Source organism: Emys orbicularis, chromosome 17, assembly GCF_028017835.1.
Source record: "Emys orbicularis isolate rEmyOrb1 chromosome 17, rEmyOrb1.hap1, whole genome shotgun sequence".
In the NCBI taxonomy this organism is placed as follows: Eukaryota; Metazoa; Chordata; order Testudines; family Emydidae; genus Emys; species Emys orbicularis.
The window spans coordinates 25,434,940-25,505,593 of NC_088699.1; the positions used below are offsets into that span (position 1 = coordinate 25,434,940).

The 70,654-nt window shown below is 54.5% G+C and overlaps 1 protein-coding gene across 1 annotated transcript; it reads left to right on the forward strand.

Moving 5' to 3' along the window:
- Positions 1-10,659: 10,659 nt before the first annotated feature.
- Positions 10,660-45,239, forward strand: LIMK1 (LIM domain kinase 1). The gene is made up of 16 exons (XM_065418340.1): positions 10,660-10,717; positions 13,651-13,747; positions 28,075-28,213; positions 31,522-31,631; positions 33,843-34,049; positions 34,789-34,894; positions 34,982-35,166; positions 35,314-35,497; positions 35,899-35,985; positions 41,420-41,551; positions 42,091-42,150; positions 43,540-43,605; positions 43,846-44,002; positions 44,200-44,255; positions 44,417-44,574; positions 45,077-45,239. The coding sequence occupies exons 1-16, from the start codon at positions 10,660-10,662 to the stop codon at positions 45,237-45,239; spliced, it is 1,965 nt and encodes a 654-aa protein (XP_065274412.1).
- Positions 45,240-70,654: the final 25,415 nt, after the last annotated feature.

The window sequence follows — 70,654 nt, forward strand, 5'->3', positions numbered from 1 at the left end:
TAGCGGGCAGGTGTGACTGGCGGCTGGCTGCCTGGCACAGACAATGGCCGACACTCTGTATCCTGGCAACTGATGGCTGGGGTCCATTCTCTGGGAGAGCCAGCCGGAGGTGCTGGAGAACAAAGCGAGAGGTAGAGGCCAGGGGACCTGCTTGCCCGGGAAAGAGACAGAGGACGGAGGAGGGCAGCTGGACGTGACTGAGGCTCGGCTGCTGGAAGCAGGTCTGTCTGTGGTTGGGGAACTCGAGAGGGGAGAGCTCTGGGCTCGGGGTTCGCTGCCCTCCCCCCAGGATGGACTTTCCTGAATGTTCCTAATTTCTGTGCTAACGAGCTCTGCTCTACACTGTGTTCCCACCACTAATAACCCGTCTGTGTTACCTGCTGGCTGGGGTCACTGCTGACTGCGGGGGTGGGGTGCACGGCCCCTTTGGGGGGGGTGAGGCTTCCCCAGGTGTCCCATCCAGGGGCACTCACTGCGGGAAGCTCACGGCATGGAGCAGGGCGCTGAGCGCTCCGAGGTCAGAGCCAGGAGGCTGCCCTAGGCAGAGTGAGCCCTGAGGGGTGTCACGCTGCAAGAGGATCCTGCCTGAACCCCATTGCGAGCGGCTCCGGAGCACCGAGCCTGTGCACCGTGTCCGAGGGGAGGGGGGAGAGGTCCTGGCCAGTCTCTGTCACCTGGGGCTGGCCCTTGGAGATGAGGAAGAAGCTACCAGAGACCAGCACAGCAGAAATGGGAGCAGCGGCTCCTCCTGGGGCTTCAGCCTCTAGGATCCCCCAGACCCGGCTCCCCACTTCCCAGAACCCTGGGCCACCATTCCTCATGCTGCCTCCTGCAGCCCTGCTGCAGCCTTGGCAAGGACATACATGGGTCACGTGACAATGTGAAGGGGGGGACCCCTCAGGACACAACGTATGTGTAAAGCAAGAGCCCACAGAGGAGGAAATAGGTAACATAGCGCATGCAACCTGGGCCCTGTCCCCAGGAAAATTCTGGGTGCACCCCGGCCTCATTGTGCATCATGTGCCAGGAACCTTCCTAGGCACATGCACTGCCCGCAACAGCATCTCCACGTACAGACAGCACAGTCCGGAGCACGGAGGGCGCCGTGGCCTGGAGCTGAACTTCCCCAGCCCGGGACTCCTTGGAGGGGCTGGCGAATGCACGCTGGACGTGGGGGCTGCTGGTGTTACCAGACTGCCCTGTGGGGGCTGAGCCCAGGGAGGTCTCAGCACTACGCAGGGATGGGGTGGTTCTCTCTTTGTGGGGGTGACTCAGCAGGGGCTGCCCTTACCCAGGAGCCAGCATGGTGCTGGGGGAGCTGAGCTCCTGGGAGTGCCACCCTTGGGATGAAACCCTGAGTGCCTGGGCCTGGTAGCTCATTGGGCATGATGCAGGAGCCAGAAGCACCAGCACTACCCAGGGGTGGGAGTGGGGCTGGTTCTGCGCATTGTGGAGATAAACTAGGGCAGGGGTTCTCACAACAAATTTTTTGGTGGCCTCAGAGTCAGGGGCGGCTCCAGGCACCAGCGCAGCAAGCGCGTGCCTGGGACGGCAAGCCGTGGGGGGTGGCGTGCCAGTTGCTGTGAGGGCGGCAGTCAGGCAGCCTTCAGCGGCATGCCTGCGGGAGGTCCGCTGGTCCCGCGGTTTCGGCGGCAATTCGACGGCGGGTACACCGAAGCCGCGGGACCGGTGGACCTCCCACAGGCATGCCACTGAAGGCTGCCTGACTGCCGTGCTTGGGGCGGCAAAATACATAGAGCCGCCCCTGCTCAGAGTGTGGCCACAAACACTTGATGGTAGCCGCTCTGACAGTTTTTCCTAAAATACTTAATTAACTTTTGCAGATGCAATAATACTAATAATGCCCAGTTCTCGCTATTCTTTGCACTTTCTTGTCTTTTTTGCTCTTGCTTTTTTGGTTGCGTTTTTTTTTTAGACTTGCTGGCTAGTAAGTTTGCTGTGAAAAGGGATATTAACATACAAGTATCACTTTTCACAGCAGGAGACTTCCTCAGCCCCCGCAAGCCCAGGGACAAATTAAGCCCTGGATGGGGAGGTGGGTAGGGAGAGAGCGGGGGCCAGGAGCAGTAGGAGGGCAGAGGCTGGGGACGGCACCTGCTGCTGCATGGCTGAGGCCCGAGCCCAAAGCCCAACAGCAGGATTACAGGGCTGAACCCGCAGCTCTGCAGCTAGAGCCTGGGGCCTGAGCCCGAAGCCCTGCGGCTGGGGGATGGACCCTGTCACCACTCCGCAGAAGCCTGGGGCCAGAGGCAATGGGGCGGGGGGGTGGAGGGTGAGCCCGGGGCCAGAGCCTGCTGCTGCATGGCCGGGGGATGGAGCCGTAAGCCCCACAGCCAGAGCCTGGGCCCTGTCACCCAGGGCTGGAGCCCAACTCCACCGCCCCCGGGAAGGTGGGGAACTCACTGGCTCTCGACTTCTCCGTTTGTCTCTCCAGAGGGGGCAGGGCCCAACCCCCGCTGGCAGCCCTGGGGGAGGGGCTGCTACTTTGTCCTCCCTCCCCCATCACCGCCCAGGAGGCTGTAGCCACAAGAAACACCTGCCCCCACCTGAGAAACGCTGAACTAGGGGATTGTGTCTGTGAGCAGAGCTCATTGCCTGCACCAGGTGAGCCTTGCATCCCTTCACCCCTCGCCAGGCTCCCTGGGGACTCCTCTGCCATCCGCTCTGTTTCAGGGACCCCCTGCAACTCCCCGTCTCCCCCCATACCAGGCCTCTGTGTCCCCATCCGTGCCATGGCTCCCCCATTGCCCTGCTTACCAGTGGCTCCTGTGGCTCTCCTTTTTCTCCCCCCCTCCACAGTAGCTTTCTTACCCCACCCCTGCTGGGAAGGGAGGGGCCGATGGCTGGCACCCCTCTATCGCTCACTCCCCCACGGCACCCTAATCCCCAGCCCAGGACCTGCACCCCAGACCTCCTCCCCCCACCCAAACTCCCTCCCAGAGCCTTAGGCAGGTGGGGGGTGGAGTTTGGGGGGGCAGAGTTGGGGCAGCAGCTTCTGGACCCCACCAAAATTTCTACAAACCTGCCACCCCTGCTTCTGCGGCTCGGTCTGGAATTCAGCTGCTGGGGAAGGGAGTGGGACCTGTTCCCTCTCTCTGGCTGGGTCTGGGGTCACACACCCCCTGAGCCCAGTCCCTGGTAGCCCCTTCCCTGCCGTGGAATCACTTCCCAGCAGCACGTCTGGACCAGGCAAACCTAGTTGGCAGCCGACCTGCCCTGCCTGTGTGTCCCCCCACTCAGCTGGGGTCTCAGCTCCCACCATGCTCAGCACTGTCCTTGTTGTCCCAGTGGGGGCAGGCAGCGAGCTCTCTGCTCTCATCATAGCATCAGAGCCAGCGTGAGCCCCCTCTCCGGTGTGCAGGGGGGCGGGGAGCATCTCTGCGACCCACTTAGCCCCAGGGGTCTGGTTACAGGTAGGCAGGTATGATGAGTCCAGCAGCCCCTCCCTCCTGCCAGCCAGGTCATTTGCATTTTCACTGACTATTTCCATCTTAGCCAATTGGTTCCCTGGATTCAAATTCAAATCCTCGGCCATTACAGGAGCAGGGCCTGGATCCTGTCCTACAAAGACACAGTCACCCCCTGTAACGGAGTGTGTGGGGACACAAGACCCTGCACCCCCGGCTTCCTGCGATTCACCATGACTCTCCGCCAGCCAGTAAAGCAGAAGGTTTATTTAGACAACAGGAACACAGTCCAAGACAGGTCTTTCAGGCACAGACAACAGAATCCCCCCCAATTAGGTGCATCTTGGGGTCCCAGGGCACCACAGCCCCTTGGGGGGTCAGAGCCCCATCTGCCTCCCAGCCATTCCACCAGTCAGCTCTGAAACTCCCCCTCCAGCGACCCCTCCCACAGCCTTTGTTCAGTTTCCCGGGCAAAGGTGTCACCTGGCCTCTAACCCCTTCCTGGGTTCTCCCTCACGGCCAGTCCCCATCCCCCCATGCAGACCATCCTAGCCACACTCCCCTGCCTTCCCAGCCAACACTCCCCACTCAGCATTCAAAGACCACATTAAGAACAGTCCCAGTTCATCACACCCCCCAACAGGACCTCTTCTCCCCTTCTCCCCCTCCCTCCCAGGAGGGAACCCCTCATCCTCAGCCCCAATCCTCATCCCCCCGCACCCTAATCCTCTGCCCCAGCCCTGAGCCCCCTCCTGCATCATGAACCCCTCAGCCCCAGCCAGAGCCCTCATCCCCCCGCACCCTAATCCTCTGCCCCAGCCCTGAGCCCCCCAGGTTTGAGAGCCTGGGAGGGAGGGCGAGTAGCGGCGCGCAAATCAGCTGTTTCGCGCGCCATGGCAGCAGCAGCGGAGGTGAGCTAGGGCGGCCGGGGCACATTTTTAGGGGCGGCATTCTGGCGCCGGCCATGCCGCTCCTAAAAATGTGCCGCCCCAAGCGCCAGCTTGTTTTGCTGGTGCCTAGAGCCGGCCCTGTCTGCCAGGTATGACTGAGGTTAGTTTAAATAAGGTATGTTACACACGGTGCCCACCTAGTGGCTGACCAGTATAATACAGTTACAGTATAATACAAGTATCAGAGGGGTAGCCGTGTTAGTCTGGATCTGTAAAAAGCAACAGAGAGTCCTGTGGCACCTTTAAGACTAACAGAAGTATTGGAGCATAAGCTTTCGTGGGTGAATACCCACTTGGTCAGATGCATCTGTTAGTCTTAAAGGTGCCACAGTATAATACAGTTCCATTCCAGCCAGCTGCTGTGTGAGCCCCCAAACATGGAGCCAGCCATGCCCATGGTTCCCATGCACCCCAAAGCAGCAGCCTGTGTGCACTCTGTGCCGTATGCTCCCCCTGCAGCTGGAGAAGAAGGGAAAGGAGAGGAAAGGCTGGAAACCTGTCAGGGGCAAGGACCATTCCACATACACACATGCATGGACCAGTTACCGGGGTGGCAAAGCTAAAGAGAAGGGCAACAAATTTGGGCAGGAGACTTCTCTGTGAAAGGTGGCTGGGAGATTGCTGCTTCAAAAGGGTTAAAACAAACAGCCAAATAAAGAATAATACAATTAAATTATAAGATTAACAGAATTCATCCAAATCACTGGAAAAAATATGTTGCTCCAGGAGTAAATTATTGAGCACGGTGCGGAGGGAATTGGTCAAACTTCTCGCCACAGGAGAAATGCCAACCCTCCCGCGTGATGTCTGTTGGGATAATTAAACCTATGCTGAATAAAGTAATGTGCCCACAGTCAGAAGAGTGGGGGCATGGTATGTGATAACGCCAACCCAACTATTCCTGAAACAGCTCCTGTAGGAGCCTGCTGAGGAACTGAAAATGCTGTTCCATCACCATCGGAGTAGGATAAAAGCATCTGTAATCCTTGGACAGCTGTAACTTTATGGCGAATACAGAGGCATTAAAGTCTAAAGAAAGCAACTCAGCTCTGGAAGGAAATATTATCCTTCTGCCAGGCTTTGGGTAAGGCTGGAAGATTTCTATACCCAACCCAGGAATTTGTGCTTAGGGCACTAGCCTGGGACCCACAGATCTAGAGTTTAGTCCTGAGTCTGCTACAGACTCCTTGGATGACCTTTCACAAGCCACCTAGGCCAGATTCACTGATTTTGGGTGCCCAGCTTGATACACCAAGGTGCTGGGCAGCTAATATTTGAGACACCCCAAAATTAATGGCCCTGTTGGAAAATTTGTGGCTAAATTGTCCATAATCTCTCTGTGCTTCAGTTCCCTATCTGCAGAATGGGGATAATACTTCTTCCAACCTCACCAGGGTTCTGGGAGGAGAAAGTCATGAATGTGTGAAGGGCACTCAGATGGGGGCCATACAAGTTAGAGGAGAGTCAGGGATACACTGGCAAGGGTGTTACCAGATTTGCCTGTTACTTTGGGGTACGCTCATTTATTAGGGTTACTCTTCTGGGGAGGGGGTCTGTAATGTCAATGTACTGCTTGGTGTCAAGTAACAGAGGGGTAGCTGTGTTAGTCTGAATCTGTAAAAAGCAACAGAGGGTCCTGTGGCACCAGGACGCAAGTCTGATGAAGTGGGCATTCACCCACGAAAGCTTATGCTCCAATACTTCTGTTAGTCTTAAAGGTGCCACAGGACCCTCTGTTGCAATGTACTGCTTGTGTCACTTGTGTTCTTATACAGAGCTCTACTTCTGCAAGTTCCCTCCCAATGGAACTATCCTGCAGGACCTAGGTTCCCCAGGGCTGGTTCTTCCAGCCCCAGAACCAGACGAACACACACATACACATGAACAGAGCGTGCCTGAGAGGACCAGGTTAATCAGCACTCCCAAGCTGACCCCTTAGATGTCCGTGGACTCAGTAGGCTGGGTCGAGCTGCACCTCCAAGCTGCCACCCTCAGATGTCATGGGCACTGCACTGGCTTAGAGTACGCCTGAGCAGGCTGGGTCGAGCAGCACTTTCAATCTGCCACCCTCATATGTCCCAGGTTCAGCACATCCCTTTCCCCACGTTCATGTTACAATTGTTCTGGTCGTGACCCACTTGATGAGCAAACCCCACAGGGTTTTTGGGCGCTGCAGGGATCTTGAGCTTAGGTACGAAGAGCGAAGAGCGTTGCTGCAGAGCGAATGAGGAAGCCAAAAAACACCCATGAGGGGAGGGCGGGGGAGGGAGAGAGAGAGAGAAGCAACCAGCTTAACCATGAATGTTATTTATTGCCAGGTAATAACCATAGGGGAGCTGAACAAACAAAACAGTTATAATATTAAATCTAACTTATATTTGATTATAAAAGTCAGGTTTAGAAAACTATAACTGATTCCACAAGTCAGGGTCAGAAGGCTACACCTAGAGAGAGAGAGAGCTGGGTTCTCACCACTCCTTGAAGCTTGAATCAACCGAGGGTCCCAGGTGGTGGTGGTAGCTGAGGGTCCGGAGTGCTGGAGACAGGCGGAGCCCCCACGATCAGTCAGGAGAAGATGACGTCCCAGTGGAACTGATGCAGATTTTGGATCCAGGCATCAGAACACTTGAGCATGGGTAGGGGTTTTTGTAGGGAAAGACCAATGGTTCAAGGGAGAACACTCGATTTGTGTATGGGTGAAGTGATGGCTCAAGGGAGTATCCCAGAGTTGTGTTGTTCAGGCTAGACAATGGGAACTGCTCATTCCTGGCTATGGGCAGTGTTCCTTCCAGGGAGCTCACAATGCAATTAGGCAGCTTCACTATTTTGGATACCAATAAAGGGTTTATTACTAGAATTGGTTTGATAACTACTGAGCTGGGTGTGTGCAGGCGGGTTCATTAACATCTGGAGCAGAGATCCCCCAGCATGCAGTGCTTCCCTGCCTTTCTGGTCCCAGTGTTCCGTGCGGTTCTTGCCTTGGAATCTCTGTTCTTCATTCTAAAACAAGGAGTCTGGTGCATAGCCTATGCATCCGAAGAAGTGAGGTTTTTACCCACGAAAGTTTATGCCCAAATAAATCTGTTAGTCTTTAAGGTGCCACCAGACTCCTTGTTGTTTTTGTAGATACAGACTAACACGGCTACCTCCTGATACTTGTTCTTCATTCTGTATGCTAATGGAGATGCCTCCTTGTCCCATCTTCAATGCAAATGAGGCTGGGGGGTTTCCTTAATCCTGTCACCCTTGTCCTGAGGGGGTTAGCTGTGTCTCCCACGGCCTTTTCAGTAAGTCTTTCTTCTGATCGGTTTTGGTTCAAGCAGAGGCTGTGGGGGAGAACATCTTTCGTGAGTCAGACAGGCTGGATACTGCGCCCTGGTTCCCCAAGAACACAGAGCTGCTAGGTAACAAGTGACCCACTGTACTGTAGGTTCCCATCCCTGCTGAGCTCTTTGCAAACTCCCTGGGCCTTGCAGGAGTTCCGTTACACTACAACCACATTCCTACAAATATCCTGTGCTCCCTTAGCACCTGAGCTGCAGGGCTTACTATGTGTTTTACTGTGACTCTACCTGACCTGTGAGCATGCCCAGTGCAGCCCTCTGCCAAACCCAATGCTGAGAGCGAGTGAGCTGTTCAAACGCTGGCCATCTGCAGCCTCTGGCCCGAGCGTTCAAAAGGGTGCTGCACCCACAATCCAAAGAGCTCAGCGTGTTGGGGGCTGGGCTCCTTTGAAGTCATTAAATCAAACTCGGGTGTCTGAAGATACGCTCTAGCTCAACCAGAAGTTATTGGGCTACATATAAAATGATGGGGTCTAAATTAGCTGTTACCCATCAAGAAATAGATCTTGGAGTCACTGTGGATATTCTCTGAAAACAGCCACTCAATGTGCAGCGGCAGTCAAAAAAGCTAACAGAATGTTGGGAATAATTAAGAAAAAGGGATTAATAATAAGACAGAAAATATCATGTTGCCTCTAAATCAATCCATGGTACACCCACACCTTGAATACTGTGTGCAGATGTAATCGCCCCATCTCAGAAAAGATACATTGGAATTGAAAAAGTTACAGAAAAGGGCAACAAAAATGAGTAGGGGTATGGAACGGCTTCCATATGAGGAGAGATTAATAAGACTGGGACTTTTCAGCTTGGAGAAGAAATTACTAAGGGGGGATATGATAGAGATCTATAAAATCATGGCTGGTGTGGAGAAAGTAAATAAGGAAGTGTTATTTACTCCTTCTCTTAACACAAGAACTAGGGGTCAGCAAATGAAATTAACAGGCAGCAGGTTTAAAAGAAACAAAAGGAAGTATTTCTTCATACAACGCACAGTCAACCTGTGGAACTTTGCCAGAGGATGTTGTGAAGACCAAGACTATAACAGGGTTCAAAAAAGAACTAGATAAATTCAGGGAGCATAGGTCCATCAATGGCTATTCGCCAGGATGGACAGGGATGGTGTCCCTAGCCTCTGTTTGCCAGAAGCTGGCAATGGGCAACAGGGGAGGGATCACCCAATAATTGTCCTGTTCTGTTCTTTCCCTCTGAAGCACCTGGCATTGGCCACTGTTGGAAGACAGGATACTGGGCTAGATGGACCTTCGGTCTGACCCAGTATGGCTGTTCTTATGGATGTAGGAATTCCTGCATGAAATTCTATGGCCTGCATTACAGCAAAAGGGAGGGTCATAAAGAGAGAACGGATGGTCCAGTGGTTAAGCCAGTGACCAAGGCCTGAACAGCAATCTGTGATCAATTCCCTACCCTGCTACCAACTCCCTGTGTGATCCGAGGCCATCACTTAAGTTTTCTGTCCCTCAGCTCCCCATGAGATGACAAGTTTGCTTGATGAACGAATAATGTCCACATAATATACTTAGACTTCTTCAGACATTTCACTTGGTACCACATGACGTGAATAAAAAACTAGAACAATATAAAATTAACACGGCACACATTAAATGGATTAAAAACTGTCTCAAAATGTAACTGTAAACGGGGAATTGTCATTGAGCGGGTGCGATTCCAGTGTGGTTCCATAGGGATCAGTTGTTGGCTCTATATTATTTAACATTTTTATCAATGACCTGGAAGAGAACATAAAATCATCGCTGATAAACTTTGCAGATGACACAAAAATTGTGGGAGTTGTAAATAACAAAGAGGACAGGTCACTGATACAGAGCGATCTCGATCACATGGTAAGCTAGGTGCATTTGAATATGGCTAAATGTAAAGGTAGTATATCTCTAGGAGCAAAGAATGACAGACATACCATCGGGGTGGGCTCCAGCCTGCGAAGCAGAGACTCTGAAAAGGACTTGGGAGTCATGGTGGATAATCTGCTGAACATGAGCGCTCAGTGCTACGCTGTGGCCTAAAGGGCTAATGTGATGTTTGGATGTTTAAACAGGAATCACAAGTAGGAGCAGAGAGAGGATTTCACCTCTGTATTTGATACTGCTGGAATCCACGGGAGTCCAGTTCTGGTGTCCACAGGTCAAAAAGAATGTTGATAAATGGAGCGGGTTCAGGGAAGAGCCATGAGAATGATTAAAAGATTAGAAAACCTGCCTTACAGTGAGAGACTCAAGCAGCTTGATCTATTTAACATAAGGGGCGACTCGATTACAGTCTGTGAGCACCTACATGGGGAACCAATATTTAATAATGGGCTCTTCAATGTAGCAGAGAAAAGTGTAACCGGATCCAAATTCAGACTGGAAACGAGGGGTAAATGTGTACCTGTGAGGGTAATCAACCACTGGAACAACTCACCAAGGGTCACGCAGTCAGTGACAATGGGGGGACCCAGCCCCACACTAGCCGGCCCTGCTGCTGTAGCTGTGGGTCCCGGGGTCTATCTGTTACTGGACCAGCTTCTGACAAGCCTTCCAGCCGCACAGAGCCCCCCCTCGAGGGGGATCCCTGCTCAGTGTCACTGCGGCTGGGAGCGCCAGGAGCTGGGCCGGACTGTCTAAGGGTTAATGGGAGGGAGGCGGCTGCACTGGGATTCACAGGACTCTGCCCTGCCTGGCTCCCTGCTGCCCTCGCTCCTGCCCACCTCCCCCGCCTGCAGGGCTGGGGGCGCGGCGGCGGCTCTCGCTCCTGTTTTCCCAGGGATGCTGTGCGGTCGGCCAGCCCCTGTTCTCCCGCTGAGCATCCATCGCCGCCCTGCCCCTTTCGCTGCCTGCGAGCCAGACGCGCCCCGAGCCGGAGCAGGCGGCGGAGCCTGGCGCCGCGGGTCGTGCCCAGGGCCAGCCGGCGGCGTGGATGAGGTTGATGCTCCTCTGCTGCACCTGGAGGGACGAGCCTATGGGAGAGGACGAAGGTTCGTACCTGGGCTGGGGCCACTGCGCTGCCTCTGCAGATGCGGGAGCCCCGGCTGCCGGGCAGGGACAGCCCCGGGCGGCCGGGAGCCTTCTCTCATCCCCCCGCCCGGGCTCCTCTCCCAGCCGCTGCCGCGTGCCCAGCCCGGCCGGGGGCTGCCGGCGCGCCCAGCGCTCCCCCGCAGGGAGGAAGCCTGGGCCAGCGCTTGGCGCAGGGGCTCCCGGGAGCCCGAACTCCTGGGTCCCGTTCGCAGCCCGCAGGGGCTCGCTGTGACCTTGAGCGAATCGCTTCCCCTGGTGCAGTGGGTGTGGACGGGCGGGCAGCCCAGGCTCTGACACGTCGCTGGGCAGGTGCAGAGGGGGCTCCCACTGACGCGACTTGGTGTACCGTGCCCCCGCTCCCGGCCAGGTGGGCCCTTTGTGATACAGGGGAGGCTTCCGGCCTCCTGCCCCACTGCAGGCAGGCAGCCCTCAGGGGGCAGCTGGTGGCCAGCTCTTCGCCCTGGGCTAGAGGGCGAAGAGCCAGCAGCCCATGGCCACGAGGAGCCCCTCAGCCCTGCTCCCTTCAGGCCAGGGCCCCAGAAGCTGCCCCCTCAGTCCTGCAGTGAGGCTCTCACCCCTGATCTCTCCCTGGCTTGGGGTTCCCATCCTCCAGCACAGGGGCTAGTAACCCTGGCGCCTGAGCCCTCCCCCATGCCAGGAGGCACATGCTGGGCAGGAGCTTTCTACATCCCTGCTTCTATTCTCAGGGGCATCAGTGGTCTTTCTCTGGCCCTCTGGGGGTCACCTAAACCCTCCCATCAAAGGTCCCTTGCTCCCAACTCCCAGCTAGGCTGACCAGACAGCAAGTGTGAAAAATTGGGACGCAGGTGGGGGGTAATAGGCACCTATATAACACAAAGCCCTAAATATCAGGACTGTCCCTATAAAATCGGGGCATCTGGTCACCCTACTCCCAGCCCCTTGTGATGCCGTTTGCCAGCTGTTCCCTGGCTGCTGGGGGTTCATCATTTCAGTGCGTGGCCTGTCACAGCCCCTTGGCTCCTTTCCCCCTGTGAGCTGGGGGCCTGGCTCCCAAAGCAGGAAGGGAGCAGACCCTGGCCTGGCCTAGATGATCCTGGTGGTTAACGGCTCCCTCTTGTCCTGGCTGCCCTGCCTCCCACACCAGCGCATGGCCCCTCTCCATGCAGCCTATCACCTTACTGCCACCCGCAGCTCCGCTTTCAAGCCATTCTGCTTCCACCCCCCACAGAGCCGGGCTCCCTGCGCCCTTCCAGGACTCAGTCCTGTGGGCCTCCACTGCCCCCACGCCGGGGCCCTCTCTCCTGACAGCTGGGGAGCGGTTCCTGGCTCACCATGGGCAGCGGGCCCCCCTGCGCCCACTAACACCCTGCATACTCAGCCTGCTGACCTGCCCCCCATCTTCTTGTCACCCCACATCTCCTCCCTCCCTCCCTTCTTCTCCCCCCTCCATATCTCGTCCTTTACCCCCTTATCTGGTCCTCCCCTCCCCCACATTCCTCGCTGCCCAGGTCCTCCTTTCACCCTCCTCACCCCCCATGCCTCATCCTATCCTCACCTCCTCCTTCCTTCCCCCTCATGCACTTTGCTCTTCCCCTCCACAGCTAGTCACCTGCCTCACAGCATCTTCCTCACAACCTTCCCTCACCCCTCAGGGCTAGCAGGGCTCCCCACCCCCACCTTCCCCAAACCAGCGGCCTCCACTGCTTTCTCCCCTGAGCTCTGGACTTGCTCTTCCTGCCCCTGCACCTGCCAATCAGAGGAGACCGAGCAGCAGTCATGGGGACGCAAGGCAGTGCTGGCACCGCCAGGAAGCCCACCGCTCCCCAGGGCCCCAAGCTGGCCCAGGCCACAGTCCTGACCCCTGCCAGACACCAGGCGCCCAGTGCCTTTCACCATGCCCCCGCCTGAGCCCCGATGTGACTCTGTCCCAGCCCTGCTCTGCCCTGCCAGCACAGGCCATGGGCACTGGAGGGGGCAGCTCTGGCTGTGGCTGGTGTGGGGCCCCAGCCCCTGTTCTAGAAACCAGCAGGGGATCAATAAGTACAGGCAAGGTGAGTGGGGAGCACAGAGCAGCGACTGGGAGAGCACGGCCGTGCCTGGCTTGTGCTGCGCCTCCCCCGGGCCAGAGGCCAGGGTCAATGTGGGTCCCAGTGGGGGATGGGGGGTCAGAGCCTGTGTGGGTCTGGGGGATGGGGATCAGAGTCCATGCAGGTCCCAGTGGGGGGAGGGGTCAGGGTCACTGCAGTTCCAGTGTGGGAGGGGAGTCAGGGTCAGTAGGTGTTGCAGTGACAGGATGGTGGGGTGTGTGGCGGGGGTGAGTGTCAGTGCGAGTCCATGTGATGGGGGGAGGAGGCTCAGAGTTACTGTGGGTCCTGGTGTTGGGCAGGTGGGAGTGGGGGAGGGTCAGTGCAGGCCCTGTGAGGAAGGGGATGGGTCCCAGTGGTGGGCGGGCTGGGGGCTCTCAGGTGTGAGGGGGGATGTGCCCGGCCTAGTTGTTCCTGCTCTGTAGCAGTTTTGGTGCTCCTGGCACAGGGGCCTGTGGGTCTAATTGTGTGCCCGTTTCCAGTGCCATTCCACCAAGGCTCGCCGTATCCTGCATAGCCTGCCAGGCAGTCGCTACGTCACATTCCCCTTTCATTGATTGGGGAAACTGAGGCACCGAGCAGGGCGGGGATGTTCTATGTCCCCCCAAGTCAGGAGTCCTGCTGCCCTGTCCTGCCCCTTTACCACCAGCTCCCACTGCTATGCATGTCTCTCTCCATAGTTGCCTCAATGCAGGCAGGTGAAATTAGGTGCTGGGCTTCCACGGGAGAAGGGCCCTCAGGGCTCCCCGAGCCAGACTGGCTCTGCCGGGGCTGGCTGTGCCCTCGCATGGGGGTGCGACAGCCTGTGCCTCTTCTGTGCCCTGCAGGAAGCGACCTGCCTGTATGTGCGAGCTGTGGCCACAGTATCTACGATGGGCAATACCTCCAGGCCCTGAATGCTGACTGGCATGCCGACTGCTTCAGGTAGGAGCCACGCGGGGCAGGCATGGAGCTCTCCGGCCTGCGCTTCCCAGCGCTGGGCCTGCCACGCCTGGCCAAGGCTAAAAGTCTAAGGACAGACACTGGTGTCACCTCCCGGTCAAGGTGGCTGCATGTGTGTACACACACACACACACACACACACACACACTGTCCTGCACAGATACACACACACACAGTCCATGTCCTGCACACACACACACACGTCCTGCACAGACACACACACAGAGTCCATGTCCTGCACAGATACACATACACACACACACACAGAGTCCATGTCCTGCACAGATACACACACACACACACACACACAGAGTCCATGTCCTGCACAGATATACAAACACACACACCTGCAATGCCCCTCTGGCACACAACTCCCTGGGTCCTTAGCCCTGGTTCCAGCCAGCCATTAGACTTGGGGTGGGGCATTCCCAGGATGGGCTGCAGTTCTCCCCACAGCCCTGCAGAGCCAGGCTGGGGATGGAGCTCTGGGGCCCTAGCAGCCTGTGACCCTTGCAGTCTGCTTTGGTTTCTTGCTTGCTTCCCTGGGCTCCTCTCTCCCCTCAGCACCTGCTCTGCAGGCTTCTTCCCAGCCCTCAGCACTGGCCATGTCACCCAGACTGCCCTGTGGCCTAGCCACAGGTGGGAGCCCTGTGCACTGAGCGGGGCTTGAAGCCTCTCCAGCACTCAATCAGAGAGGGCTGCCCTCCCAGCCAGGTGCCCCAGGCATGCCAGGTTTTCGGACAGGCCAGCCGGGGTGAAGGGGCGTTTGCTGCTGCAGCTGGATCCCAGCTGGGGTGAAGCGGCTGCCGGAGTGTGAGCATGTCACTGGGAGCCTGCAGGCTCTCAGAGGGCCTGCCCTTCAGTACCACACAGGTGTGCTGCCCCCTCACGTCTGTGGTTGCAGCACAAATAAATGTCATTCCACAGGGAGGGCTCGGACCCCTGGCACGCAGCATAGAGTGTGTCCCTAGCCTGGGAGAATGGGAGTGCCCAGCTCCCTGGCATTCTTGTTGCAACCTGCCTTCAGCTCGACCCACCCAAACCTTACTGGAACGCTGTGTGCCAACGCTTGCTTCAAGGGATCTCCCTGCTATTCTACTGCAGTCCCAGCCTCTCCCAGCAGGGGCGCTATAGGGAGTGGGGCAGGAGTGCTGGCTGTGGGGGAGCTCCCAGCTATTTATGCCCTGGCACCTCCCAGCAGGGGGCTCTGTGGGGCAGTGTGAGGATGGCACCCTTCATCATTATTATTACTGTTTGTGTTACTGGAGCACCTAGCAGCCTGAGATGGCCCAGGACCCCATTGTGCTAGGTGCTGTACAAACGCAGAACAAGCTGACCCCTTGGCCTGTCCCTGGGGCACAGTGGTGTCATTCAGAAGTCTGTCTGGGAGCGACCCAGATTCTGTGGGAAGTTGGGCTGCTCCCTGCACTCCACAGCCCCATGCGCTACTGCAACTGGGCAGCCATTAATAGCAGCAGCAGCTGGAGAGCATGTGAACGGGGCCATCTGCTCCTCATTAGCCTGTGTGCCTGCTAAGCCTGAGCCACGGAGGGGAGGGGTGGATTGTGCATCGCATCCTGTGCGCTGGAGTCCCCAGAGTGGGGGGCAGTCTGCTAGGCTTACTGGGGCCAGGACAGAGCCAAGCCCCCTCTGCCCAGGCAAGGGGGTCGGCAGGTGTTTCTTCTTCAGTCTGATGGGGGGCATGGGAGGGGGCAGGTGGTTGGGGGTGGAAGTCGTGATGGTGCCCTCCTTGTGCTGGCACTGTGATGGTGCCCCCTGTGAGCAGGGTTAGACAGCACAGTGGTTAATGCTGGCAGCTGCACTGGAGCTTTGTTGACAGCAGCGCAGCCAGCCACTGAATCGTGCGAGCACCAGTGCTAGTGCAGCACAGCAGGGCTCTTTGGAGCTGGGAAAGCCCAGTTCCCTAGGAGTGCACACACTGGGACCTGCCCCAGGGCTCTCTGCACTTGGCAGGTGTGCACTTGTGCAGCTGCATGCCAGAGGGTGTGCATGCGTCTGCAGGGATGCGCGAATGGGGTTGGGTGCGCTGGCAGGGACACCGTGAGTTTGTGGGCGGGGGTGAGCTGTGATGCTGGAAGGCAGGGCATGTGCATGCACAGTGCTGTTGCAAATGGGAGCAGAGATGTGGGAGGGCGTGTACGGGTGGCAACAGGGCCATGTCCATTTGGACAGTGAAGCTGCACACGTCAGTGCTGATGTTATGCATGGAACAGTGGGGGTGCCAGTGGGTTGGCTGGTGTTGTGTTTGCAGGAGTGTGCCAGCAGTGCCATTGCACAGCCCGAGAGAGGGGAGGCCTGTGAGTCCTCATGAGGAGCCAGCCCAGGGGAGGCGCAGCAATGGCCGATGCAGGGCAGGCTGCTGGCTGTCACTGAGGAAGCGCCGTCCCTGTGTGATTACAACTCTGGTTTCCTTTCCTCCTCAGGCTGCTGGCTGCGGTCTGGGGGTGGGGGGAAGTGAGAGCAAGTGTCTCTCCCTGAGTCACTGAGGCCAGAGCTGTGGGGAGAAGGCTGGGGAGGAGGGGATGATGTCATGGGTTCCTGGTCCCTCCTCCCCCTCTCACTTAATGCTTCCAGCTCTTTGAAGTGTCTGTAGGAATTAGAAGCCACAGAAGTGTGTGCAGGGCCTCCCTGGCCAGCTGGGGGAGGCGCCCCCACGGCTGAGTGCAGGGCCCCACCATCCCAGCAGGGGCAGTGAGTGCCGCTCACTGAGGCGCGGGCCGCACGGCCCCAGACTCATTCTGGTTCGGAGGATGCTGACTGCTGTGCTCAAGAAGAGCCGCTTCCTGAGTGCTGGAGCCAAGTAAGTGTGTGGGGCTGCTCTGGCTCGCACCTGAGCCTCTGCCGTGGCTAGGGGCACCGCATCACCATGGGCTTGGGGACACGGTGTGGGACGGTTTGCGATGGAGTCCGGCAGCACCCTGGGGTCCCAGCCCAAGACATGGATAGAGGGAAGGAGGCAATCCCAAGGAAAAGGAGTGTGCCTGGAGACATACTGCCAAGGAAATAGAAACCGTGGCAGGAAATGTCCCCTTCCCTCCCCCCAGCCCTTTAGCCTATGCAGCTACCCCCCACATATCTCTCCTCACACAGCCTGCTCACTGCTTCTCCTACACTCGCCCAGTTAGCAGGCAGCTGAGGCCAGACCAGCTGTGGGAGGTGGAGGAGCTGAGCAGGGTGGGGGTGATGGTGAGATTCTGATAACCTTCTGGGGGCTGCGGCTGGAGATGGAATTTTCCTCCCCCAGGCTGGAGGGAATTGACTTTCGGTGACTAGAGGAACCTTCTGTGCGTTGCAGCATTTGGTACCTTGTTATGCACTTGGTAAAAAGTCTGGCTGCTTTTTGTGTGAAATATCCCCCCCCACCTCTACCCAGCACCGAGGAACTGAAAACCCCTCTGCTCCAAAGTTGGCAGCTTTACCAGCCATCTGGGTGTGTGTGTCGTTATCCCCTTTATCAGATGGGGAACCTGAGACACCATGAGAGGAAGTGATTTATATGGGTGGGGGAGGGATGCTGGGGTCTGTTGGATTGAGCAAGGGTTGGGGAGTCAGGTGAGTGAGCTGGATTCTTACTCTGGATCTGACTTGGGCCAAGTGGACACTGCACCCTGCCAGTGGGAGTGCCAGGGTAGATCAAAGGCAGGTGGGTTTGCCTGCTCTGAGCAGGGCTAGGGGACATGCCCTGGGCGTTCACCATCGCTGCTCCCTCCGGCAGAGCGGCACAGGGGCTAGAGCAAAGGTCTTTGCACCTCCCTCTCCTGCAAGGCTGAGAGAGCCCACGCAGCATGGCGAGAGGGTGCCATGTTCAGCGACCCAGCCACTGCACCCCTCCCAGGATCACGGATCAACCCCAAAGGTCCATCTCTTCCTATGGAACTTCCTGCAGCCTAGCAAGTGGGGTTCTCCTATTTAGATCTGTACAATGTGCGTGTGCACTGGTGCTATATGTCTGAGCGCACACGTGTGCAGCTGTCTGTGCATGCACGAGTGTATGAGCGCACAAGCCCCAGTCAGGAGCCTGTCAGGGTCCGTGGTCCTAGCCAGGGTGCAGGGGGAACACAGGGCACCCAGAACGCTGCTGCACCAGGTCCACCTGTGCAGGGCGCCCGGCTGCACACCCTCCTGGCAGGCCCAGGGCCAGGAAGGGTGGCGAGAGCGTGGCCCACCCGCAGGGTGCTACAGGGTTGGGTGAGAGCAGGGGCGCTCCCACACCAGCACTGCGAAGGTTAACGCAGCTGGGTTGCGCCCGGACGCGCGTCCTCATTGGTCAGCGCCCTCCCGGGAGAGTTTGACTCAAGCAATCGGAGGGCAGATTCCCTGCCGGGGTGACGTAATGGGGCTGCCAGGGAATGACATCATCGCGATTGACATGCGACCCACGTGCTGCCGAGCGGGGAGAAAGGGGGAGGGGGCTGCAGAAGCACAACCCCACCCCCACCGCTCCTCACTCTGCATCCCCCCCCTCCAGCCCTACCGCTCCTCACTCTGCATCCCCCCTCCAGCCCCACCCCCACCGCTCCTCACTCTGCATCCCCGCCCCCCTGCAGCCCCACACTCCCAGCCCCACCGCTCCTCACTCTGCATCCCCCCTCCACCCCCACACCAACAGCCCCACCCCCACTGCTCCTCACTCTGCATCCCCCCTCCAGCCCCATACCTACAGCCCCACCCCCACTGCTCCTCACTCTGCATCCCCACCTACAGCCCCACCCCCACCGCTCCTCACTCTGCATCCCCCCTCCAGCCCCACACCTACAGCCCCACCCCCTCCGCTCCTCACTCTGCATCCCCCCTCCAGCCCCACACCTCCAGCCCCACCCCCACCGCTCCTCACTCTGCATCTCCGCCCCCCTCCAGCCCCACCGCTCCTCACTCTGCATCCCCCCTCCAGCCCCACACCTCCAGCCCCACCCCCACCGCTCCTCACTCTGCATCCCCGCCCCCCTCCAGCCCCACACTCCCAGCCCCACCGCTCCTCACTCTACATCCCCCCTCCAGCCCCACAGCTACAGCCCCACCCCCACCGCTCCTCACTCTGCATCCCCCCTCCAGCCCCACACCTACAGCCCCACCCCCTCCGCTCCTCACTCTGCATCCCCCCTCCAGCCCCACACCTCCAGCCCCACCCCCACCGCTCCTCACTCTGCATCTCCGCCCCCCTCCAGCCCCACCGCTCCTCACTCTGCATCCCCCCTCCAGCCCCACACCTCCAGCCGCACCCCCACCGCTCCTCACTCTGCATCCCCGCCCCCCTCCAGCCCCACACTCCCAGCCCCACCGCTCCTCACTCTACATCCCCCCTCCAGCCCCACACCTCCAACCCCACCCCCACCGCTCCTCACTCTGCATCCCCACCTACAGCCCCACCCCCACCGCTCCTCACTCTGCATCCCCCCTCCAGCCCCACACCTCCAGCCCCACCCCCACCGCTCCTCACTCTGCATCCCCCCTCCAGCCCCACACCAACAGCCCCAGCCCCACCGCTCCTCATTCTGCATCCCCGCCCCCCTTCCAGCCTCAAACCTACAGCCTCAGCCCCACTGCTCCTCTCTTTCCATCCCTGCCCCCCAGAGCCCCACTGCTCCTCAATCTCCATTCCTGTCCCCCCTCCAGCCCCACTTCTCCATACCCCACCTCTTACTAGAGCCCCAGCCCCCTGCCCCTCACTCTCCATCCTCACCCTCCCTCCAGCCTCACACCAACCACCCCAGCCACCATTCTCCATACCCCACACTCCACTAGAGCCCCACCCCACCACTCCTCACTTTCCATCCCTGCCTCCCTCCAGCCCCTCAGCGACAGCCCCAGCCCTCCCGCCCCCCTCCATTCCCACGCCCTTCTCCAGCCCTGCCTCCGACAGCCCCACCCCCACCGCTCCTACGTCTCCATTCCCGCCACCCTCCAGCCCCACACCGACAGCCCCACCACCACCACTCCTCACTCTCCATCTCCGCCCCCTTCCAGCCCCACACCGACACCCCCAGCCCCACCACTCCTCAGTCTCCATCCCCACCCCCCCTCCAGCCCCACACTGACAGCCCAAGGCCCCCATTCTCCATACCGCAACCCCCACTAGAGCCCTACCCCCACCACTCCTCATTCTACATCCCCGCTCCCCCTCCAGCCCCACACCGACAGCCCCACCCTCACCGCCCCTCCCTTTCCATTCTCACCATGCCTCCAGCACCACACCAACGCCCCAGGCCCACTGCTCCTCACTCTCCAGCACCACCCTCCACTTACACCCCCTGATCCTCACTCTCCATCCTACCCCCCCTTGAGCCTCACACTGACACCCCCAGCCCTCCCACCCCCCTCCAACCCCGCCCTCCTCCAGCCCCACTGCTCCTCACTCTCCATCCCTCCAGCCTCACACTGACAGCCCCAGCCCTCCCGTCCCCCCTATACCCACCCTCCTCCAGCCCCACACTGACAGCCTCAGCCCTCCTGCCCCCCCTCCAGCCCCACCCCCTCCAGCCCCACACTGACCACCCCAGCGCCCATTCTCCATACCCCACACCCCACTAGAGCCCCACCCCCACCACTCCTCACTCTCCATCTCCACCCCCCTCCAGCCCCACACCAACACCCCGAGCCCCACTGCTCTCTCTCCAGCCCCGCCCCCTCCAGCCCCGCCCCAACAGCCCCAGCCCCACCACTTCTCAGTCTCCATCCCCACCCTCCAGCCCCACACCAACATCCCCAGCACTCCCGCCCCTCATTCTCCATTCCCTACCCCCAATTCCAGCCCCACACCAACATCCCACAACCTCTATCCCCACACTGACACCCGCAGCCCAATGCCTGACCCTACCCTCCATCCCCACACTGACAGCCCGACCCCCACCCCTCACTCTCCATGGCCACACCCCCAAACTCCAGTCCCACACCGATACCCCCCACTCTAGCCCACAACCCCTGCCCCTCACTCTCCATACTGCCCCCCCACTCCAGCGTTACACTGACACTCCAATGCCCCAACTCCAGCCCACCTCTCTCCATACCCCATGATCCTTACCCCTCACAGCTCTCATGAACAGTCTGCATTCTCCCAGCCACATGCTCCCCACTTTTCTGCATGCCTCTTCCCTACCAGGTATATACAAAGTGATCTTCCCATGCTGTGAGCTTCCCCACAGCAGTGTCCTGCCAGAGCCCGAGTTCCAGCATGATACATCTGGAGCTGTCGTGACTTGCACTGTTCATGCGTGCTGTGCAGTCCCACCCTGGCTGTAGGGACTAGCTCTGCAGCGAGCCCAGCACCTGCTAGCAGCGGGCTGCCAGGCTCCCAAGGGGGGACATGGAGAGCTGGGGCCTCCCCACCGGGACAGGGGGTTCATGGGGAGCAAAGGGTCCTGCAGCGTGAGTCAGAGCTGCTGTGCCAGGCCGAAGGACACATTGCCGGGGAGGGGGGGGGGCACATCTGCAGGATGGACGGCCCAGACAACGGGAAGGACAGTGCTGCTCATGGAACTCATTCTTTAATGCATCTTGTACGGCGTGCTGAGCACAGTCTGAGCCAGGCAGATCTGTGCTGCAGTGTGAATGATGAGAACCAGCCAGGGACTCTTTGTACAGTGCCTAGCGCAGCGAGGCCTTGATCCCTGACTGGGGCCCTAGCTGCTACTGCGCCACAAAGCGAGTACGCGTATGTCTACTCTTAAAACGCTAGAGCGGTGCAGCTGCAGAGCTTCAGGGTAGACACTCCCTACGCTGACGGGAGGGATTTTGCCGTAGGCGTAGATAATCCACCTCCCTGAGAGGCAGTAGCTAGGTCCATGGAAGAATTCTGCTGTCTACCTAACGCTGTCTATACCCGGCTCAGGTGGTATGACTGTGTCTCTCGGGGGTGTGGATATTTTCACACCCCTGAGAGACGTAGCTACACGGATGTAAATTCCTAGTGTAGCCCAGGCCTGAGATTCCAGGCCTATTACCTGTCTGTGTGTTACTCTGAAGCCTGGAATGTCGGTTGAGTCAGCGTGAAGCCATGGAAACAGCTACAAGCATGATTGAAGGCTCTTTTTGTTCAGACTGTCACCAGGTTCAGTCACCCCTGAGATTCACAGTGTGTTACCATCCAGTTCGCAGGCATTGGTACCTTACAAGTTCCATCCGTGCGCCATACAGCTACAGCAAGGCACGGCGAGGGCGTCTGCACTGCCAATGCTGCAGCGGCACAGCTGTAGCGCTTCAGTGAAGCCGCGACCTATGGGGCTAGGAGGAGTTCTCCCGGCAGTGCAGGCATTCCGCCGCCCGGAGAGGCAGCGGCTAGGTTGACAGAAGAATTCTTCCGTCCAGTGAGTGCTGTCTACCCCAGTGTTTCGCTCGCACAGCTGCGGCTCTTGGGGGGGTGGCTTCCTGGCCAATGGGGTCACAAGACTGCTATCCAGTTCCCTTCTCCTCCAGCACCTGCTCACTCCACCCCCATGACTCACACAGACACCCCATCTGTAGCTAAACCCACGTACGTTCCTAGTCTGGACTGGGCCCAAGAGTCGTCAGAGGTAACTCAACCATTCACCCCCCTTACTCTGCAGCTAATTTGCACTGATTGGGTGGGGGAGATGGCACAGATGTGGATCACTTGGCCCAACTGCCAAACCCGTGCACCAGCCTGGGCTCCCAGCTCCATGTACAGCTAACACAAGAGATGCTGTCATGCTCTGGCCCCACTTCCCTCTGGGGCAGGTTCCAGGCTGTGGCTGGACAGCACGTGATGTGCACAAATCCATTGCTGCATTGCGGCCCGCGTGCAAACAGGACGTGATTCTGTGACGCTGCTTCCTCTTCTCCCCACACCAGGAGAAACCAAGAGCAAGTAGTGATCCAAACACAGCCAGTGCCTTCCCAGTGCCCCACAGTGTTACCACACCTGGGAACTTAGCTGCGAGGGAGGGCTCCCTCAGCCATGGCGCCAGGCTGGGATTGAGGGGGATCTGCAGGCAACACAGATAGGACACAATTCGAGACCAGCAGTGGCTACCCAAGCTGCCAATCTGGGACGCTATTAGAGACCAATAGTGGTCACCCGAACTACAGAGCTCGGCCACAATTAGACACCAGGGGAGGCTACGTGAACTGCAAAGACTGGACAGAATTAGAGATGGGGTGTCTGTGTGAGCCGGGGGGAGGGGTGGAAATAGAGATGGGGGTGTCTGTGTGAGCCGGGGGGAGGGGTGGAAATAGAGATGGGGGTGTCTGTGTGAGCCGGGGGGAGGAGTGGAAATAGAGATGGGGGTGTCTGCGTGAGCCGGAGGGAGGGGTGGAATTAGAGATGGGGGTGTCTGTGTGAGCCGGGGGGAGGGGTGGAAATAGAGATGGGGATGTCTGTGTGAGCCGGGGGGAGGGGTGGAAATAGAGATGGGGGGGTCTGTGTGAGCCGGGGGGAGGGGTGGAAATAGAGATGGGGGTGTCTGTGTGAGCCGGGGGGAGGGGTGGAAATAGAGATGGGGATGTCTGTGTGAAAAGGGGGGAGGGGTGGAAATAGAGATCGGGGTGTCTGTGTGAACAGGGGGGAGGGGTGGAATTAGAACATAAGAAAGGCCGTACTGGGTCAGACCAAAGGTCCATCTAGCCCAGTATCCTGTCTACCGACAGTGGCCAATGCCAGGTGCCCCAGAGGGAGTGGACCTCACAGGCAATGATCAAGTGATCTCTCTCCTGCCATCCATCTCCACCCTCTGACAGACAGAGGCTAGGGACACCATTCCTTACCCGTCCTGGCTAATAGCCATTAATGGACTTAACCACCATGAATTGATCCAGTTCTCTTTTAAACGCTGTTATAGTCCTAGCCTTCACAACCTCCTCAGGTAAGGAGTTCCACAAGTTGACTGTGCGCTGTGTGAAGAAGAATTTCCTTGTATTTGTTTTAAACCTGCTGCCTATTAATTTCATTTGGTGACCCCTAGTTCTTGTATTATGGGAATAAGTAAATAACTTTTCCTTATCCACTTTCTCCACATCACTCATGATTTTATATACCTCTATCCTATCCCCCCTTAGTCTCCTCTTTTCCAAGCTGAAGAGTCCTAGCCTCTTTAATCTCTCCTCATATGGGACCCGTTCCAAACCCCTAATCATTTTAGTTGCCCTTCTCTGAACCTTTTCCAGTGCCAGTATATCTTTTTTGAGATGAGGAGATTACATCTGTACGCAGTATTCGAGATGCGGGTGTACCATCGATTTATATAAGGGCAATAATATATTCTCAGTCTTATTCTCTATCCCCTTTTTAATGATTCCTAACATCCTGTTTGCTTTTTTGACCGCCTCTGCATACTGCGTGGACATCTTCAGAGAACTATCCACAATGACTCCAAGATCTTTTTCCTGACTTGCTGTAGCTAAATTAGCCCCCATCATATTGTATGTATAGTTGGGGTTATTTTTTCCAATGTGCATTACTTTACATTTATCCACATTAAATTTCATTTGCCATTTTGTTGCCCAATCACTTAGTTTTGTGAGATCTTTTTGAAGTTCATCACAGTCTGCTTTGGTCTTAACTATCTTGAGCAGTTTAGTATCATCTGCAAACTTTGCCACCTCACTGTTTACCCCTTTCTCCAGATCATTTATGAATAAGTTGAATAGGATTGGTCCGAGGACTGACCCTTGGGGAACACCACTAGTTACCCCTCTCCATTCTGAGAATTTACCATTAATTCCAACCCTTTGTTCCTGGTCTTTTAACCAGTTCTCAATCCATGAAAGGACCTTCCCTTTTATCCCTTGACAACTTAATTTACTTAAGAGCCTTTGGTGAGGGACCTTGTCAAAGGCTTTCTGGAAATCTAAGTACACTATGTCCACTGGATCCCCCTTGTCCACATGTTTGTTGACCCCTTCAAAGAACTCTAATAGATTAGTAAGACACGATTTCCCTTTACAGAAACCATGTTGACTATTGCTCAAGAGTTTATGTTTTTCTATGTGTCTGACAATTTTATTCTTAACTGTTGTTTCGACTAATTTGCCCGGTACCAACGTTAGACTTACCGGTCTGTAATTGCCGGGATCACCTCTAGAGCCCTTTTTAAATATTGGTGTTACATTAGCTAACTTCCAGTCATTGGGTACAGAAGCCGATTTAAAGGACAGGTTACAAACCTTAGTTAATAGTTCCGCAACTTCACATTTGAGTTCTTTCAGAACTCTTGGGTGAATGCCCTCTGGTCCTGGTGACTTGTTAATGTTGAATTTATCAATTAATTCCAAAACCTCCTCTAGTGACACTTCAATCTGTGACAGTTCCTCAGATTTGTCACCTACAAAAGCCGGCTCAGGTTTGGGAATCTCCCTAACATTCTCAGCCATGAAGACTGAAGCAAAGAATCCATTTAGTTTCTCCGCAATGACCTTATCATCTTTAAGCGCTCCTTTTGTATCTCGATCATCAAGGGGCCCCACTGGTTGTTTAGCAGGCTTCCTGCTTCTGATGTACTTAAAAAACATTTTGTTATTACCTTTGGAGTTTTTGGCTAGCCATTCTTCAAACTCCTCTTTGGCTTTTCTTATTACATTCTTGCACTTAATTTGGCAGTGTTTATGCTCCTTTCTATTTACCTCACTAGGATTTGACTTCCACTTTTTAAAGGAAGTCTTTTTATCTCTCACTGCTTCTTTTACATGGTTGTTAAGCCACGGTGGCTCTTTTTTAGTTCTTTTACTGTGTTTCTTAATTTGGGGTATACATTGAAGTTGGGCCTCTATTATGGTGTCTTTAAAAAGCGCCCATGCAGCTTGCAGGGATTTCACTTTAGTGTGAGCCAGAGCGGGAGATGGAACTAGAGATGGGGGTGTCTGTGTGAACAGGGGGGAGGGGTGGTATTAGAAATGGGGCTGTCTGTGTGAACAGGGGGGAGGGGTGGAATTAGAGATGGGGGTGTCTGTGTGAGCCGGGGGGGAGATGAAACTAGAGATGGAGGTGTCTGTGTGAACCAGGGGGTGGGGTGGAATTGGAGGTGGGGGTGCCTGTTTGAGCCGGGGGATGGGACGGACATAGAGACTGCACGTGGCAAGGATGGGGTGTCAGTGTGAGCTGGGGGGAGGGGTGGGATTAGAGATGGGGGTGTCTGTGTGAACCGGGGGGTGGGGTGGAATTGGAGAGGGGGGTGTCTGTGTGAGCCGGGGGGAGGGGTGCAATTGGAGATGGGGGGTGTCTGTGTGAGCCGGGGGATGGGACGGACATAGAGACTGCACGTGGCAAGGATGGGGGTGTCAGTGTGAGCTGGGGGGAGGGGTGGGATTAGAGATGGGGGTGTCTGTGTGAACCAGGAGGTGGGGTGGAATTGGAGATGGGGGTGTCTGTGTGAGCCGGGGGGAGGGGTGGAATTGGAGATGGGGGTGTCTGTGTGAGCCGGGGGATGGGACGGACATAGAGACTGCACGTGGCAAGGAATCCTGGGACTGGGGCCTGACACCCAAAAGCTGTTTCATTCCCTAGGGTGAGCAGGGGATGGAGGAGAAGGGAACTGGAAGCCAGCATGACCTGGGCATCACTATATTGAGAATAGTCTGTGTGGGACCATGCAGCTGGGAGTCACCTAGCTACTGGTGCCTGGGCTGGCGAGCGCCTTGGCGGCTGGCTGGCGGGCGCACAGCGAGCAGGGCTCTCCTCTCATGGTCAGAGAACGGGCTTTGCCACATGCTGGGGCCCTCTGCAATAGCCATGATCAGAGACAGGAAATGGCCCTGGGTGGGTCCTGGCCTGGCTGCTGCAGCCTCTCCGCACACAGGGTGCGGGGTGGTGATGGCTTTTTCCGGAGCGGTAGAACCAGGTCTCTCCCCAAGGCAGCAGGCAGCTGTGGTGCTGTAAGTGCTGATAACCACCGGCCATCACAGCCTAGTCTGCCAGCCATCGCCATCCCCTGTGGAGCGTAGTCCATGGAGCCTTTGGCTCTCTCTCCATTATGGAGCCTGCCCGTTGGCCCAGAGGTGCTAGGTTCCAGGAGAAGCGCTGGCAGCACAGAGTGACGTGCAGTGATTTTGATCACTCTGGGTATGTGTACACTGCAGTTAGACACCAGCGGCTGGTCCGCGCCCACTGACCCGGGCACGCGGGGCCTGGGCTGTAGGATCCTGCGAGGTGGGAGGATCCCAGAGCCCGAGCTCGAATGTCTTTACCACAAGTAAACAGCCCCTTAGCCCAAGTCAGGGGGTGTCTACATGCAGTGTAGACATACCCTGAGTGTGAACCTCTGCACCAGAGCTGGAATGGCGGCTCTCCCAGCAGCCCACAGGAGGCTGGCAGGCCCCTGCCAGAGGAGTGACAGTCTCTCTCTCTCCACCAGCACTTGCACAGCTCAGAGGTGCCCACACAGGTGGGGTCAGGGGTCAAGAGCTTCCCAATTGCGCAGACGCTGTCAGGCTGCAGCCCTGAACTCACATCCACGTAGTCTGCTCTTCACTCTGCACGGCGGGGGAGGGGGCCTAAGTGTCACCAGGGTAGTTAGGTGATGGGGGAGGGGCTGAGGGTCACTGGGGCAGTTACACGATGGGGGAGGGGCTGAGTGAACCTGGGGCAGTTACACGATGGGGATGGGGCAGTTACATGATGGGGGAGGGACTGAGCATCACTCGAGGCAGTTACATGATGCGGGGAGGGGCTGAATGTCCCTGGGGCACTCCCAGGAGGGGGGAGGGGCTGAGTGAATCTGGGACATGACCAGGAAAGTGGGGGGAGGGGCTGAGCATTAACTCCTGCTGTGCTGGGAGGGAGCTTGAGCCGCCTGCGTTGTCACTGTCAGCCCAGGGGAAAGGAGCAGGCCTGGGAGAGGCCAGCAGGATGCAGCCTGAGCTGGAGGGCAGGCAAAGCTGGCTGGACCCAATGCTCGCCTGGTGCAATTCCCCTGGAGTCACTGGGACAGCAGCAGGGCCGGGGGTGGGGTAGCGAGGGGGTGAGGAGTGAGGTCTGTAAGGTCACAGAGGCTGGGGGTCGCTTGCCTGTCTGCAGCTGCCAGGTTGCAGTGACATGGTGGCTAGTGCAGGTGTGTGAGGGAGGGGAGTTTGGGGTGGGTGACAAGGAGCAGAGACCAGCAGGGCCATACGGGAGGGATGGAGGGCAGCTCAGCGTGGAGGGCCGGGCGCTAGCTGGGGCAGCCCCCATGCCCAGAGCCCAGCCCTGCAGCCGTTTGGGGAGGTAGCGCCCGGCAGGAGCAGCCCAGCCCCACTGTGGCTTTCCTGTGGCTGGGCGGGGGGGAGGGTCAGACCTGCATGGTGCCCTCGTTCGGATCCCGATAGGTCACGGGCACCATCCGTGATCCGCCCTCTTGCTACTGCAGGTGCTGCGAGTGCGGGGCCCTGCTGTCCCACCAGTACTATGAGAAGGATGGGCGCCTCTACTGCAAGAAGGACTATTGGGCCAGGTTCGGGGAGCTGTGCCACGGCTGCTCGGAGCAGATCACCAAGGGGCTGGTCATGGTAAGTACCATTCGCCAGAGCAGAGGCGTCACCCTCTGCGAGCAGTCTGAATGTGGGTGCACCTAAGGAACAGCTTAAAGTGAGGGGCACAGGGCTCTGTGCAGTCAGCCCAACCCGGGTGCGAGGCCTGATGCTGTGCAGTCATTTACTCCGGTGGAGCACTGCCTAGCCAGACCGGCACTGAGATCAATGCTCTCACAGTGTGCAGGCAAGCAGAGACACAGGCCCAGGGCTCTTTGGATGCTGGGGATTCCCACAAACCCGGTGGTCTTGTGGCTAGCAGTGACTGGACATTCCCAGCCCAGCTTCTCCGCGGGGCAGTGTGGGACATGACCTGGGGCTCAAGCTGAAGATGTGGGCGGTGCTAGCTGATCTAGAGATGAGGTCATTGGAAAGGGGGTAGTTTCCAGCAGTGGGCGAGTAAATAAGTCACACACACAGCAGGGAGCCTGTCACACTTACCCAGCACCATGGTCGGAGAAGCCAGGCTCATGCACCAGCAGGGGAACTGGTACAGCACCATGCTACAGGTAAGGGCCAGACCGGGAGCTGCGGCCACTGCCCATGAAGGGGAGGGCCAGGAAGGATGCTGCTTTCCAGCAACCAGGGCCCCTTGGCCATTGGAGCCGGGATTGGGGGGCTTGTTGGTATCACTAATGTCATTGGATTTTGGATGGAAACTTTAACCTCAAATTTCTTGCCTGAGGCAGATAAGTGGCAATTAGTCAGGGAGCTGGGAGAATAGCCAGGGTGCACCAAGGTGGTCGAGTTCCATATCCACCCCCTTTGCAGACAAGGGGTCAGTCGTGATACCCATGGGTGCTGGAACTAGGGGTGCTGGGGAAGGCTGCCGCACCCTCTTGGTGAAAGTAGCAATAACAACACAAATACATGGTTTCAGCATCCCTGGTGGGACCCAAGTGAGATGGCAGTGGAGTCACGCCTGGTGAGAGAGGTTCCAGCCCCAGGAGTTAAGGGGACACTGTCACGTCAAAAGTGACTCAAACCTCCTGTCTTCTATTCCTGGGGAGCCCCAAGCTGACAGCGCTGGCAGTCTCACCTCCCTGTCCGTGACTCACTCTGCGTCTCACTCAGTGTGGGCAGCACAGAGCGGCTGATACCTCTCGCTTCTGTTTGTCTGGTGGGCGCTCTGTGGGGAGTGATTTGGCGCAGGTTTTACTGGCAAACTCCCAACCTTCCCCGTGCGAGCAGCTGTGCTAGTCCGTGCCGTGCTGGGGCTGCAGCGCCCGCTCAGCACGCAGGGTTTGGGCTGCAGGGGATGTTTACATCCGACAGTCACTACCTGCCAATCGATTGCCTTTCGGTTCATGAACGCCGTCCTGCTGGGTTTATACAGCTTCTCCCCAGCACATGTGGACAGGGCCTCTGAGGCTAAGCCCAGGGGTCCCCCCAGGGCCAGGGCCTCTGAGACAGATCCCGGGGTTTCCCCCATCGATGGTGCCTCTGAGACTGAGCCCAGGGGTCCCCCCCCCAGGGCCAGGGCCTCTCAGGCTGAGCCCAGGGGTTCTCCCATGGCAGCTTGCCTCCATGCGGGGGAGGGATAGCTCAGTGGTTTGAGCATTGGCCTGCTAAACCCAGGGTTGCAAGCTCAATCCTTGAGGGGGGCCACGTAGGGATCAGGGGCAAAAATCTGTCTGGGGATTGGTCCTGCTTTGAGCAGGGGGTTGGACTAGATGACCTCCTGAGGTCTCTTCCAACCCTGATATTCTATGATTCTATGCTTGAGTCTCTTTCTGAACCCCAGGGCTTAGCCTGTGCATGTCCTGCATGCCACCCAGGAGAGCCCGTGTCCGCCCAGGCGGTTACCCCCAGAAGAGCTGTGTTCGGAGGTCTGGTCCAGCCAGCCAGGGAGCCGAGCCAGCAAGTGCCTTCCGGGCAGCCCTGCCTCTGCACTTCCCGTCACCCGCCCCGGGTGCTTCAGTCAAGTGCTGTCATTGCCACAGCGGGGAAAGGCCGGGCTGGGGAGGCCAGCCATGTGACTATGCTGCAGCGCAGGGCACTTCCCCTTGTTTACAAGCACAGGGCAGGGAGGGGCTCTTTGCCACCCCAGCCACTAGACGTAGTATCCTGGTCATGGGAGCAACCCCTGGGTCCCATCCAGGCTGTCCCCACTGGGCAGGGCCACTCCCAGGGCTTTGTCCAGCCAGGGGCGAAGAGCTCTCACCCTCAGCAGCCTTGGCCTGGCCATCAGGGCGCGTTTTCCTTGACTACATCTAATCCTGTGATTCCCGAGGAGCCCTGGCTGAGTAGCTGCCCTCTCTGCCGGGGCTCTGCAGGGCCTTAGTGCTGTCCCTGTCCCCTACTTGTCCCTTGGCCAGCTCCCTGAATCTCTTCTCACTGTGGGCTCCCTCCAGCCCCGGAGTCTGTCTGGCTTTTCTCTCTGAGGCGCCCAGAGCAGAGCCCGGTGATCCTGGCTCTGGCTCCCCAAGCAGGAGAGAAGGGCCGGGCCCCGCCCTGCTAGGGCCCAAGGCCATCACTCCACGCCACCTCACAGACAGATCCCTGCCTGGTGGGCTCCCCTCACCGCACGTCCCTCCCCCTCACCGCCTGGCTGGGGGTGAGCTCCCAGCACACGGCCAGTGAGAGGCAGACTCCTGCAGCGGGGAACAGGGATCCAAGCCCTGAAGGCAGGGTCCCTGGTGCAACCCCTTAGAAGGGTAGGACTTGGGGTAATCTTGCTTCAGAGCCTGGCCCAGGGCTGCCAGGGGCCCCAGGGTTGCCGTCCCTTGTGCCCCAAATGCAATTGAGGAATAGCGGAACAAAGCCCTGCCTTGGCCAGACCTGCTCCAGCTGCTGTCGTGCCCCCGGTGCTGGGGTTCCTGTAGAGGAGGCACAAAGCTGTCAGAGCTGGCTCCTCTCCTACCAGAGGGCCCCTGCATGGGGGAGTTTCTCAGGGGGCCTTGCTGCTGTGTTGTATGTTGGTGCCAAGTTAATGGGGCCCTGTGTCCATGGGCAGAGCTCACGGGCAGAAGACCAGAGAGGAGGAATGGCTATAGCACAGGACAGCAGGGAAGTGGATCTTGCCAGTGGCACCATGAGGGGGCCCAAGCTCGGGCTGCTGGGGTTCAGAGCAGGGATGCAGGATGTAACTCCTGCCTCGCCCTATCATTGGCCTAGACCCCCCATGAACCAGTCCCATGCGCCTGTCCAGCCATGGGGCCAGCAGTCACAGCAGAGGAGTGAATTGGGCAGGATGCTTGGCCCAGCGCTCGCCCGGCTGCTCCCTGAGCAGTGGGGGGCGCAGCCAGGTGGGCACGCTCAGCCCTCGCTCTGTATCTCCTGAACAGGTGGCTGGGGAGCAGAAATACCACCCAGAGTGCTTCAGCTGCCTCAGCTGCCGGGCATTCATCGGTGACGGCGACACCTACGCGCTCGTGGAGCGCTCCAAGCTCTACTGGTATGTGGGGCTGGGGTCACGCCCCTCCCCCCAGGGCCCTGTCCCCCAGGGCCGGGGTCACGCCCTCCCCCCCATGTCTGGGTCACATCCCCTCCCACCCCAGGGCTGGGGGCCCGCTCTTCTCCGCCCTCCCCGCCCCCTCCCGCGGGGGCAGGGGGTAGAAGCTTGGTTCTGCCGGCTCCCCTGCCTCTTCCCGCAGTGTGCTGGGTTCCTGCCCCTCCTCCTCCTCTCCGTCCCTCCCTGCCTGCCAGCCGATCAGTTGATGGCCCTTGTGAGGGAGGGGGTGGGGGAGGAGTGGAGTCAGCGTGCTCGCTGCTCGCGGCAGAGAAGAAGCGGGGGCAGGGCCTTGGGGAAGGGGGGTGGTGGAATAGGGGCATATCCCCTCCAGCCCCCTGCCGTGAGCACCCCATGACCCCAGCCCACACCCCCAGCCCTCTGCCCTGACCCCCCCTCACACACACACAGCCCTCTGCCCTGAGCCCTGCAGCCCCGCACACCCCCCAGGCCCCTGCCCTGAGCCCTGTACCCCCCTCACACACACCCAGCCCTCTGCTTGACTCCTTCACCACCCCCACGACCCCAGCCGTGACTCTAGCACCCCCACACATACCCAGGCCCCCCAGGCCCTGACACCTGCACCCTTCTCGCATGCCCCCAGCCCTCTGCCCTGACTCTTGCACCCCCCCACATACCTAGCCCCACCCTGAGCACCAAACGGGAGCTCCTGCATCCCCTCCCCCACATTCCCACCTGCACCCCTCGCACCAAATGGGAGCTGCCCAGGTAAGCGCTCCACACCCAAACCTCCTGCCCCAACCCTGAGCCCCCTCCCTCATTCTAGCTCCTGGCCAGACCCTACACCCCAACCCCTAGTCTGCTCCTTCACCCCCAGCCCTGTGCTCAGTGCACTCCCACCCTCAGCTCAGAGCAGAGAGAGAGGAAGAGAATGGGCCAGAAGCAGGGAGAAGGTAGGTACCCACTGTATGTGGGCAGGGCCGGGACCCCAGACCGGCAGCGGGCTGAGTGGATCCAGCAGCCGGGATCCCGGCTGGCAGGAGCCAGCGGATGGAAGCCCTGAGCGGCAGCGGGCTGAACCGCTCAGCCCACTACCAGTCTGGGGTCCCGGCCGCCGGCTCCGCACAGCCTGCTGCCAGTCTGGGGTTCTAGCTGCCGGACCCTTGCCAGCCAGGGTCCCGGCCGCAGGTCCCGCTCAGCCCACTGCCGGCCTAGGTGAACAGAACCCCAGACCAGCAGCAGGCTGAGCGGGCCAGCGGCATAAGATCAACATTTTAATTTAATTTTAAATGAAGCTTCTTAAACATTTTGAAAACCTTGTTTATTTTACAATACAACAATAGTTTAGTTATATTATATATAGACTTATAGAGAGAGACCTTCTAAAAAACATTAAAATGTATGACCGGCACGTGAAACCTTAAATTAGAGTGAATAAATGAAGACTCGGCACACCCCTTCTGAAAGGTTGCTGACCCCGGACTAGTGGCCAGTGGGCTGATCCATTCCAGCGGGTGGGAGGATACCGAACTAGTGGCCAATGGACTGATCCATTCCAGCGGGCGGGAGGGTACTGGACTAGTGGCCAATGGGCTGATCCATTCCAGCAGGCGGGGAGGTACCGGACTAGTGGCCAGTGGGCTGATCCATTCCAGCGGGTGGGGGGATACTGAACTAGTGGCCAATAGGCTGATCCATTCCGGCATGTGGGAGGGGGGTACTGGTCTAGTGGCCAATGGCCTGATTTGGGCCATCCTGTGTTGTCACACTAACTCTTGGGACTGCTATGGCCCCACTGTGCTCCTGTTCTTGCGCCCACGTCCCAGTGCAGCCTTCTGGACACACTGGTGATAGTGGGGCAGAGTATAGCCCAGCTGTGGCACTTTGCAGAGTGGGTGCTCAGCGAGTCCCCCTCACACCGCCTGGGACAGGCCTAGTCTATGGGTACCAGGCTGGGAATCCCTCTTGGGACATGCCACAGACTGAAATGCACTGTTAGGGAGCACGGGGTGAGCCCCAGCCCGCTGTTCACTGCCTCTCCTGGGAGGGGCTATTCCCCTCCATGGGCCAGCGCGTGGGTCCCCCTTGTCTTGAGCCCATCTGCAAAGGAAAACTGCTAACAAACTGCTCATGGCGTCTCTCCTGTCTCCCCCCGCTGGGTCTCTGCCCCGCTGCCCTCCTCCCCACCCCTCCCAGTGGGCACTGCTACTACCAGATGGTGGTGACCCCAGTGATAGAGCAGATCCTGCCGGACTCCCCGGGCGCCCGGATCCCACACACTGTCACGCTGGTGTCCATCCCGGCCTGCAGCGACGGGAAGCGAGGGTTATCTGTGTCCATCGACCAGCACTGCAGCTCCCAGGGCTGTGGCTCAGAACACTCCCACACAGTCCGGGTGCGAGAGTAAGTATCTGCCCCGGGGGAGGGGGACGATGCTATAGCACCAGCAGGGAGCGGGGAGCACTCCACAGGTAGCTGACTTGGGGCTAGTGGGCACGGATCTCCCTGGTGCAGTGGGAGCCCCTCTGCCAGTTCTCACAGCTCTGTGCACGGGGAGGAGGCCAAAGAGCCCTGCAGACTGAATCAAGCCCCCCCCCCCCCCCCCCCATGCACACACCCTGCTTCACCCTTCTGAGGGGTGGGAGTTCACGTCCCATCTAGTGCCAGCAAGGAGGGGCCCAGGTAGAGCCACTTGCAATGGGAGCTGTGTGTGCAGCACCGAAACCCCCCCCCCCAACCCCTTTGCCTGAGGGGCCACTGAGCAGCCAAGAACAGGGGAGAATACCCCCGCCCCGAGAACAGGGGAGAATCCGCCCCCTACTGAGAACAGGGGAGAATCCCACCCCCCAAGTGGAGGACACAGGAGCCGCTGGGGCTGGGGGTGCCTGGGCCAGTCTCCTGCAGGGGGCATGAGCCTGTGGTGCTGGGGGTGACCAGGTGTCATTTTGTATGCAGGGGGGTGGGGGGCACTGGTGCCTGCTCTGCCCCCAGTGGGTGAGACCTGAAAGCCTCTTCGCTGTATGGGGTGGGGATGCCTGGGACGCTGGAACTGCATCCAGGGGGCTGGACGTGGGGCCTCCGTGAGCCTGTCCCGGTGCAGGTGTGGCGGGAGCTCACTGCACTGTGTGTGCCCTGCCCCCAGAGTGGACCCTGACTGCATCAGCCCCGACATGAAGAACTCCATCCACGTTGGGGACCGTATCCTGGAGATCAACGGCACCCCCATCAGGCACGTTCCGCTGGACGAGGTACGCCCCCTCCTCATGCTCCCCCAGCCGGCCGGCAGGGCCCAGGCAGCTGCCCAGGGACCTGAATCCCTCACTCTGTGCCTGCAGATTGACCTGCTGATCCAGGAGACCAGCCGCCTCCTCCAGCTGACCATAGAACACGACCCCCACGAGGTGGTGGCCCGAGAGTCGGCGCTGGAGAGCAGCCCCCTGGCTGACCTGCACAGCCCCCAGCGCTCGCCGGCCTGCACGCCTGGCGGTGAGGCCAGTGCCGTGAGCCAGAGGACAGTCATGTAAGGACAGAGCTACAAGCATGACCAGCATGCTGCTGGGTGGGCCGAAGGAAGGGTTGGGGGGGTGAGAGCTCCGGTGGGATAGAGCCTGGGGCCCCTGCGGCAATGGCCCAGCTGACTTGCTGCGTGCTTTGCCTGGCTCTGCAGGAGGAGCTGCAGCATCGACAAGTCCCCGTGCTCCAGCTCCTTGGGCTCCCCTGCCTCCCAGCGCAAGGACATCAGCCGCTCCGAGTCGCTCCGCGTCGTCTCCCGCACACACCGCATTTTCCGTCCCTCGGACTTGATCCACGGCGAGGTGCTGGGGAAGGGCTGCTTTGGACAGGCCATTAAGGTACCACTCACCCAAATTGGGCTTCTGCTGGTCCCCACACCCACCCATCTGGTAACCCAGCTTCCCCTCTTGCCCCCCACTCCCTGGGGACCCCTCCCCACTCTCTAAGCTGAGAGCCCAGGAGAGCAGTGGCCAGGACCCTCAGGCCACTGACAGGGCTTGCATTGCAGATCCCTGTCCCTTCTCCCAGTGTCACCCGTGTGATGGGCTCAGCTCCCTTGTCCCCCCATTATCCTGTACCTCTACCCCCACACGGGGAGGTGGGTCTCCCAGTGGCTGCCATAGAGAGGGGAGGGCCCTGCCCCACTCCAGTATACATTGCAGCCCCACCCTGCTGAGAAATGCTCCTTGCAGCAGGGAGCTGCGGGGTGTGGCTGCAACACTCTGTCCCTTTCTGCAAGGTGACACACCGGGAGACAGGCGAGGTGATGGTCATGAAGGAACTGATCCGCTTTGATGAGGAGACCCAGAGGGCATTCCTCAAAGAGGTGAGTCCACCCTGCTTGCTGTCCCTGAGCCCTGATCTCACTCCAGCCACACCCTGACCCATCGCAGTCTCTGTCCTTCAACCCTGATCCTGACCCAACCCAGTCTCTGTCCCTCTCCTACTCCTCAAGGCAGCAGGAAGGCTGTCTCAACTGTCTCAACAGACCTCATGAGCAAACTAGGGACACCTAGACGCACCTACTGTAAGGTGGGCGCACAACTGGCTGGAAAACCGCACTCAGAGAGTATCTTAGATGCCTATATACAAATGCGAGAAGTATGGGTAATAAGCAGGAAGAACTGGAAGTGCTAATAAATAAATACAACTATGACATTGTTGGCATCACTGAAACTTGGTGGGATAATACACATGATTGGAATGTTGGTGTGGATGGGTACAGCTTGCTCAGGAAGGATAGACAGGGGAAAAAGGGAGAAGGTGTTGCCTTATATATTAAAAATGTACACACTTGGACTGAGGTGGAGATGGACATAGGAGACGGAAGTGTTGAGAGTCTCTGGGTTAGGCTAAAAGGGGTAAAAAACAAGGGTGATGTCATGCTAGAAGTCTACTACAGGCCACCTAACCAGGTGGAAGAGGTGGATGAGGCTGTTTTTAAACAACTAACAAAATCATCCAAAGCCCAAGATTTGGTGGTGATGGGGGACTTCAACTATCCAAATATATGTTGGGAAAATAACACAGTGGGGCACAGACTATCCAACAAATTCTTGGACTGCATTGCAGACAACTTTTTATTTCAGAAGGTTGAAAAAGCTACTAGGGGGGAAGCTGTTCTAGACTTGATTTTAACAAATAGGGAGGAACTCGTTGAGAATTTGAAAGTAGAAGGCAGCTTGGGTGAAAGTGATCATGAAATCATAGAGTTTGCAATTCTAAGGAAGGGTAGAAGGGAGAACAGCAAAATAGAGACAATGGATTTCAGGAAGGCGGATTTTGGTAAGCTCAGAGAGCTGATAGGTAAGGTCCCATGGAAATCAAAACTGAGGGGAAAAACAACTGAGGAGAGTTGGCAGTTTTTCAAAGGGACACTATTAAGGGCCCAAAAGCAAGTTATTCCGCTGGTTAGGAAAGATAGAAAATGTGGCAAAAGACCACCTTGGCTTAACCGCGAGATCTTGCATGATCTAAAAAATAAAAAGGAGTCATATAAAAAATGGAAACTAGGACAGATTACAAAGGATGAATATAGGCAGACAACACAGGAATGCAGGGGCAAGATTAGAAAGGCAAAGGCACAAAATGAGCTCAAACTAGCTACAGGAATAAAGGGAAACAAGAAGACTTTTTATCAATACATTAGAAGCAAGAGGAAGACCAAAGACAGGGTAGGCCCACTGCTCAGTGAAGAGGGAGAAACAGTAACAGGAAACTTGGAAATGGCAGAGATGCTTAATGACTTCTTTGTTTCGGTCTTCACTGAGAAGTCTGAAGGAATGCCTAACATAGTGAATGCTAATGGGAAGGGGGTAGGTTTAGCAGATAAAATAAAAAAAGAACAAATTAAAAATCACTTAGAAAAGTTAGATGCCTGCAAGTCACCAGGGCCTGATGAAATGCATCCTAGAATACTCAAGGAGCTAATAGAGGAGGTATCTGAGCCTCTAGCTATTATCTTTGGAAAATCATGGGAGATGGGAGAGATTCCAGAAGACTGGAAAAGGGCAAATATAGTGCCCATCTATAAAAAGGGAAATAAAAACAACCCAGGAAACTACAGACCAGTTAGTTTAACTTCTGTGCCAGGGAAGATAATGGAGCAAGTAATTAAGGAAATCATCTGCAAACACTTGGAAGGTGGTAAGGTGATAGGGAATAGCCAGCATGGATTTGTAAAGAACAAATCCTGTCAAACCAATCTGATAGCTTTCTTTGATAGGATAACGAGTCTTGTGGATAAGGGAGAAGCTGTGGATGTGGTATACCTAGACTTTAGTAAAGCATTTGTTACGGTCTCGCATGATATTCTTATTGATAAACTAGGCAAATACAATTTAGATGGGGCTACTATAAGGTGGGTGCATAACTGGCTGGATAACCATACTCAGAGAGTTGTTATTAATGGTTCCCAATCCTGCTGGAAAGGCATAACAAGTGTGGTTCCGCAGGGGTCTGTTTTGGGACCGGCTCTGTTCAATATCTTCATTAACGACTTAGATATTGGCATAGAAAGTACGCTTATTAAGTTTGCAGATGATACCAAACTGGGAGGGATTGCAACTGCTTTGGAGGACAGGGTCATAATTCAAAATGATCTGGACAAATTGGAGAAATGGTCTGAGGTAAACAGGATGAAGTTTAACAAAGACAAATGCAAAGTGCTCCACTTAGGAAGGAACAATCAGTTTCACACATACAGAATGGGAAGAGACTGTCTAGGAAGGAGTACGGCAGAAAGGGATCTAGGAGTTATAGTGGACCACAAGCTAAATATGAGTCAACAGTGTGATGCTGTTGCAAAAAAAGCAAACGTGATTCTGGGATGTATTAACAGGTGTGTTGTGAGCAAGACACGAGAAGTCATTCTTCCGCTCTACTCTGCGCTGGTTAGGCCTCAACTGGAGTCTTGTGTCCAGTTCTGGGCACTGCTTTTCAAGAAAGATGTGGAGAAATTGGAGAGGGTCCAGAGAAGAGCAACAAGAATGATTAAAGATCTTGAGAACATGAGCTATGAAGGAAGGCTGAAAGAATTGGGTTTGTTTAGTTTGGAAAAGAGAAGACTGAGAGGGGACATTATAGCAGTTTTCAGGTATCTAAAAGGGTGTCATAAGGAGGAGGGAGAAAACTTGTTCACCTTAGCCTCTAAGGATAGAACAAGAAGCAATGGGCTTAAACTGCAGCAAGGGAGGTTTAGGTTGGACATTAGGAAAAAGTTCCTAACTGTCAGGGTGGTTAAACACTGGAATAAATTGCCCAGGGAGGTTGTGGAATCTTCATCTCTGGAGATATTTAAGAGTAGGTTAGATAAATGTCTATCAGGGATGGTCTAGACAGTATTTGGTCCTGCCGTGAGGGCAGGGGACTGGACTCGATGACCTCTCGAGGTCCCTTCCAGTCCTAGAATCTATGAATCTATGAGTAGTTATCAGTGGTTCACAGTCAAGCTGGAAGGGCATAACGAGTGGGGTCCCATAGGGATCTGTCCTGGGTCCAGTTCTATTCAACAGCTTCATCAGTAATTTAGATAATGGCATAGAGAGTACACTTATAAAGTTTGTGGATGATACTGAGCTGGGAGGGGTTGCAAGTGCTTTGGAGGATAGGATTAAAATTCAAAATGATCTGGACAAACTGGAGAAATGGTCTAGAGCAGGGGTTCTCAAACTGGGGGTCGGGACCCCTCGGGGGTCACGAGGTTATTACATGGGGAGTCAGCCTCCACCCCAAACCCCGCTTTGCCTCCAGCATTTATAATGGTGTTAAATATATAAAAAAGTGTTTTTAATTTATAAGGGGGGGTCGCACTCAGAGGCTTGCTGTGTGAAAGGGGTCACCAGTACAAAAATTTGAGAACCACTGGTCTAGAGTTAATAGGATGAAATTCAATAAGGACAAATGCAAAGTACTCCACTTAGGAAGGAACACTCAGTTGCACACGTACAAAATGGGAAATGACTGCCTAGGAAGGAGTACTGTGGAAAGAGATCTGGGGGTCATAGTGGATCACAAGCTAAATATGAGTCAACAGTGTAACGCTGTTGCAAAAAATCATTGTGGGCTGTATTAACAGGAGTGTTGTAAGCAAGCCACGAGAAGTAATTCTTCCTCTCTACTCAGCACTGTTACTCAGCTGGAGTATTGTGTCCAGTTCTGAGCACCGTACTTCGGGAAAGATGTGGACAAATTGGAGAAAGTCCAGAGAAGAGCAACACAAATGATGAAAGGTCTAGAAAATATGGCCTATGAGGAAAGATTGAAAGAATTGGGTTTGTTTAGTCTGGAGAAGAGAAGCCTGAGAGGGGACATGAGAACAGTTTTCAAATACGTTAAACGCTGTTACAAGGAGGAGGGTGATAAATTGTTCTCCTTAGCCACTGAGGACAGGACAAGAAGCAATGGGCTTAAATTGCATCCAGGGCGGTTCAGGTTGGACATTAAAGCTTTGTGACTGTCAGGTGGCTCAGCACTCCCTGGGGGGGCTGTGGAATCCCTGTCACTGGAGCTTTTAAGAACAGGTTAGACAAATCCTGGGGTTGGTCAGAGTCAGACAATCCTTAGTCCTGCCTCAGTGCAGGGGACTGGACTAGGTGACCTCTTCAGGTCCCTTTCAGCCCAACATTTCTATGACTCTGAGGGGACCCAGCGAAGTGGGGGCAGGGGAAGGGCCCTTTCTCAGACTCCTACACTGCCCCCTATGGGCTCTCAGCGGTTTGGCCAGGCAGCCAAGGCCGGCCAACAGGCAGCAGTGCCGTGTTAGGCTACTCACTTTGTGACCCCGTCTCAAAATGTAATTGTAAACAGGGAATTGTCATCGAGTGGGAGCGTTTCTAGTGGGGTCCTGCAGGGATCGGTTCTTGGCCCTAGACTATGTAACATTTTAATCAATGACCTGGAAGAGAACACAAAACCATCACTGATAAAGTTTGCAGATGACAGAAGACTTGGGGGAGTGGTAAATAACAAAGAGGACAGGTCACTGATTCAGAGAGATCTGAATCGCTTGGTAAACTGAGCACAAGCAAACAATGTGTGTTTTTAATACAGCGAAATGTAAATGTCTATGGAACAAAGAGAGTCAGCCACACTGCCCTGGGAAGCAGGGACTCGGAAAAAGATGTGGAGGTGGTGGTGGATAATCAGCTGAACAGGCGCTCCCGTGCAAAGCTGTGGCCAAAAGGGCTAATGCGACCCTGGGATGCATAAACAGGGGAATCTCGAGTAGGAGCAGAGAGGTGATTTTTCCTCTGTATCTGTCACTGGTGTGATCTGTGTCCAGTGCTGGTGCCCACATTTCATGAAGGATGTTGGTAAATTGGAGAAGGTTCAGAGAAAAGCCACAAGAATGTTTAGAGGATTAGAAACCTGCCTGATAGTGATTGACTCAAGCAGCTTGATCAGTTTAGCCTAAGAAGGAGAAGGTGAAGGGGTGAGCTGATCTCAGTCTGGAACAGAAATTTGGCTCTTCAGTCTAGCAGACAAAGGTCTAACAAGACCCAATGGCTGGAAGCTGAAACTGGACAGGGGTAGGTTAGAAATAAGGTGAGTTTTTTTAACAGTGAGAGTAATTAACGTTTGGAACAACTGACAAGGGTTGTGATGGATTCTATTTTAAATCAAGATGGGCCATTGCTCTAGGAATAACTATGGGGCAGGTCTCCGGCCTGTGCTCTACAGGGGTCAGACTAGATGGTTACAGTGACCCTGCTGGCCTTGGGATCCATGATATGATGACCATGGTGCTTTGGCTCCCATAGGTGAAAGTGATGCGGTGCCTAGAGCACCCCAATGTGCTGAAGTTTATCGGGGTGCTGTACAAGGACAAGAGGTTGAATTTCATCACAGAATACATCAAGGGGGGGACCCTACGAGGCATCATAAAGAGCATGGTGAGCAGGGGAGCTGCCCCAGGCTAGAGCCCTGGGCACAACTCGGGGGTTGGACATGAGAAATCTTGGATGTTATGACACTGTTGGTAGAACATTGAGGTGGCTGGGTGGTGCCCGTGCGGACTATGGCCAGGGCTCTCCTGGGGCAGGGGTGGCTGGGCTGTGCCCGTGCGGACTATGGCCAGGGCTCTCCTGGGGCAGGGGTAGCTGGGCTGTGCCCGTGCGGACTATGGCCAGGCAGGGCCGGCGCAACCCATTAGGCGACCTAGGCGGTCGCCTAGGGCACTACAATTTGGGGGGCGGCGACCACGGCGGTATTTCGGCGGCGGGAGCTTCCGCTGCCTAGGGCGGCAGAAAAGCTGGCGGCGCTCCTGTGGCCAGAGCTCTCCTGGGGCAGGGGTGGCTGGGCTGTGCCCATGCAAGCCGTTGCTGATCGCTTCGGGGCAGGCTGTGAGCCATGGCCTAGCAACTGCTCCAGGACGGGTGCAGGCAAGCACCTCTTCCCTCTCCTGTCACTAATGGAACCCTTCCACCCGCAGGACAGCCAGTACCCATGGAGCCAGCGCGTGAGCTTTGCCAAGGACATTGCGTCTGGGATGGTGAGTGTGGGGTCCCAGCAGAGGTGGTGCCAGGGGCTGGGCACTCTGCCCATGGGTTGAGTTGCTGTGGGAGGGTTTGCTGTGCACATACACACCTGGCTCACTGGTGGGGGCAATGGGACACTCCAAACAAAGGTACAAGAGGGAATGCATGCAGGGGAATGCTGGTACAGCGTACCGGAAAGACAGTGGAGGAGCCCGCCCCCAGCCCTTCCATGGAGCTGTGTCTCCTCTGTCTGTACAGCAGCCCCACCGGAGGACTCGGCGGGGGGTACAGCAGCCGGTGGAGCTGTTGGCATTCTGCTCCTTTCCTTGCTGCGGTTCCCAGTGGGGAAATGAGCAGAACGCCAGCAACTCCTCCGGTGCGGCTATACTGCTCCCAGCCCGGCCCCCAGCCCTTCCACGCAGCTGCATCTCCTGAGTTCTCCGGCCTGGAGTCTGTATAGCAGAAGTCTCTGGTGCAGCAGGAAGAGAACAGAGCCCTCCCCCCGCAGGTAATGTGGGATGGATGTGGATCATGGGGAGGGGACGGGGAGAGTGCGGGGGCCCCAGGCTGGGGACGGGGTGGGGAGGAGTCACGTGGGGAGGTCACGTGCCCCCCCTTTGTGTCCCTCCCATGAATGCAGCATACCGGCAAGAAATGATTTCTACTTGCACCACTGGGGGGAACAGTCGGGAGCTCAGTGATAGTCTACAGATGCTGTACATGTACAGGCAGGCACAGTACAGGTGTTTATGGGGGCATTGCTGTGCACGTACAGGCAGTGGCGCTGTGCGGGTGTTTATGGGGGCATTGCTGTATATGTAGAGGCGGGGGCGCTGTGCAGGTTTTTATGGGGGCATTGCTGCGCATTTACAGGAAGGGGGTAGTGTGCAACTGTTTAAGGGGGAATTGCTGTGTATGTAGAGGTGGGGGCGCTATGCGGGTGTTTATGGAGACGTGGCTGTGCATGGTCAGGCGGGGGGGCTGTGTGGGTGTTTATGGGGGTGTTGCTATGTATGTAGAGGTGGGGGCACTGTTCGGGTGTTTATGGGAGTGTTGCTGTGCATGTAGAGGTGAGGGTGTTGTGCGGGTGTTTATGGGGGCATTGCTGTGCATGTACAAGCAGGGGTGTTGTGTGGGTGTTTATGGGGGCATTGCTGTGTATGTAGAGGTGGAGGCGCTGTGTGGGTATTTAGGGGGCGTTGCTGTACATGTACAGGTGGGAGTGTTTATGGGGGTGTTGCTGTACATGTACAGGCGGGGGTGCTGTTCGGGTGTTTATGGGGGCGTTGCTGTGCATGTACAGGCAGGGGTGCCGTAAGCAGGGTTGAGTGCCAGCGTGCTGCCCCCATGCAGGAGGGCGCAGTGAGTTGGTGCCGTTCTGACCCCGGTCCTTGCTCCCCCAGGCCTATCTGCACTCGATGAACATCATCCATCGCGATCTCAACTCTCACAACTGCCTGGTGCGGGAGGTAAGTGCTGCTGTTTGCTGAGCCAGGCCCAGGCCCCATCTTGGCCTCTGCACAGAGCCCTGGGCCTGGCTGGGAGCAGGGCAGCCGGCCAGCAGCCGTGGCTGAGAAGGCCCAGGCTGGTGTGCGGTGGGGGCTGACTCCAGCCTCGGCGCTGCGTGGCTCTTCTACCACGAGTGGCTGCAAGCAGCTGCCTTGGCCTCTGCCTGCGCCCGGTGACCTGTGCCCGTCTCTCCTGCTCAGAACAGGAGTGTGGTGGTGGCTGACTTCGGGCTGGCCCGGCTCATGGTGGATGAAAAGAACCAGCCTGAGCAGCTCAAGAACCTGAAGAAACCGGACCGCAAGAAGCGCTACACGGTGGTGGGGAACCCCTACTGGATGGCCCCGGAGATGATCAATGGTAAGCGGAGAGGCTGGGGCACGGTTGGGAGCGCCAGACTCAGGGCAGCCAGGGCATCACGGGCATCTGCAGCCGGGGGACACATCCATGACCTGGCAGTGCTGGGCCTGCCTGTCCTCATGCCACCGGAGGGCAGTGTAAGGGGCAGGGGGAAGCAGGGCCTGGTGGGGGCTGACCTGTCTCCTCTCTCCCCGCAGGCAGGAGCTACGATGAGAAAGTCGACATCTTCTCATTTGGCATTCTCTTGTGCGAGGCAAGTGCATCCCCTCAGCCCTGCCCCCACCCCCTTCCGCCCCTTGCCCAAGCCCCCAGTTCCTGTGTCCGGGTGTCCCTGCAGCGCTAGGTGCCTGGACGGAGCTCTCCGTTGAGTTGTGCTGTGTCCCACTCCTAACCCCTGTGCTCCCCCATCCCCAGATCATCGGCCGGGTCAGCGCCGACCCCGACTACCTGCCCAGGACCATGGACTTCGGCCTCAATGTGCGAGGGTTCCTGGAGCGATACTGCCCCCCTGCCTGCCCCCCGAGCTTCTTCCCCATCGCCGTGCGCTGCTGCGACCTCGACCCTGAGAAGAGGTGAGCAGGGGAGCCCTGGCCAGCCCCAGGCAGCGAGTGTGGGGAAGGGAAAGGGATCGCTGGTCCCATAAACACTTGCACAGCGCCCCCTGCCTGTACAAGCACAGCAACGCCCCATACACCTTGCTCCCTGCTGACAGAACGAGAGACTCTGGGCTGGAGGGGGGAGTTGAACAGTGCCCCTGCCCCCTGCAGAGGGCGCTCTCCCCCTGGGGCTAAGTGCCCCCTCTGACCCTCGTGCTAAGCGCAGACTGAGTGAGGAGAGGTCTGACCCCTGTGTCCCGGGATGCTGTGGTCTGACCCCCATGCTCAGGGTGCTGGGGGGAGGGGTCTAACCCCTGCACCCCGGGGTGCTGTGGGGAGGGGTCTGACCCAAGCGCTCAGAGTGCTGGGGGGGAGGGTCTGATCTTTGTGCTCAGGATGCTGGGGGGGAGGGATTGCCCTTGTGGCGGGGGAAGGGTTCCCCTCGCGCTCAGGATCTAACCTGGCCTCTCTCCCCCAGGCCCTCCTTCCCCAGGCTGGCGCAGTGGCTGGAAGCACTGCACATGCACCTGGAGATCCACCTGCCGCTGAGCTCGCAGCTGGAGCAGCTGGATCGGGCCTTCTGGGAGTCGTACCGGCGGGGCGAGGGCGGGCTGCCCATGCACCCCGAGGTCCCTGACTGAGCACCGGGCCATAGGCAGTAGCCAGCCCCGGCGTGGGGGGAGAGCTCTCACACGCTCCTCCCTCACACTCACAGCGCATGGGGAGCACAGCCCAGAGGGCAAGCACTGCCCCCTCCTGCCACCGGCCCCCCCCCCAGGGCTGGATCTCTGGGGTGCCTCAGCAGCAGCCGGTGGCCGAGCCCTCTCGGCAAGGCCAGTTTGGTTGCTTCCCTTGCCGTGTTTGCCGTTCAGTTCCCTTGGGGGAGCCAGCCCTCCCCACCCACTGCACTTTCCCCAGCTCCCTGCCTCCCTGCCCATGGCCCCCACGGGATGGCAGCAAGCTGCTGGTCCTGACTGTACATAGCCCCTCCCCATGCAGAGCCTGGGGCCAGGAAGGGGCCCCTCAGCATGCTGGGTGTGCAGCAGCCTGCCATGTGGCAGGGCCTGCGGGAGCTGAGCACAGCCTGCAGCCCCGCTCCCCTACTCCTTGGTGAGCCGCCTGCCTGCACAGCCCTTTGCACACTCCTCAGAGCGTGAGGAGGCACTGACTCGCTCCCACCCCAGGCTCTGCCCCAGCGGCTGGGGGGCACTGGACCTCACTCAGCGCCTGCAGGGTGCCCCAGCCTTCCCCTGTGCAGCTGCTTGGCCTGTCAAAGTGGTGTCTTGGGTTTGTGAACTTGCACTGCAAAGCTAAAGGGTTCTCTGGGCCAGTGGGGCCTGCTGGGAGCTCACTGGCGCTCTGCAGGCGTGTGCATGTGTGTGATGGGGTGCATGTGCAAGTCAGGCGTGTGTCTCTCTGATGGTGCGGGAGGCGGGGGTGTTGCTTCGGGGCTGGGTGCCTCTGATCCCAGTAGATAACTGTTGCAATGCCCCCTCCATAGAAATGGCTAGGGGTCCCACGAACTCTTTCTTTTCCCTTTCGGGGTCCCTGTGTGTCACTCCCCCCTTACCCTCTCCTCCCTGGGCCTACAGCCCCCGTGTCTTTGCTAGTGTTTAGTTCAGTGCAAGAACACCTTGGCATGAGGCCAGCCGGATCCGAGAAAGGGACCTGGGCCCTCCAGCAGAGGGGAGCGCTCCCCACAGGGGGTCTGATCCCAGGCCCATTCCTGCCCTGCTGGCAGGCTGCTGGGGCGCGCCACCGCGTCTGCTCTCCTCTGGCACATCTCCTCTCTCATTAAACGTCTCCCAGCTCTGCTCAGGGGCCTTGGCCTCTCTTGTGCCCTGGTGTTCTAGGAGCCAGCTCCCCTCTCTCTAGGATTGCACTGTGTATCTCCCGGGCCGTCACAGTCCCTGCTTCCATGTTCACGCCACGTCCGCTTGAGGTCCCAGATGCAGAGCCCAAGCCAGAGGGACAGGAGCCCTCCTGGGTGACTGGCTGTAGAGCTCCCCCAGCAAAATTCCTGTTGCGCTGGACCACGGCTCGCTGGGGCGAGGCACCCGGCAGCGTGAGCGTTTTCTGTGGGGTAGGAGCATGTGTATGCTCTGGGTGTGTCTCTTGGAGCAGATGTGGCGGTGTCTTGCCTGTGTGTGAGAGAGAGAGTACGTGCTGAGTCCCTTGAAGGTGGCGCAACTCCCTGCACATGTGGCTGGAGCGTCTCTTTTCCCGTAACTGTACAGTGATGTGCATGTCTGTCTTGCAGCGTATGTGACTCCTGCTCCCTTCACATGCCTGCTAATGTGTCCCTCTATGGAGGGTGTGCGCCCCTCCAACCCCCCGCCCGTGTTTGTCACAAGCCCACAGCTCTGGGTTTTCTGAACCTGGGGAGAGGGTGTGGGGGGACACAGCTGGTTTCATTTCCTTTCCCACCCACTACAAAGGCTCCATGAGGGGGCTGCCGACCCCGTGCCCAGCACCATGTGGGGTCTCTGTGGGAAAGCGCTGGCAGAGGGGCTCTGGTCTGGAGGGTGCCCCCCCGGTGGTTTTTGCAGTGCGGTGCTGTTCATGCTACGTTTATTCAGGTTAATTTTCTGTAAGATATTTAAAGAGAAGAGTTTGTATTATTTTTTCATATGGCCGCCATGGCGATTTGGAGTTTGCCATTGTCACTCTGCCTCAGTTCTGCTTACAGGAAGCATTCAAACTGTGAAGCGTCTCTGCGCACTTTTACCTGGAAGTAAAACCGATGTCCTCGGAGGCGGGAAGGAGAATTCTCAAACTGTGATGTAACAAGTCATGACTCAATAAATCCAGTCCTTCCCCTCTGACTGCCTCACTCAGCACAGCAGGGCTCTGCCCTGCCATCTCCTCTGGTGTCCCCTCTGGGGGGGGGAGGGGGGAGTGGTTCAGGCCACCACACAATGGCCCCCAGTCGCTCCTTCATGGAGCCATGTGCCCCAGGGCTGTGGTGGTTCATCCTTTCTCTCAAACAGCATCAGCTTCTAGGCTATCCCAGTTTGCATGAACAGGAGTCACTGGCAGAGCGTCTGGGCTCCCTGGACAGTCCTGGGGAGTCACCCAGCAGAGCCCCCATTCCTGATATGACTGGGACTCCACAGAGCCAATGCCTTGAGCTTAAAGCAGGCGTCACTCGTACATGACCACACAGCATTTGTGCTGCGCAAGTGCCGCAGGGAGGGGAATGGGGGGAGCTGAATAGCAAAGCCTAAATCCCCTCTCCATTGGGACTGCCTGTGCTCGGTGCTGACAGGGTTCTCTCCCTGCTGGCATAGGAGCCGTGAACGGAGAGGCCCAGCTACCTGCTACTACGGCCCTGCAGCCAGAAAGCAAGAGCAGCTCTTCACCCGAGTTGGGAGAGCAGCGGACAGCCCAGGGAATGCAGAAGGGGCCAGGCTAGTTTTCAAGTCAGAGGAGGATGTAGCAATTACCGGCAGAGGGGACATGGGGGCACTAGCTGGAAAAGCGCACATGTGTCAGAAACATTCCCTGCAATGCCTTCCAAATGCAAACATCCACCCAACAACTGTCCAGCCACTTGGTGTCTGTATCTGCATGGGCAGGGCGGGGCCAGCCTCCCCACCCCCCAGCATGCAGGGCTACAGCTAGGGTGGGAAAGCTCTTCAGTCCTCTTTCTGCCTGCCAGTAGGGCCAGCTGCACTGTGGCTGCATCAGCTGTATCGCACCCCACCTAGTGCACCCAGCTACTAAGGAGCAAAAAGCGTTTTCCCCAGAGGAGGGCGTGGTCATGGGTAACAGTGTCTGTGGTGAAGGTTGCCCAGCACTTATACCACCCTGGTTTCAGTGGATTATAACTTCGCCATGTTTTAACTGTTCAGGCTGAAATTCCCCATGCCAAGAGTTTGGAAGGTTTCTGGAATGAGTTCAAGGGACAATACGGTGCTTTGACCATGTTGAAACATGATTACAACCCTATGCTGGCCCCGTGTTTTGGAGCAAGGGCTTGGAATCTGGCAGGAGGGCTGTGCTGGTGTCAAGGAGGGGCTGTTTGGTGTCCCTGGGAAAATTCACCCCAGTTAGGCCATTACGAGCTTCTAAAAAATCTTCTGTGTGTCTCATCCCCCTCTAGCAGTGTACAGCTTACTACTGCTACCAGTTCATCCTTTGCTCAAATGGCAGAGCTCTGTGTCGTGGAGCTAAAGTCAAACACTGTTCCTAATCCAAGCTATAGTCAACATAGTGCCACATGATGGAATTTCTGTTTGTTTTTAAATTAGGAAATTAAACACAAAATTCCATGTTCAAAGCAAGGCAAGGCCCTCCCAAGTTAGAAAATGCAGGAATTAAGGTTTCTTGTGCAACTTTAATTCAGCCTCCTTTTGCATCTGCATTATACCACCTTTAATTACATGAGCCCATACTATTTTTTTCCACCAGATCCTTGTATCATTCAGTGCTCTGGACAGACACTGCTCTGAGAATGGAATCTGTAAGACCCCTGCCTCATTTGTGGCAAAGTATGTAGTGAATGAGGCAGGGACAGCAGGAAGAAAGAGGATGGTCTCATGGCTAAGGCCATAAGAACGGCTATACTGCGTCAGACTGATGGTCCATCTTGCCCGGTATCCTGTACCCCGAAAGTGGCCAACGCCAGATATTTGAGAGAGAATGAACAGGGCAATTTCCTAAGTGATCGATCCCCTGTCATCCACTCCCACCTTCTGGCAGTCAGAGGCTAGGGACACCCAGAACATGAGGTTGCATTCCTGACCATCCTGGCTAATTGCCATTGATGGATCTCTCCTCCATGAATTTATTAGCTCTTTTTTGAACCTGTTACAGTTTTGGCCTTCACAACATCCCCTGGCAACTAGTTCCACAGGTTGACTGTGCATTGTGTGAAGAAATACTTCCTTTTGTTTGTTTTAAACCTGCTGCCTATTAATTTCATTGGATGACCCCTAGTTCTTGTGTTATGAGAATGAATAAATAACACTTCCTTATTCACTTTCTCTACACCAGTCATGATTTTATAGACTTCTATCATAACCCCCTTAGTCATCTCTTTTCCAAGCTGAAAAGTCACAGTCTCATTAATCTCTCCTCATATGGAAGCTTTTCCATACTCCTAATCATTTTTGTTGCCCTTCTCTGTACCTTTTCCAATTCTAATATATCTTTTTTTCAGACTGGGCCTTGCAGGAGGCTCAGGAATGGAGTTAAGTGTGGAGTCCTGTTTAGTCTGGATGTGGGTGACCATCCCCACCCTTTTTGTTAGCCTCACATGGTTGGCTACGTCTTCTCCCAGCAGCATGGGAATAGGATAATCGTCATAGACGGCAAAAGTCCATATTCCTGACCAGTCCTTGTACTGGACAGGCAACTTGGCTGTAGGCAAGTTAAAAGAATTGGCCTTAAAGGGTAGCACCGTCACTTGGGCCTCTGGGTCGATGAATTTGGGATTGGTGGATAGCTGACACCTGTGCTCTAGTGTCTCTCCACACAGTAATCTTCCTCCCGCCCACACTTACAGTTTCCCTTCTCTCTGGGGGTATTTGGGAGACATCTGGGCCTGAGGGCTCTTGGTGGGACTCCGGGGTGATGAGTTGTAGTCGGTTGGTGCTCTTGGGGCAGTTGGCCTTCACATGCCCCAGCTCATTACATCTGAAGCATCGCCCAGCTGATTGTCGGCTGGGGCGAGGCTGGTGGTTGGAGAGTGGAATGGTGGGACAAGAGGGCATCTGTGGTCTCCCTGGCTGTGTGGAGGGCTCCTCCTTGTGAGGTGGGGCTTTGGACTGACCCCAATGGTGGGGTGTCGTCTCGGATTGCCCCTTCTGGTATCCGCTCCAACTGCTACTAGCTTTCTTCTTCTCCGCCACCTCCACCCATTTGGTTTCGATCTCCCCCACCTCGATTACAGTTTTGGGCTTCCCATCTAGGATGTACCTTTCTATTTCCTCAGGAACACCTCTAAGAACTGCTCCATTTGTATTAGGAGAGACAGATCTTCCAGAGATTTAACACTTGCTCCTGATACCCAGGCATCCCAATTTTTTACAATGTAGTAGGCGTGTCGGGAAAATGCCATGTCTGGTTTCCACCGTAGGGCTCTGAACCGCTAACTGGCATGTTCGGGCATTAGCCCCATTCGAATTCTAGCCTTTTGTTTAAAAAGTTCATACTCGTTTATGTGTTCTTTAGGCATTTCAGCTGCCACCTCTGCTAAGGGTCCACTGAGCTGCGGCCTCAGCTCCACCATATACTGGTCTATAGGGGTGTTGTGCCCAAGGCAGGCCCTTTCAAAATGTTCTAAGAAGGTCTCTATCATCGCCTACCTTGTATGTGGGGAATTTCTTGGAATGGGGAGTGGCAGTACCTGGAGAAGGACTGTGAGGGTTACCTGCTTGATCCAGCTTAGCCCTTTCCAGCTCTAAGCACTTCAGCTCCACTTCCAAGCACTTCACCTCTCTCCTGTCCTCCGCTTCTGCCTCCAAGCACTTCATTTCCAAGCGCTTTGCCTCCACTTCTGCCTCCAAGCGCTTGTCCTCCGCTTCCAAGCGCTTCATCTCTAGGTAGAAATTCCTTTCTGCCTCAGTTAGAACTCGGCCTGAGTTAAGGCCATCCCTCCATCTTGGCACCTGGGTCTCAGTCGGGGGAGGGCTGACCCTTCCCTCCTCGGAAGTCCCCGTTTCCCCATCCCCTCCCTGCATTTCCATCATGGAGCTGGATGTCTGGGCTTGATCTGGGTCTGTCTTCTCCTTAGCGTGCCGCTTTGGGAAGACTGTTTTTTCTAAGGTTTCGATGCCTGCCCTCAACCTCATGCACAGGCTGCCCTATTCTAGCCTAACTATTTAGTTGCCATGAAGATAGAAAAGAGAAAAAAAAATAAACTGCTAGTTGGACTCCCTGGCTTTGCAGGCTGATTCCTTTGCGTGCCTGTTCCCCCTCAGGCAGCAAAGAAAAAAGAAGAAACAAAAACTCCCTGGCTTTCAAGCAGGCAAAAGGAAAAATTTGTCTTTTTAAAATCCTGAGGTCTGTGCTTCTGGTTCAAAATGATCCCACCACTACCACCATGATTCCCCACTCTGGCACTTCGAGAGCAGAAGGTGGGGGCCTGCCAGGAGTCTAAAAATTAATACTGGCCATTCCAGGCTTGTATTAAACTCCCAAGGTTACAGCTTTTCTCTGACCTTGGCTTGATAAATGCTGCCACCACCCAAATGCAAAACCCCTTTTTTGGAACCCAGGAAGGCACACTTGGGAATTCCTTCCTGGGGCTTCCCTCAAGCCCTTTCACCCCCCTCCAGGGAAGAGCTGAGAGAGAAAACAAAGGAAATTAGCTGTTGCCACCAGCTAACTAAACAACATGTGCACAAACCTCTTTGGACACCAAAAATCCAATCCTGTTCTTAAAAAAGGTAAATTTTATAAAAAACAAGAAGAAAGAAAATACATCTGGAACTTAGGCTTTTGCTAGATTTTAAAAGAGCAATTCCAAAAATTAAGCACCCAAAATAGCTTTCTTGGGGGTTCAGCTTAAAGGTTACAAGCAAACAAAAGCATCTGGGGTTAGCACAGAGGAGTCCACTCGCCATAAGAAATAAACAGAAATAAACCTAATCGCATCTTTTAAACATTGCTGATCTACTTACACATCTGGGGGTTTCAAATAAGTAGTTCTAGGTTTGATCTGATGACCTATGATCATACCTGGCTTAAAGCTTCTCACAGCATAACTGCTCCCTGTTCCCCTCTTTCCCAGAAAACAACAAAGACAAAGGGGAAGTCCCCCCGCCCCATTTAAAAAAGTTCTAGCCTTCCCACTGGCTCTTTTGGTCAGGTGCTCACTCCATTTCCTTTACCTGGGGGACTTTTTAACCCTTTACAGGTAAATAAAGCAGAGAACAGCCACCAAAAGGGACTTTATAGCTAACTGGCAGGCTGGGTGTCTATAAAAGGGAGCTACCTCCCCCCCGCCCCTTCATTTATCACACAGCCTGATGCTGGGTCTTGGGCTTGTGTGGAGTTTCCTGCGTGCCGCCTCCTTCCTTCACGGAGTGCGGGTACTGCAGTTCCTGGGAACCCTCCAGCCCTCCCTCCCTCTAGCAGTATCTTCTTTTTGCGAGCTGGGCTCTGCCGTCTCCAGCGGCCCCTAGTGGCAGCCAACAGCTCTGCAGCCCGTTTCTAGGGAGGAAAAAGGAAATTCTGCGCAGAACATTAATTTCTGCACAACCTCGGCACTGCACAGTGGCACAGAATTTCCCCAGGAGTAACTCACTGTTAGGATCCTCCTGGGAATTTCTCGGCATAGCTCACAGTCTGAGGACCCTGCTAGGGGCACAAGGAGCACACAGGGCAGGCCCAGGCCTCTGCTTTGTGGGCTGTGGAGACTCCCTTTGTGTGGGGCTGGTGGGGAAAGAAAAGGGAAACAATTGTCTTACTGGCCCTGCCTCTCTCAGGAGACCTTAGAGCAACCCCACAGAACCTGGCCTCCTTCCACCCCACAGGGTAAGTGCAGTGCCTGACGTGGCTGAAAAAGAGTGGGTGTATGGGTGTGTGTGTCTCATTTCTACAGAGTGTTTGCTTATGTCAATTCCATTGTAGGTGTGCGCGCACCCACGTGCACGGCTGTCAGAGATGTTTGCCTTAGCGGTATCCGTAGGGACGGCTGTGGCGCCCCTGGAGTGGTGCGCTCATGGCATGGTATATCAGACGCCGCCATCCCTATGCCCTCTCAGTTCCTTCTTACCGCCCATGGTGGTTAGTTGGAGCACCTCTCTCCCTTGCTTCACCAGTGGTCGGCGGTTGTTTTTGCCTCGTTAAGAGCTATTGAGCCTTAGCGCTTTGTAAATAGTTTTAATTGTTTCTTGTAGTTAGTTAATAGTTAGAGTCCCTAGTGGGACTTTGCCCCAGGTGGGGCATGGCCGGTCCCCCAGGTTCAAACCTTGCACAGACTGTAGCAGACCTATTCCTGTTAGTGATCCCCATGGCAGCTGTCTCAATGCTTGGGCGAATCACACGTCAAGAAGTGCCGTTTGGGCCACAAGCTCAGAAAGAAGCAGGATACCAGACTCGGAGCCCTTCTCACGGAGAGGGTGATCCTCTTCGCCCGGCATCTGAGCTGTCCTGCCAGGAATCGGCAAGTACCTCGGCATCGGTGCTTAGTGCACCACCCGGCCCCAATTGATTTCCCCAGTGCCTAAGAAGACAACCCAGAAGCACAGCTCCGCAGCACCAGACAAAAAAGGCCCAAGGGCGTTCAGGCAAGGGACCTGGTTTGGCTCACCTGACCACCCCAGAGCCATGAGTGCAGGCCTCTCTAGCTGAAACTCTGAGCCCCTCGAAAGGTCCATCACTGACTCAAGGAGCTGTTTGGGACCCAAGCCCCCATCAGCACCAGCACCTGCCCAGGTCTCCCTGGTGCGAAGAGAGCAGAGCCCTCCGCTGGCACCATCGGTGCAGTGGGGGCAGCAGGAAGCGGCAAAGGCTCCCCAGGAGGGCAAGCCAGCTGCTGCGACCTCTGTGGGGGTAGCAGAGCGCCATCGTTCCTCCGAGACGAAACAGCGCTCCCCACCCCTGCATCGCAAATCCCCGGAGCCGCTCCCCAGACCCTTGGTGCTTACCGTTGGTCACCGGCACCGTGATTGTGGTCACCGTTACCTATACAAGGTTCTCCTAGAGATCAACATCATCTCCATACTACCGGCACCGCTCGCCTTCCTACCGGTCTATGTCGTATCTCTGTTCCCTGTCACCTGCCACATGGGAACGATCCCCATCCAGGCTCCAGACTCCTCGATGTCACTACCGTTCACCCCCGTACTGTCATCGATCATCCCTCTCCGGTCTCTGACGGCGACTGTCAGCAGACACACTCCGGCATCGACGGCTCCTCCATGGTCACTGGAAGGGGATTCCTCCAGCACAGAGGCCCAGTTTAGCCCTTTGCCCAGAGAATGTAATCAGAAAAATGTGAATGATAAGTGGTAATTCTTTAAGAACACTCTACATCAATTCCCTGTAAGCTGCGTGTCCACGCAGCAGCCTTTTTAGTGCCATGCAGGCACTCAGGGAACCTGCCAGGGGACTGGCTGGGGGAGGGGCGCCCGGTCCCCAACCAGCACCGGAGGTGCCGCAGCAGGGAGAGGTGCCTCTATCCCCCAGCCCAGGTGCTGCTGGGGAGAATCCCCTGTCCCCGCTGGAGCACCCTCCTCCACCCCAAACCCCTCATCCCTAGCCACACCCCAGAGCCCACACCTCCAGCTGGAGACCCCCTAAGCCCCCACCCCAACTCTCTGCTCCACCCCAGAGCCTGCACCCCCAGCCAGAGCTCTCACACCCCTGCACCCCAACCATCTGCCCCAGCCCTGAGCCCCCTCCCACACACCGAACCCCTTGGACACACCCCCACCACATGAGTTTTGTTATGTGCACCAATATGAAGGTCATGTATCACACATCACCTCCATATTGGTGCACATAAAATTAAATCCACACATGGGTGAGGAAAATTAGAGGGAACACTGCACTCTAAGCCACACTCTCACAATTGAGGAAGAAAGCCAAATTGATTTAAAAAACCCACTTGGTTTAGAGGGGAAGTGAGGGAAGCTTTTTTTTTATAATGTAACAAATGAAGAAAGGGAAGTTGATAATAATGAATATAAATCAGAAGCTAGGAAATGTAGAAAATTGATAAGGGAAGCAAAAAGTCAAAGAGAAATTTATGGCCAGCAAAGTTAAGGACAATAAGATGACATTTTTTAAGTATAATAGAAACAAAAAGAATGCCTAACAATAGTATTGGTCAGTTACTAGATGGAGATGGTAGAATTATCAACAATAATGCAGAAGTGCTCAATAAATTTCTCTCTTCAGTAATTGGGTCAAGAACAGATGCTGTAGTCATATCATATGATAACACTCTTTCCGATCCATTAGTATTGCAGGAGGATTTTAGACAGCAGTTACTAAATTCAGACATTTTAAAATCAGCAGGTCTGGATAACTCGCATTCTATAATTTTAAAACAGCTGCCTGAGGAGCTCATTAGACCATTATGTTGAGGTCTTGGAACTCCAGGGACGTTCCAAAAGACTGGCGGAAAGCTAATGTTGAGCCAATATATAAAAATGGTTAACAGGCCTGTCAGTCTGACATCAATTCCAGGCAAACCAGAATTGCAGATCCTGGACTCGAATAATAAAGAATTAAAGAAGGGTGATATAATTGATGCCAATTAACATGGAAAATAGGTCCTGTTAAGTAAAAGTGTTGATGTAATATACTTAGACTTCTGTAGGTATTTGACTTGGTATCACACAGCATTTTGATTAAAAAACTAGAATATAAAATTAACATGGCACACATTAAGATTAAAAGATAGCTAATGAATAGGTCTCAACATGTAATTGTAAACGGGGAATTGAACAGGTGTGTGTTACACTGTCTGGAATGGCTCACGACCGTGAGTGCCAATCTCAGGGCAGACTGTCAGAAAGCAGGACAGACATCCCAACTGGTGGTATGTTCTATAATTAGACTTCACCATCCCAGTACCAAATGTGAATTCCCAAAGTACTACAGTAGTCTTATAATGGAGTCACAGACAGTCGTCTTAGACACTCCAGTCTACCTTGCCACCCAGCCAAGCTGGACTACATGATAAATGGTCACTTACACCAAAAAATCACACAACATTCAGGTTATACTCTGTCCCGAGAGACCATTCACTCACCCAGATCCATTTGCATCCTAGATCTCACACGGTAACACTGGTTGCCAATTCTATAGTAAAACTAACTAAAGGGTTTTTAGCTAAGAAAAAGGAATGAGCGTTATTGAGAGGTTAAAGCAGTAAAATATATGTACAGATGAGTCACAGTCTATAATTTCAAAGTGTAGCAGAGATGTAGTAATCTGCCAGTTTCCCAAAAGTCTTTTAGGGCTACCCAGAGTAACTCTGGGGATCTCCGTCTTCTCGTTCAGTTATTCTTCCCTGTTAGAATCCAAACAGTCCAGAGATGAAGAATTTTTCCTTGTGGCCATGTTTATAGCTTCTTCTCACAGAAACTAAACTGACAGCAAAAGTTCCCACTCAGGTCCCTTAAAGTGGGACAGCAGTTAAAGTCTTTGATCCTTGATCTTGCACAATGGCTCGTTTGTGTTTAAGGAACAGGATTTAACATCTTCTTGTAAAATACCATCATTTGCATTCACAAGGCTTTTCCCCTGTTTGGTGAGTTACATAGTCCTAGAAGTTTACAATGCAAATGCTTGTGATCACTTTATAACATGGAGTGTAGTTAAGTGAGAACAATACATGCAGCATCCTCCAAGCATTTTTAAAACACTAAACAGAGTCTTACCAACTTAAAATCTAATGTTTATTGTGACAATGCTAACACACAGGTAAGCAAGACTGGTTTCCAGCTATGGAAACTGTGTGATCATGGGAGAATCCACCACAATCTTTGGTAAGTTGTTCCAATGGTTAATTACTTTCACTGTTAACACTATATGCCCTATTTCCAGCCTGAATTTGTCTTGCTTTGACTTTCAGCCACTGGATTGTGTTAGACCTTTCTCTGTTAGATTGAAGAGCCCAGTATCAAATATCTAGTCCCAATGTAGGTACTTACAGACTGTGATCAAGTCACCCCTTAACCTTCTCTTTCTTAGGCTAAATCTGTTGAGCTGCTTGGGTCACTTTAAGGCATGTTTTCTAATCTGTTCATTATTCTTCTCTGAGTCCTCTCCAATTTGTCAACATCCTTTTTGAACTGTGGGCACCAAAACTGGACACAGGATTTCAGCAGTGGTTGCACCAACAGCAAATAAATAACCTCTCTACTAGAGATTCCCCTGTTTATGCATCCAAGGATCACATTATTCCTTTTGACCCCAAGGCTGCACTGGGCGCTCATATTCAGCTGATTGTCCACCACAAGCCCTAAGTCCTCTTCAGAGTCCCTGTTTCCCAGGATAGGGTCCCCCATCCTGTAAGCATGGCCTGCATTCTTTGTTGCTAGATGTCTCCATTTACATTTAGCCATATTTTTACTGGGTTCACTCACTGCTGGTGGCACCTCCTGCTGGCCATCCTGAGGATTAGCTCTGGCCAGGCATTGCACCCTCCCCCGGCAGTGTCTTTTCCATCATTCTCTCGCTCTGCAGACCCCTCTCGCTCCAGGAACCGCAGCCTCCTCTTCATGACTCGGCCCTCCAGACAGGTCACCATACCCCCACTTCCGGGCTATCAAAGACCCTCTTGACAAATGGGCTCAAGCAGTCTTCCTGCTCACTGCCCCATGGGTGCCACCTTATCATCAGCTGGTAGGGGAACCCGGGCTTGCCCTCTACTCTGGGTCCTGGATCAGGGACCCTCTAATCAGCAGCCAAGATCTGACCAACCCCACACCTTGCTGCTTTCCCCCCGAGCCTTGTCTACCTCTCTGGCTCTCCCCCTTCTCTGGGTTTGCCAAGCCACACCCTTCTCCCAGGGACTGGCTGCAAACTCCTTCCCTCCCACCCCTTCTGTTGCCAGCTTTTTGGTTTATATCGGCACCGCTGGTTCCTGCTCAGCTGAGCCTGCTCTACTAAATCCCTGCTCCCTGTCTTCTTCTCCAGGTGCAGCCTGGGCAGTGAAATTGGCTCCCTTAGCCATTTTAAACCTGCCAGGCCCTGTGCGGGGTGACCACCCCATCACACATATTAAAATGCATTGTTGGCACCCAGCTTACCAACTGATCAAGATCACTGTTATCAGTGACCTGTCCTCTTTGTTATTTGCCATCCCTCAATCTGTGTGTCATCTGCAAACTTTATCGATGATAATTTTACATTTTCTTTCAGGTCATTAAAAAAAATGTTAAATAGCACAGGGCCAAGCACCAGTCCCTGTAGGACCCCACTAGAAACACACTGTGATGCTGGTAGACCAGGTGCCAGCTCATGCCAAGGCCCCAGGCCTCACTGAACACTTTTTCAGACAACACATAATTAGGCTGTGGAACTCATTGGCACAGGAAGTTGTTGCAGTTACGAGCTGAGCCAGGCAGTAATAAGGGATGGCTCATTTATATGAATAACCAGGATACCCAGAGTTCTCCCAGGCAGTGCTAACAGACATTCTGGAATGACTTCAGCCAATCTCTAGCTATGAGTGACTAGGATGAGCCCTACTGTGGGGGCAGATTATCCCACATGTGCTACTGCAGGGTCCTTGCACCCTCCTCTGAAACATCTGGTGCTGGCCACTGTCAGAGATAGGATACTGGACTAGACGTACCTCCCATGTCCTATGTTCCCGTTTAGGCACCCACTCAGCTGTCCCCTCAGATACCCCCTATGACCCTCATTCTCCCCATAAGGTGACTTCCCCAGTGCCCGCAGCTACTGCCCCGGACATTCCCCCTCCCCTCTGGCAGGCCCTTCAGCTCCCCTCTCAGGGACTCACACTGCACCACCCCAGGCACTCCTCAGCTGTGCTCCAACTAACCAGCCCCGCCCATGCCTGGCCCAGCAGCACCCAGCTCCCAGTCCCACACAATCACCCCAGGCACCAACATCCCATCTTTCCTCTCCAGTGCCTCCCTCGTGTTCCCTGGAGATAGCATCCCTGGTAGGGTTCCTCTGAGAGATGTGCTTGTGAAGTACGGACCGGGGGGGGGGGGGGGCAGTGGAGACAAGGGAAAGGGAGTGGGAGACACTGCACTTTTGTGACCTCAGCAGCCATTCGCCTGCTCACTAGGAAGAAAAATGTAATGATAAAATGTAGGGTCCTGGTTGTGTGGGCATGTGAATGTGTGTGTGCACATGGCTGCATGTATGTGTCCACGTGTGTATGTTTGCACGGTGTGACAGACCCAGACCAGTGGGGTACAGGAGTCTAGTAGAGGGCAAATATACTGGTCACTGGATGAGTAGTTTTCTGTTCCCTGAGTGACCAGAGCAGGGGCTGTACTAGAGTAATCAGGAACCTGCTAGAACCAGTTAAGGCAGGCAGGCTAATTAGGACACCTGGGTTTTAAAAAGGAGCTCACTTCAGTTTGTGGTGCGAGTGTGAGGAGCTGGGAGCAAGAGGCGCAAGGAGCTGAGAGTGAGAGGGTGTGCTGCTGGAGGACTGAGGAGCACAAGCGTTATCAGACACCAGGAGGAAGGTCCTGTGGTGAGAATAAGGAAGGTGTTTGGAGGAGGCCATGGGGAAGTAGCCCAGGGAGTTGTAGCTGTCATGCAGCTGTTACAGGAGGCACTATAGACAGCTGCAGTCCACAGGGCCCTGGGCTGGAACCCGGAGTAGAGGGCGGGCCCGGGTTCCCCCCAAACCTCCCAATTGACCTGGACTGTGGGTTCTTCCAGAGGGGAAGGTCTCTGGGCTGTTCCCCAACCCACATGGTGAATCTCTCCGGCAAGAAAATCCGCCAATAAGCGCAGGACCCACCAAGATAGAGGAGGAACTTTGTCACAACGGGTATGCATTCACACACTCTCTTACCACTTCTTCAAGGGAGGAGTGAACAGACACCTGCCTCCCATTCCCACTTGCTTCCTCTTTGCAGGGGATATGCCTCCTTGTTCCACCCCTGCCTCTCCTCAGGATGGCAGGGTGAGGTCATGGAGGGACAAATGGTGACTGTTGTGATGCTGGCAAACCAGGTGCCAGCTCATGCCAAGGTCCCTAGGCCTCGAGTGAACACTATCAAATGCAGAGCTGGAAACTAGTCTGACACGCCTGTGGGTTAGTATGGCTATAACAGGAGTAAGACGTGTAACAAGGCGTTTAGTGTAGGATGCAGCATGTATTAATTCTGCTTATATTCTCTGTATCCCATATTAAAAGGGCATGTTTAAATGTTTGCTCCATAACTAGAAAAATGTTTGCTAAGACTGTAAATCCCCCACAATCTGCCAGCAGATCGAGGGACGTGATCATTCCCCTCTATTCGACATTGGTGAGGCCTCATCTGGAGTACTGTGTCCAGTTTTGGGCCCCACACTACAAGATCTGACCTCCTGAGGTCCCTTCCAACCCTGATATTCTATGATTCTATGAAGGATGTGGAAAAATTGGAAAGAGTCCAGTGGAGGGCAACAAAAATGATTAGGGGGCTGGAGCACATGACTTATGAGGAGAGGCTGAGGGAACTGGGATTGTTTAGAGGTTTTTAAGGCCCGGCTTGACAAAGACCTGGCTGGTGTTGATTTAGTTGGTGTTGGCTTTGAGCAGGGGGTTGGACTAGATGACCTCCTGAGGTCTCTTCCAACCCTAATCTTCTGTGATTCTATGATTCTAATCTATTTAGTATAGTAAGCTTAGTTTGCATTTTTGTGTGTGTATTTGCTAGGTAATCTGCTTTGATCTGTTTGCTATCCATTATAATAACTTAAAATCTATCTTTTATAGTTAATAAACGTGTTTTTGCTTCATCTAAAATCAGTGTGTGGAATCATAATTCAGGGGGAGAAAGCTGTTGAATATTCCTCTCCACAGTGAGGGAGGGGGCGAATTTTATGAACTTACACTGTACAGTACCCTGTGCAGCACAAGACAGTATAATTTTGCAGTTATACTCCATAGGGGCTGTGTGCCTTAGGAACTGGGAGGTGCCCTAGCTGAAGCCTTCTCATGCAGGGGCTATTTAAATGGCCTGCCTGCATATACTGCAACTGTGAAAGTGCAGGTTGAAGTCTGGAGGGTTTGGCAGCTTGAAATAGCAATACAGTGTAGAAGGGAGTGCAGGCTGATGGATCAGGGGGCTCAGTGATATCCCAGTTCCAGGTGACACCCTGAGGGAACCAATCACAACCTCAAAAGCCACACCTTCTACAAAGATTATTACAATAGCGTGTAGGGTGTGAACACAAGGGTGTATTCTGTCACAGAGGCAAATATAATTTCCTTTTTTTTTTTTTTTTTTTTTTGCAGATGGGATCACTGGGGTCCGGGGGCTCAAATGGTCTCACTGGAAATTTATGTCAGAGAAAGGCACAAAACCGTGTGCACTAAGGTGGGGAGGTTCACCCACAGAGCCTCTCAGATACAAAATGCACCAGATCTATGTGCCTATCTGTGCCAAATTTGAGATCCCTGGGGTCTGGTTTCCCACTGACTGCAATTGTGCACTTCTGAAAATCATGCCCAATGTTCAAAGCTCCCACGCTTTGTGCAGCTTTGTGTGTGACATTTCCAAAGGAAGAGCCAGAAATGTCATGCTGGCTGGAGTGGCTCTTGACTGAGAGTGCTAACCTCAGGGCAGGCTGTCCAGACGCAGGGCAAGAACCCTGAGGTGGTATAGTCTATAACTAGATTTCACAAACCCAATAAAAAGTGTGACCTCCTAAAGCACTAGAACAGTCTTACCATGGGCATTCCAATCTATTCTGCCACCCAAACAAGCTTGACTTTGTGACAGATGGTTGCTTTACACCAAAAATCACAATACTCAGGATGTTCTCAGTCCCAAAGGACCAGTTACTTACTTACCCCAGGTCAATTATACTCCGACTGTAAACCAAAGACAACGCTTGTAGCCAATCCTATAACAACCTAACTAAAGGTTTATTAACTAGAAAAAAGAAATTAGAGTTATTTATGAGGTTAAAGCAGGTAACATACATATTAGTGAGTTACAGTCAGGATTCAAAAGATAATAGAAACTTCTATAGTGAGCAGACTTTAGGGCTAACCCTTTAGGGCTAACCCAGCTGGGGACTCCTTGCTTATGCTTAGAAATCCTGCCCCTCAGAGTTCAAGCAGCATAGGAATAATAAAAAAAATTCCTTAATAGGCATTTTTATACCCTTCCCCCAGTGTTCAAGCTGTGATGGGACGAGGGCTTGGACACGTCCCCTCTTCAGGGCTGTGGGGGAAGCAGTCAAAAAAGTCTTCTGTCCACAATGGCTTGTCTGATGTCCGCAGACCTTCTTTTGTTGGGGGTGAGATAACACCTCCTGTGGTGATTAGTATTTCACACTTGGCAGTGCTTCTCTCCTGATTCACAGAATCATAGACTATCAGGGTTGGAAGAGACCTCAGGAGGTCATCTAGTGCAACCTCCTGCTCAAAGCAGGACCAATCCCCAACTAAATCATCCCAGCCAAGGCTTTGTCAAGCCTGACCTTAAAAACCTCCAAGGAAGGAGATTCCACCACCTCCCTAGGTAACCCATTCCAGTGCTTCACCACCCCCTAGTGAAATAGTGTTTCCTAATATCCAACCTAGACCTCCCCCACTGCAACTTGAGACCATTGTTCCTTGTTCTGTCATCTACCACCACTGAGAACAGCTGAGCTCCATCCTCTTTAGAATCACCCTTCAAGTAGTTGAAGGCTGCTATCAAATCCCCCCTCACTCTTCTCTTCTGCAGACTAAACAAGCCCAATTCCCTCAGCCTCTCCTTGTAAGTCATGTGCTCCAGCCCCCTGATCATTTTCATTGTCCTCTGCAGCACTCTCCAATTTGTCCACATCCTGTCTCTAGTGGGGGGGCCAAAACTGAATGCAATACTCCAGATGTGGCTCACCAGTGCCGAGTAGAGGGGAATAATCACTTCCCTCGATCTGCTGGCAATGCTCCTACTAATGCAGCCCAATATGCCGTTTGCCTTCTTGGCAACAAGGGCACACTGCTGACTCATATCCAGCTTCTCATCCACTGTAATCCCCTGGTCCTTTTCTGCAGAACTGCTGTTTAGCCAGTCAGTCCCCAACCTGTAGCAGTGCATGGGATTCTTCTAAGTGCAGGACTTTGCTCTTGTCCTTGTTGAACCTCATCAGATTTCTTTTGGCCCAATCCTCCAATTTGTCTAGGTCAGTCTGGACCCTATCCCTACCCTCCAGCATACCTATCTCTCCCCCCAGCTTAGTGTCATCTGCGAACTTGCTGAGGGTGCAATCCATCCCATTATCCAGATCATTAATAAAGATGTTGAACAAAACCGGCCCCAGGACCAATCCCTGGGGCACTCCGCTTGATACCGGCTGCCAACTAGACATCAAGCCATTGATCACTACCCATTGAGCCCGACAATCTAGCCAGCTTTCTAGCCACCTTATAGTCCATTAATCAAATCCATACTTTTTTAACTTGCTGGCAAGAATACTGTTGGATATGAATAGCAGATCCTCACCGTAAGTGATGATACAAGCAGGCTGCAGATTATTAAGGGCAAGCTGCACTTGCTTACAGCTTGGAATCCCCAGGTATTCCATTCACAGGTTAAAAATCCCCTTAGCCTGGGTCCAGCACTTCCCCCGTTCAGTGTTTGTTCCTTAGGTGTTTCCAGGAGCCTTCTTGGGTGGGGGAGTCAGTGAAGAACCACAATGATGTCACTCCCCTGCCTTACATAGCTTTTGCATACGGCGGGAATCCTTTGTTTCAAAGCTTGGTTCCCACCCCGTCAGTGGAAAATACCGATGTCCCAAGATGGAGATCTGCAACAGGTGACCTGGTCACATGTCCCTGTTGTGTCACAGCAGCCATTACTCAGAGGCTGTCTGTAGCATCCTCAGGAAGGCTCCCCAGGTGGGAGATAAGATTCTCCTAAGGCCTATTGTTCTCTCTAATGGCCCTTCCCCACCCACTAACTAGTCTTAAACCATCTTGTCTAGTGGGCATTCCCCAGGTGTAACTACATTTTGAAATACAGATACATAGTCAATATTTGTAACTTCAGATACAAAAATGATACATGCATTCAAATAGGATAATCATATTCAGCAAACCATAACCTTTCCAATGACACCTCACATGATTTATCTTGCATAAAATACATTATAACTATGCCATACTCATAATAATATCACTATGAAGAATATGGGATGCAAAGTTACAGCAGTATCAGTTGAAAACTCATAATTTGATGATCAATACTGTCCTGATAAAATATGTGTGGCAACACTGTATGTGAAGTTATACATGTGACAGGATCCCTGGAGTGCAGCCAGGGACTGTGGGTCTGCTGTACCCCCTGCTGTACCCCTGGGCTGTATCTCACAACGCTTTGCTAGTGACAAGCAGCAAGCCCCTCCAGGCACTGTGATCACTCAGCACAACCACATGTGGAGCCCCACACCCAGCTATAGTGCATGAATGCTCCCAGAGACACTCATGAATCACACAGAGAAAGGCACCAGCCAAATCCCCCCCGCAGCTCCCAGCCTTGTACCTCAGGAATATACTGTCTTGCACTGCTCAAGATGAGCAGTGCAAATTTATTAATTGGTTCACCACTTCATCAGTGGAAAGTGGATACTCACCAGCCTTTGTAAACCTGAGCACATTTACCATTCACTTCAGGCAAACTCACTGGTAAAGATAAACAGTAAAACAAATTTATTGACTACAAAAGATAGATTTTAAGTGATATTAAGTGATAGGCAAAAAGTCAGAGTTAGTTACCAAAAGAAATAAAAGATAAGCACGCAGTCTAACCTCTCAACCCTATTAGACTGGGCAACATCTAGACTAAGCAGTTTTTCTTACCCCCCTGGATACTGCAGTTCATAGCACACAGATTTCACCCTTGAAATCTGGGCCAGTCTCCTCTGCTTAAGTCTTCTCAGTGTCCTTGTTGCTTACAACATGGGTGGGGGAAGGAGAAAGGCGAAGCATGGGCCTGCTCTGTTATGTTTTATACCCTCAGTCACATATGCTTGGGGAACACACAAGTCCAAGCATGTCTGGGGGCATTGCTGAGTCTCCAGACAAGGTTGAGCAATTCCCCTGGTGTGGCCTCATGCAGGTGAGTCATTGAATTGTACCTCCCTTGCTGGACAATGCCTGTTGTTGGGTTGTTTGACACTTGCTGTTGCCTCTGGGGAGCTAATATCTGGCTGATTCCCCAACTTACACCATGTTTTAGTGATAACCATACAACACAATTCTCATAACTTCATATGCATTAATGATATACATATAGAAAAATGACTTTCAGCAGATCATAACCTTTCCCCTGATACCTTATAAGACATGCTTTATATGTAAGATCACGATTATATGAAAATGAGGTTACAGGATGCTCCCCCAAACAGGAGCACCGCCAGCTTTTCTGCCGCCCTAGGCGGCGGAAGGTCCCGCCCCAAAATGCCGCCCCCCACAGAGGTGGCAGAAGGTCCCACCGCCGAAATACCGCCGCGGTCGCCGCCCCCCAAATTGTAGTGCCCTAGGCGACCGCCTAGGTTGCCTAATGGGTTGCGCCGGCCCTGCCCCCAAAGTATAGAATGTCACAATAAGATTCCACTCTGTGGTGTTATTAACACATGTTACAAACTGAGGATGGCAAATAGGTCTGTTTCAAACAAAGAAATGTGAACTCTGCTTAATTTGCATTTAAGCAGTAAACAGAATCACCAAGTAGGAATGGAAACAAAGGAAGCTCAAACAGGTGAGGATAAAGTGGCAGGGAACATCCTTCCACATAAATTCTTTTTCTCCTACACAATTCTGCAATATAACACTTGGGAGTATAAGTGCACCTGCATCTAGCACAATTACACATATTTACATGCTGCCATCAGGACTTTGGTGCACAAATGGATCTGTGGAACTCATTGCTGTGAACAATCGACCCAGTGCATACTACCCAATTCCATACCAAGTGGTCAAGCTGGTTTGGACAATACCCCATTTCTCTGTGGACATTCAAGGGACTCATGATATGGACAAAAGCACGCGAAACCTGCAGGAGCAGCTCGATGAAACTGCCATCAATTGGACACATTTAAAATATATTCTCCAGAATGGTGTTAAAAGAATTTTAACCCTGTCAAGAGAAGAGAAGCAGTGTTTCTGGTGGTGGCCCAGATTTTGGACTATATTTCAATGGTCAGGGCTTACAATATTACTGCAGATTATCCTGCCTATTAGCTTATTATTAGGCATACTGCGATAGTTAAAGGGGACAAAGCCCCACAAAGCACAACTGCTGATTATAACACATAAAGCAATGTAGGCCCTCCACCACAGTGTAAGGGATTACCCGGATCCAACCTTCTTGGGCCCATCACTATGGGAAGTCTGGAACACTAATTGGAATATGTGCAGTATGCCCATATGAGGGAAGGGGCAGGGCATCATACTGCACAGGGGGCAGTGGGGCAAATGGAGCATTCCATCTTGATACCTGGCCCTTTCAGGAAATGTGCCACCATGTACCCTATGCTTTTTCTGGGACACCTGGGCAGGAGGGTCCAAGAAGAAAAGAGAAAGAAAAGGGGTGGAGTGTTATGAGTGTTAAGCCTGGTCTACACTATGAGTTTAGTTCGAATTTAGCAGCGTTAAATCAAATTAACCCTGCACCCGTCCACACAATGAAGCCATTTACTTCAAAATAAAGGGCTCTTAAAATCAATTTCTGTACTCCTCCCCAACGAGGGGAGTAGCACCGAAATCGACATTGCCATTTCGAATTAGGGTTAGTGTGGCCGCAATTTGACAGTATTGGCCTCTGGGAGCTAACCCACAGTGCACCATTGAGAGGTCTTTTGCCCCCACTGTTTCCCTCGGAAGGCTGTTCCAAAATTTCACCCCTCTGATGGTTAGAAACCTTCGTCTAATTTCAAGCCTAAACTTCCCCACGGCCAGTTTATATCCATTTGTTCTCGTGTCCACATTAGTACTGAGCTGAAATAATTCCTCTCCCTCCCTGTAGTTGAACAGCTCCTGACTACTGTCCAGGGTGCCTGTGTATGGCTTCATGAGCCATGGCATTAAGGGGTAGGCTGGGTCCCCAAGGATAACTATAGGCATGTCAACATCCCCAACGGTTATTTTCTGGTCTGGGAAGTAAATCCCTTGCTGCAGCCATTTAAACAGACTAATGTTCCTGAAGACGCGAGCATCATGAACCCTTCCCGGCCATCCCACGTTGATGTTGGTGAAACGTCCCTTGTGATCCACCAGTGCTTGCAGCACCATTGAAAAGTACCCCTTTCGGTTTATGTACTGGCTACCCTGGTGCTCCGGTGCCAAGATAGGGATATACGTTCCATCTATCGCCCCACCACAGTTAGGGAATCCCATTGCAGCAAAGCCATCCACTATGACCTGCACATTTCCCAGAGTCACTACCTTTGGTAGCAGCAGCTCAGTGATTGCTTTGGCTACTTGCATCACAGCAGCCCCCACAGTAGATTTGCCCACTCCAAATTGTTTCCTGACTGACCGGTAGCTTTCTGGCATTGCAAGCTTCCACAGGGCTATCACCACTTGCTTCTCAACTATGAGGGCTGCTCTCATCTTGGTATTCTGGCGCTTCAGGGCAGGGGAAAGCAAGTCACAAAGTTCCATGAAAGTGCCCTTACGCATGCGAAAGTTTCGCATCCACTGGGAATCATCCCACACCTGCAACACTATGCGGTTCCACCAGTCTGTGCTTGTTTCCCAGGCCCAGAATCGGCATTCCATGGCTATAACCTGCCCCATTAACAGCATGATCTCCAAAGCGCCGGGGCCCACAGTTTGAGAGAATTCCATGTCCATGTCCTCATCACTCTCGTCGCCGTGCTGCCATAGCCTACTCCTCGTCGCCTGGTTTTGCAGGTTCTGGTTCAGCATAAACTGCACGATAACGCGCGAGGTGTTTACAATGTTCATGACTGCTGTCTTGAGCTGAGCGGGCTCCATGCTTGCCGTGGTATGGCGTCTGCACTGTTCACCCAGGAAAAAAGGCGCAAAACGGTTGTCTGCCGTTGCTTTCCCGGAGGGAGGGGGAGGATGTACCCAGAACCACCCGCGAAAATGTTTTTGGCCACATCAGGCATTGGGATCTCAACCCACAATTCCAATGGGCGGAGGAGACTGCGGGAACTATGGGATAGCTATGGGATAGCTACCCACAGTGCAACGCTCCGGAAGTCGACGCTAGCCTCGGTACATGGACGCACACCACCGAATTAATGTGCTTAGTGTGGCCGCATACACTCGACTTTATACAATCAGTTGCCAAAAATCGAATTCTGTAAATTCGTATTAATCCCGTAGTGTAGACATACCCTCTGTGTCAATGTAGGATGCAGGCCTGTAGTTTTGCCTGAGATAGTACTTTGAGTTTTGCTTGCTTGTTTGGTTTTTGATATATATACATATCTACTAATATGTGTGAACAAACAATTCTTAGTAAAAACAAAGACAGACACTGTAAATGTTGCTTTTACCTAAACCAAATGGATTTCTTAGTATAATGGAAACAGATAAGAGCAGTTAAAGTATTACAGAGTGTGCTGGGAATGTAATATATGAGTGCACACTTGAAGACTGCCTCAACTCACCCAGTCAGGAGGGGAAAGGGGGGAGGTAAAACACTAAAAGAGCAGAGAAATACCTGCCCCTGACCAGAGTACAACCTCACTCCTTACCCCTCCCATGGGGTACAAAAAGAGTGGGAATGAAGACCCCAGCCCAACAACCCCCCAAAACAGAACATGACCATAAGTTGTAAGGGGTGGGACTGTGGGTGAGCATTTCAAGTATAATTATGTCTATTGAGGAGGGGGGAGTGGGAATAATGGAAAATACATCTCTGCAGCATCAGAGTTTGGGACAAATGTTTGCTAACCCCAATAAACATCACATTGTCTGCACTTCGGACTTCTGGTCTTTTGCTCTCTGTCTGCATGACAAGAACCAGGGGAGAGGGTGAAGGGAAACCTAACATGTTGGTGTCATGACTTGGATACATCACATTGGACAGGTGAGTAGCAGCCAGGTAAGTCCCTTCTGCCAATTGTCTGTGCAGCTGTTTGGCGGGAGTATGGCGGGCTCTCATGATGGTAGTTGCGGGTTCCGGCAAGCTGGAGTAACGCGTGAGGACCAGGTAGCCATAGGGGGCAGTCTGTTGGGATGGGGCACACTGGGCATTGATGTGGCAGGGCTGAGAAATACATTTCTGATTCCGGGGCAGGTGGCTAAACAGCTGATCAGGGTGCACTCTCGTACGGCAGGGATGAATAAGATGAAGAGAATCCCTGGGGGAAACAGGGTGGGATATATTTAATCGCATACAGGCATGGGCACGGTGCTGGGTGGATCCCCTGGACGGCCCAGGACCTGGTGGGGGTGTGGAGTTGTTGGAGAAATGGTTGGAACTGAGTGATCCGCAGTTTGTGGGGCACTTACAGCTGCAGCACCCTGAACTTGTTCTAACTCAGCTGGTGGAACAGGTGGATGTGTGGAGGCGAATGCATTGGGGGGAGAGCCAATCCATGTTATCACCCCGGAGGGCCAGTACCAGGTGCAAAGAAGTGGGTTGGCTCAGAGGGGAGGGTCTAGAGGAAGGGGCTGTGGTTTCGGGGAGTAGTCAGGGACGAACGGACCACTGTAGAGCAGCAGATTCAGAGACTTCAGGCTAAGTTGGCTACCCAGGATCTTACCAGATGAGAAGGGGAGTGGCCACAGTGACCAGGAGTTTGGGATTGCTTGCAGTGTCAGACACATAATTTTGCTAGGAGACAGGAGTGTTAGCGCTGTCAGAACCCCCGACCCCTCCCTGAATGGTCGGGAGGAACGGAGGGGGGGTACCGAAATCTAGGGGTGCCCAGCAAGGCGTCCCGTCCATACCCTTAGTCTGGGACGGGATGCGTCCAGTCGCCCTATGCTCCAGGGGGCTATCGAAGAGGGCCCAATGAGGGATTTTTTGATAGACACTGAAGCAGCTATCAGCCTAACTACGTGGGGACAGGGGAGACCCCACAGAGGGGACCATGACTATCGTGGGGGTAATGGGGAGGGAGACACAATTGGCATTGAAGCGGGGATGGATTAAAGGAGATTGGGGAGAAGGGGAAATCATGTGGGGTTGTAAGGAGATGCTCAATTTGCTGGGGGCAGGGGATTTACACAAAATGGGGCTTGTACTGGACTTGGTGTGTCTGCAGGGACGGGCACAGGATGGACAGGGCTACTATGACCACCAAGGCAGCACATGCCCTCCCAGCACCCCCAGCAGGGTGGGAACACATTCCGGGGTGGGCTAAGGACAATTTGGATTGTGGAAAGGGATCTATGGAAGTGCTGCTGGAGGGGGGAGACCCCCCTGCCCTGGAGAGGGTGGACTCAGCAAGGTGCATACAGTATGTGGAT

What these genes read in the sequence shown, in the direction of transcription:
- LIMK1 (XM_065418340.1), top strand. Translation starts at nt 10,660, where the DNA reads ATGAGGTTGATGCTCCTCTGCTGCACCTGGAGGGACGAGCCTATGGGA. An exon ending in GGCACGTTCCGCTGGACGAG is followed by an intron (nt 34,895 to 34,981) that starts GTACGCCCCCTC and finishes CTGTGCCTGCAG; the next exon opens with ATTGACCTGCTGATCCAGGA. An exon ending in AGAGGGCATTCCTCAAAGAG is followed by an intron (nt 35,986 to 41,419) that starts GTGAGTCCACCC and finishes TGGCTCCCATAG; the next exon opens with GTGAAAGTGATGCGGTGCCT.